This window comes from Culex quinquefasciatus, chromosome 3 (assembly GCF_015732765.1).
Source record: "Culex quinquefasciatus strain JHB chromosome 3, VPISU_Cqui_1.0_pri_paternal, whole genome shotgun sequence".
NCBI classification, from domain to species: domain Eukaryota; kingdom Metazoa; phylum Arthropoda; class Insecta; order Diptera; family Culicidae; genus Culex; species Culex quinquefasciatus.
In genome coordinates this window covers 30,602,422-30,663,825 of record NC_051863.1, presented here as the reverse complement: position 1 = coordinate 30,663,825, position 61,404 = coordinate 30,602,422, and the positions used below count along the sequence as shown (strand labels likewise).

General features: G+C 38.4%; 4 protein-coding genes across 14 annotated transcripts in view; all 4 read left to right on the top strand.

Annotated features, from left to right (window-relative positions):
- Positions 1–1,750: 1,750 nt before the first annotated feature.
- LOC6035033 (glycerol-3-phosphate dehydrogenase, mitochondrial) lies at positions 1,751–31,811 on the top strand. Of its 4 annotated transcripts, none has more exons than XM_038266348.1 (7): positions 1,751–2,005; positions 28,194–28,312; positions 28,377–30,218; positions 30,282–30,383; positions 30,449–30,575; positions 30,714–31,043; positions 31,331–31,811. In XM_038266348.1, exons 2-6 carry the CDS (start codon positions 28,208–28,210, stop codon positions 30,737–30,739), a joined length of 2,202 nt encoding a protein of 733 aa, XP_038122276.1. In that variant the 5' UTR covers positions 1,751–2,005; positions 28,194–28,207; the 3' UTR covers positions 30,740–31,043; positions 31,331–31,811. The 4 variants fall into 4 exon arrangements, with proteins under 4 accessions (XP_038122276.1, XP_038122275.1, XP_038122277.1 ...); XM_038266347.1 differs by lacking the exon at positions 1,751–2,005 and adding an exon at positions 18,679–18,904; XM_038266349.1 differs by lacking the exon at positions 1,751–2,005 and adding an exon at positions 18,679–18,913.
- Positions 31,812–35,828: 4,017 nt separating this feature from the next.
- LOC6035034 (transcription factor Sp4) lies at positions 35,829–50,406 on the top strand. 8 transcript variants are annotated; one of them, XM_038260440.1, is made up of 10 exons: positions 36,555–36,681; positions 37,075–37,209; positions 41,219–41,562; positions 41,737–41,901; positions 42,017–42,704; positions 42,926–43,327; positions 43,516–44,772; positions 48,118–48,326; positions 48,495–48,896; positions 49,092–50,406. In XM_038260440.1, the coding sequence occupies exons 3-10, from the start codon at positions 41,467–41,469 to the stop codon at positions 49,203–49,205; spliced, it is 3,333 nt and encodes a 1,110-aa protein (XP_038116368.1). In that variant the 5' UTR covers positions 36,555–36,681; positions 37,075–37,209; positions 41,219–41,466; the 3' UTR covers positions 49,206–50,406. The 8 variants fall into 8 exon arrangements, with proteins under 8 accessions (XP_038116371.1, XP_038116366.1, XP_038116373.1 ...); XM_038260443.1 differs by lacking the exons at positions 36,555–36,681; positions 37,075–37,209 and adding an exon at positions 35,829–36,354 and having other exon boundaries at positions 42,023–42,704; XM_038260438.1 differs by lacking the exons at positions 36,555–36,681; positions 37,075–37,209 and adding an exon at positions 35,829–36,354.
- A 3,131-nt stretch (positions 50,407–53,537) lies between these two features.
- Positions 53,538–58,412, top strand: LOC6035035 (lysophospholipase-like protein 1). The gene is made up of 4 exons (XM_001845226.2): positions 53,538–53,813; positions 53,944–54,213; positions 54,272–54,449; positions 58,112–58,412. Exons 1-4 carry the CDS (start codon positions 53,738–53,740, stop codon positions 58,302–58,304), a joined length of 717 nt encoding a protein of 238 aa, XP_001845278.1. The 5' UTR covers positions 53,538–53,737; the 3' UTR covers positions 58,305–58,412.
- Positions 58,413–58,543: 131 nt separating this feature from the next.
- LOC6035036 (facilitated trehalose transporter Tret1) overlaps positions 58,544–61,404 on the top strand; it is a 4,486-nt gene continuing 1,625 nt past the window's right edge. Inside the window, exons 1-3 of the mRNA XM_038262859.1 lie at positions 58,544–59,240; positions 61,046–61,270; positions 61,324–61,404. The exon at positions 61,324–61,404 is cut by the window's right edge and continues 361 nt beyond it. Coding sequence (XP_038118787.1) covers positions 61,088–61,270; positions 61,324–61,404 — 264 coding nt within the window. The 5' untranslated portion in view covers positions 58,544–59,240; positions 61,046–61,087. The remainder of the gene's footprint in view (positions 59,241–61,045; positions 61,271–61,323) is intronic.

The following is a 61,404-nucleotide window of genomic DNA, read 5'->3' as shown; positions in this document are numbered from 1 at the left end:
GTCAATGATTGTACCACAAAATTATATAAATTTTGAAGCACAATTGATTTAGATCAAAAATTCCTTCAGTGGCTTCAAGAAGGCAACAACCGGCACATGCTGATTCCTTTTGGTGCTGAAATTCGTTTAATTTAATACAGAATATTTCCTTCGAAAATGATCAACGGCTTCACTTTAATCTTTTGTCAAATTTTGAATTTTTGAACAGACGTGAAACTTTGAAAAAATAATTGTTCGTAAATTCATTGATTTTTACCAAATTTATAACCATAGCATAAATTAAATGATGTACAACGCCGACAGTTATTGTTTATTAAAAATCAAATTAGGCTTAAAATTATAAATAGAAAGAAATTCTCTAAGATTTCGGTCTTGCGTTTTTTTGTATTTTTTAATTTGGCTGAAACTTTTTTGGTGCCTTCGATATGCCCAAAGAAGCCATTTTTCATCATTAGTTTGTCCATATAATTTTGCATACAAATTAGGTAGCTGTACATACAAAAATGATGTATTAAAATTAAAAAAATCTGTATCTTATGAAAGAATTTTTTGATCGATTTGGTGTCTTCTTGATTTGCTTAAAAAAATCACATTTTTTTATTTTTTTTCTGATATGTTTTAGGGAACATAAAATGCCAACTTTTCTAAAATTTCCTGAACGGACAACAAATTATTGAACGATTTATGATTTTTTTAATCAATACTGATATTTTTCAAAAAAATCGAAATATTGGTCGCAAAAAGTTTCAAACTTCATTTTTCGAAACCTTTGTCTCATTCAAACAACCCACTATTTTCTAATATCGATATCTCAGCAACTAATGGTCCGATTTGCAATGTTAAAATATGAAACATTCGTGAAATTTTTCGATCTTTTCGAAAATAGTATTTTCAATTGTTTTAAATCAAGTCTAACATTTCAAAAGAGCAAAACATTCAATGTTACGCCCTTTTGAAAATTAAAAATACAGGAAAAAACGATTTAGTAGAGAATTGCTCATAAGTTTATCTTTGACAGCATCTTAGTTTCAATGATTAGATTGCCAAAGCATTGTTTTGAGTTCCTGTACACCGGTACTGACTAATATTCCAAGTATTTTCAAACGATTTTAAACTTGATTTCAACTATGATTATCAAGATAGAAAATATCATAATAAATCGTTATGTCAACAAACATTTTTAAAGAAATGTGACTATTTTGTATTTAAAACTGCGTTACTCAATGTGTTCATGCCCTGCTCGTGGGTTCGCTTTGTCTCCCAGTTTATCAAAAAAATCAGAAAAATGAGATGTTTTTGCAATCCCACTTTTAGTCAAATCAAACATTTTAAGCTCTTCTTGAAAAAATGGGACAAGATTGCAACTAAGCGACGATATTGCAGAAAGATGTTAAACTTAAAAATAATAATTTTGTAACACTGTTTGATTCAAAACTCAGAAATTGAAGTTTACAAATTAATTTTTTGGACTTCTCCTCGATCAAGGAAAAAAACTTTACATCAAATTTGGATTTAATGGAGTCGCCTGGTATCTCTACACCCATTAGGCACCATGCGCCTCCACCGAACCATTCCATGTTCGTATGCGGTTCTGGTGACAGAACCAGCTGTTATCTTCTCACTACATCGTTACATATACGATGAACCTGGCCCGCTCGAAGTGCAAATCCTCTTCGTGGAAAGATGCGGCACATGCGCACCTTGGCTCTATTTTTTTTGTTTTGTAAATATGACAATTTGGCGAAAAGTCATTCTTGAAAGTTTTGTTCTTATCTCATCAGTCGGTGATTTTGTTTGCAGTGAAATTCTTGATTTTGAGGACAGTTTTTAATTCTAAGCCCATCGAATGGAACCGCTGATTGTGAAGAGCGATTCGATTGTGACGATTTAGTGAAGTTGGCGTTTGATTAAATATTGGCAGCTGATAAGAACGGCAAAACTATTCCGGGCCTGATTGAGGTGAAGCACGAGGACCATTTGTGCATCCCGTATCTCGGTCAATTAGGTATGTTTTGAATGCATCACGTTTTGCATCTTATCGCGGGAAATGTGAGGCGTCGCCTGTCAATGGAAACTATACTCTATCGTGCAAAAAATTTCACAGCTTTTGATTGTTTATACCATACGACGTATACGTGAGGGTATTTTTAGTCTTTTGCGAAGGAGTTTTTGGATTTTTTTGTTTCGTTTGTAAATCGTGAAATTAAACCACTAGGACTGACTAGGAGAAAGAAATGGTAATCAATATCCAACAGAGGTGTTTTTTTCTACCGAGAAGGATGAGATAACCTTCGTGTTAGTTGAGTGATGTCCTCGTTTGTGATAGCACACCTTAACGGCGATGATTAATATCTTGATTTCAGTTTTGGTTGAACCTAAAATTTAAATGTTTTTATGGTTTAGCATCCAAAAATAATAATGTTTTATTGTTAAAGGGAAGCCTTATTAAGTTGTAATATTTAATAAAAACATCGAAAATAATTCTAAGAAACTTTATATGAATTTCAAATGTTGTACATGAGTCATATAAATAAGCAAGTTAACCCGGGATGACACGCCAAGTTCGGAAGGGGATGTTTTATTTTATCATGACTGTCCATTTTCCAAAGACTTTGCGAGAGAAATATTTCCATTTCGTAATTAACTACTGGTGATGGAAACCAATGTCAATAACTCGTTTAAGCTCAATTTAATTAATGGGTGAAAATGAAAAACAGACCTCTATTTTTTTAAATGAGGGCTAATGATATTTTTTGTAATTTTTTATCCCACAAAACAAAAAAAGAGTTAAAATTAAGGAAACATAAAGTATGGTATATTTTTGGATTTTTTGTATTAAAAACAAAATCATTAATTTCTTGATGCTAAGATTTTTTTTCTCGTAATTATAACATTTTGTGGTAATTTCTGCTTGAAAAAGTATGAAAATTTGTCTTGAAATTCGATATTTAGCCCCTTTCTTTGATCTTATCCAGGATCGAGGGACAAAAACTTTGAATAAAAATTATAACTACCCGCAGAAAAAATGATTATTTAAAAAAATCATTGGCTTTTATCTCTCTCTGTTTAATCAATTCCCTAAAACCAATAGTTGTTCAGCAAGAAGTTGCCCACAATACTAGGCTATTAAATTTGGCGCCAAATCTTTTAGCTTTTTTTTCAAAATAGAGAAATTCTTAAATCTTCCTAAACGTGTACGTACATGTTTCCAAAGTAAAATGACGACATCATATATCAATATAGGTATTGTTGAGGACTATTGAGAAAAAATAGGTACACGGAAAAAATGCAGATTTTTTAATCAACTTTTTTGTCACAAAAACTTAATTTCTCAAAATACGTATTTTTTGATTTTCGAGATTTTTTGATATGTTTTAGGGGACAAAACCCCGCAACTTTTGAGCCATAGAGAAACATGGTCAAAAAAAGTAGTCTGCGATCAGCAGAGCAGCGAGTCAGACGTGCGTCCCTCCAACACCAAATTAGTGCTAAAAAGTGCAAAAAATGCCTCACGGCAAGAAAAAGAGGCGGTCCTCACCAGCAGAATCAGCAGATTTGAAGAAGCTAAAGAATGCCGAAGCGCTACCTGCAAAGCTAGGCAGTTTGAGCAAGGACGCTCAAAATTCGTCTGGAAACCAGTTCGCTACCCTCCCTGTGGACGTGAGCGAGAAGGAAGAATTTGAACGACGGGAAAAGTTGCCACCCATTTTTGTGAAAACATCGTCATCGGATTCGGTGCGAAAGTGGCTGACCGGGTTTATCAAATCTGGTGCTTTACGAGCTTCCATTCGCTTGTGTGCTGATGGACTCAAAATTCTGCTACCTACCAGAAAGGATTACAACTACGTTCGGGATTTCCTGAACAACACAAAGATTGAATACTACAGCCATGACGATCCAGGTAAACGCCCCATGAAACAGGTCCTCCGTGGCCTGTACGACATGGATGTGAGTGTGCTGAAAGAAGAGCTCAAAACTCTGAAGTTGAACGTAATCGAAGTCTTCAAGATGACGAGACACAACAAGGACATCAAGTATCGTGATCAACTGTACCTGGTTCATATCGAGAAAGGATCGACAACGCCGTCTGAGCTGAAGGCAGTTCGGGCAATTTTCAACATCATCGTGACTTGGGAGCGTTATCGTCCAGTGCACCGTGATGTGACACAGTGTTCGAACTGCTTGCAGTTTGGACATGGTGGAAGGAACTGTTTCATCAAGAGTCGTTGTGCAACCTGCGGAGGTGAGCACAAAACTCAAGCATGCGAAACAATCAACGAGAACATCGAAGCGAAATGCTTTAATTGCGGCGGTGACCATTCTACGAAGAATCGAAGCTGCCCAAAACGAGCTGAGTTTGTAAAAATTCGGCAGCAAGCGACGACGAGGCACCAACCAAATCGTCGCAAAACACCACCAGCATTCACGGACGTGGATTTTCCTGCTTTGGCGTCACCAGGAGCGGGATCTGCTCGAGTGGTTCCAAATCTGCAGCCATTGCCGTTGAATCAGCGGCAAAAAGTTGCAGAGAATACAACACCTCCTGGCTTCAGTCAGCAACCGAGGGAAAACCAACCAGCATCAACGGATGAAGGCAGTAGTGACCTGTTTTCACCACAAGAACTTCTGAACATTTTCATCGAGATGACAACAACACTGCGTGGTTGCAAAACTCGTGCGGAACAAGTAAGAACGCTTGGAGGATTTATCTTAAAATACAGTTCGTAGTTTACTCGTTCTAATGATTTTGAATATTTCAATGAATTTACTTTTTTTTTAGTTTTAAGTTAGGATTAGTTGTTAAAGTGATTTTTTCTTTTTTACCCAAATGTATTCGATTCAATGCAAAAATGTAAAACAATTTGAAGTAAATAAATGAATGTGAACAGTCAATAATAAAACGAAAAATACAACAAAGATGAAGAGCATTTAGCCATACCACTTAGAATGTAAATGAAATGTAATTATTATAAGAAAGTTCAATAAAGACATATTTAATTTCAAAAAAAAAATTCAATGGTCAAAAAAAGTGATTTTTGGAAAAAAAATCTAAATTTCATGTAAAAACAAATTTGACGTTATGTTTTTATTGTAAATTTCCAATCGGAAAGTATTTTACAGATTTTTTGATAAAGGGCTCTGTTTTCAAAATATTGCCACCGAAAGTTTGATTTTAGCGAAATATTTGCAGTTTTTCGATTTTTAAAAATAGTGCTAATGAGTGACCATTTCGGAAAATATTTTATTTGAAAAGTTCAAAAAATTTGCTATAAAATGTTCCAAGAGACATTAAAAATTGGACCTCGGGTTGCTGAGATACAGCCACTTGAAGGAAAAGAAACAGGAAAATTGATGTTTTCTAAGTATCACCTAAACAACCCACCATTTTCTAATGTCGATATTTCAGCAACTAATGGTCCGATTTTCAATGTTAAAATATGAAACATTCGTGAAATTTTCCGATCTTTCCGAAAATCAATACTAACATTTTAAAAGGGCCAAATATTACGCCCATTTAAAATGCTAGTCTTGATTTAATTATTTTCAAAATATTTTTTTCGAAAAGATTGGAAAATTTCACGAACACAGAAAAAAATATTCGTGTAGATTTACATTATTTATCATGTACCAAAAGGTATCATGATAAATGATGTATATTTACATCAGCTTCATTGGAAATTTACATGACTTTCATTGTAAACTCTCAAACTGAAAATCTGTTAAAATCGTGTAAATTTCCAATAAATCCAATGTAAACTTCACCGGCCAAAAAAAATTTTTTGCTCCATTGAATCTAGAATTTCTCTTTTGAATTCTAGATTCAATGAAGCAATTACTAGATTGATATTTTCACCATTGTGACCTTGTGCCTGCCGTCCACCACGCGAGCCTTGGCGTCGATTCTCGATCTCGATCTCGAATTCTCGATCTTGTCGATGACAAATATACACCAGAATCCAGAATCCAAAAAAGTTTTCAGATTCGAGATTCAACGGAGCAATAGTTTACGATCACCTTACTGTAGGTGATACTATCGATAGAAATCAGATATCATTTTTTTTAACATTGTGTGAAAATGTTATGTAGTGATAGTAGAAAGATGTGTTCTTAAAAATGAGTTAAAATAAACAAAGTAGAAAACTTACATGATCCAATTGTCATCGATCGACATCAGGTTAGCATGCCACCTGCTCTACCGGCCATGCCGGGACCACCCAAGTCTGCTCAAGCCGCCAACATCTAACGCTCACACATTCTCCGCCAGCAGTTGCCCATGGTTCGGGCTGTTATGCTCATTGAGCTTAATCACTTTTCGTATGTCGGTGCTGTAAGATCGGTCATGCAAGGTCACTGGTCTGAGAAAGAGCCTGCAATAAGTAATAAATTAATTTAATTTCAATTCGGCGAATTGTCCCAGAACACAAAGATACTCACTCTGTTCACCAGTTCCTCCCACGCGTGGTCGTGGATCTGATCGTGATTTTCATGACCTCGTACATTCCACCGTGCAGGTTGTTCCGATTGCAGTAGATCTTTCCTAAGCATCCTTCGGCGATGAATCTGTTCTAAAATTGACTGCGAGAAGACGCTCCCAGATTGTTCCAGAGAAAGTTTGGGACCTCGAACTAGCAGCGCACAAAGCTCTGGCTGGCTGCTGGTTCTCTCTGATAACTCCACCAGTAGTCAACCAAATTGCTGGCCTTGGCAGCCACGCAGCATTGCAGGTCATTGCTGACAGTTCGATAGAGGCGCGAGTCACCGAGGACAGGTTGAGCTCACAGGAACATGCTGAAAGTCTAAAAAGAAAGATTAATTCAGGTTTATCGATTCTTCTAGAAAACTGCAAACCTCCTTAAAATCCTGTTAAACTGGTCCTAACTGGATTGATTTGCAACTGCAACTTCGAAGAACGCAAACCACTTTTACCAAAACCGTTTTGCTGGAGAAAAAACAAACATACAGAACCCTCAAAAAGATCAAGATATGTTTTGTTTTTTTTTTTATGTTGGGGAAACAAAAAATGACGTTTAGAAACTTACCCTCCCTGCGGCTGAGACGCTGAGTTCATCGTAGCAGCAAGATCTGCAGAGCTGGCAGATTTGTAAATATTTCTTGGGGAAAAAGTCTGTAGTCTATATCAAGCGCAACAATGAAAATGGGCCTAAGATGATGTACCTCTTCATATATTTTTAAAACGATTTGAAATTATTAAAAATACATTTACAAAAATAATTTAAGCAAAACAAGGTAATGAGGCCAAAGCCGAAGAGTATAGAAACAGTTAATCCCGAGGTTAATCCTATTCACTTTTGAAATCATCAACTGTCATGAGAAAGATTGACTGATTGTTTACTTCGTCTTTGGACTAATAACATTGTTTAGCTTAAATCATTATATTTTATAAGTATAGTTTATAAGTACCTTATAGTTTATATAGTTATAGTTTATATAGTTATAGTTTATAAGTACCTCACTTGACTCGAGCAAGTATTAATTTTTCAAACATTGTCCTTTTTTATGCAAGCACCTGCAAAAAGTGCAGCTTGTTGGGCATGCCAACACTGCATTTTTTTTCTGAAATTCGATTTTTTTCAGCTCTTGCCCAGTGAGTTCAATTTGTATTCTGGAAAGTAATTCAATTTGAATCGTATACGGATTCCGTTTCAAACGCAACAAATGGCTCCAAGTTTGTATCGATTGTTGCGTTTGAAACGGAATTCGGATTGAGTTGACTGGGTGGCCGACAGCTTCAGTCACAGGGGCGTTGGACATGCTTATCCGGATCGAACTGTCAAGCAAGTGTCAAAAATGAAAAATCGCTGCAAAAGTTAACAGTTTCAGTTGGAATAAAGAATTCCTCCTAAAGAAAATCAATGAAACAGAAAAAAATGTTTAAAAAAAAAACAAACTGTCGAGTAGAAGTGCTGGCCAGACTTGACTTCGCCGTAACAGATTCCATCCGGATCAAACCCGATCTTTACCGAAGAGAACCTGATCATGTAGGAACGTCCCAGTCTGCAATACCGAGAAAAACTGCCCGAGAAGTGTCGCTAATCTGGGTGAATCTTTTCCGGAGGCCAGGCATCCAGGTTCGGAACATGTAAACAAACGCCGCAGAAGTTGCTCACCAGCTGGTGGAAGTCCTGATCGTGTGCCGCACGAGGCGAATTATGTAAGTTACGGCGCTGTTGATGTGGACATTCCGCAAATGCCAAGTGGTCACAAAGACAACGTTTCGACTAATTCTCCACGATGGGTTTGCTGTAGATGTACTCTAGGATAAGAAAACGTTAATTAAATTTTGTCATCAACTGCTTGCTTGTTAAAGCCGACACTTCCTTAAATTCAATCTTTTCAACACTTACCAAACTTCTGATTGCCCTAAACCAGGGAACAACAACACTGTGGACCATAATATTTCCTGATTCTTGCATTAATGCAAGCGCATCCAATTAAAATCATTTTTAAACGACCGCTTCCTAACAGCAGCTCATAAGAACTGTTTTGTTTTGATTCGCTGTCACTCAATGAATAACCATTGTTTTGGAAATTTACATATGTTTCAAATTTACATTATTACTTTTTTACATTTGATTCAAGATTTACATGTTTGCGGTCTGTCAATATTTTGCAAACTGTATTTTATTTACATGAGATTTGTCAATTACATGCAAATAGTTTTTACATGATCGCTTTTTACATCTGATTCAGCAATTTACATACGATTTAAACTTTACATGTTCGAAGTTTACATTGAAAACGTCGTTTACATGACATGGAAATTTACATATTTTTTTCTGTGAATGTTTCATGTTTGAACATTGCAAATCGGACCATTAGTTGCTGAAATATCGACATTATAAAATGGTGGGTTGTTTTGGTGAGACTTAGAAAACTTCAATTTTCCTGTTTTTAAACACTTGCATGGCAATATCTCAGCAACTAAGGGTCGTATCAACAAAGTTCAAATAGCAAAATATAGAGAATTTTCTCAGCTTTTCAAAAATATTTTTTTCAAATGTGGGCAAACATGTGCACTGATTGAAAAAGTATAAAAACTGCGACTATTTTAAAAAAAAGTCACCTAAAAATGGATTTAACTTGAAAACGGTGCATTTTATCAAAATTTCACTAGAGTACTTTTTGATTGCAAATTTGATTATACATCGAAAATGAAGTTGAAAAATGTTTACGACCAATATTTTTTTTTTTGAAAAAATCAGTATTGATTAAAAAAGTCATAACTCGGTCAAAGATTTTTTGAAATTTCTAAAAAGTTGGCATTTGATGTCCTCTAAAACATATCAAAAATTAAAAAAAAAATTGTGTTTTTTTTTCAAATCAGGTTTTAGTGACAAAAAGTTAAAATCGATCAAAAAATTCCTTCAAAAGATACAGATTTTTGAATTTTCGTACATAATTTTTGTATGGACAGCTGCCAAATTTGTATGGAAATGGACAATCTAATGATGCAAAATGGCTTCTTTGGGCATACCGAAGGCACCAAAAAAGTTTCAGTCGGATTAAAAAATACAAAAAAAAATCGAATGACCGAAATCTGAGAGAACTGCTCAGGGGTTACTTGACCAAAAAAATTAAACCCGTATTTTTTTTTGTTTGGCCACTAGGGCGACCTACACCATTCCTAGGGTGGTCCCAAAAATTGCAATTTTCGTCATTTGAACAAAAACCGCATTTTTTTTTTCAAAAAATCAGGACTCCACGCCATTTCAACCGATTTTCTTTGTCTTGGACGCAAATGAAAGGTGATAAGTTGTGAATACAAAGAGACGAGTTGTTCCTTTTAATTCCGCTATATATTTTAATATCTTGACAGATACGTATTTCGTCTACTACTTGCAGACTTCATCAGTGTTCTGTTCTCGACTGAAGGTTCATCGCTGGTGTATCCATATTTGTAGTTACTGTAGGTACTACCTCCTCGTTCTTCTTTTGTGCCTGTATAGGTAACAGCTTAAACAGCCACGTTGAGCCGTTACCTGAATCCTTGTTGAGTAAACGTTTGTTGCCTGCCTTGAAGATTTCCAAACTTTCAGCGACAGCCAGCTTCGATGGGTTAGTGATGTGTCTTAAGATGACCGCGTCGCTAGCTGTGATGTTATGTTTTTCCTCGATGATGTGTTCGGTTACTGCTGACTTGAAATGGGGACAAATCCTTTCCGTTTTCCTCCATGGCAATTTTGACATATGTGTGTATATGCTCATCCAACCTGGTTTGCAGCAATCTCTTAGTTTGTCCAATGTAGCTCATATCACAGTGGCCGCAGGATACCTCGTAGATGCCGGGTTTGCCTAAAGTCGGTATGGGGTCTTTCGTTGAACCTAAGATGGATTCCAACTGGCTGTTTCTACTGCTGAACACTAAATCGATGCCAAATTTAGCCAGTTTTTGTCGTAATGGGCGTGTTATCCTGTAGTCGAATTCTACTGCTGCTCTTCGCAGTGGCTCTGCTGATGGCGTAAGGGTTGTGAGTGAAGTTCTGTGCAGTTTTCTTTCCTTCTTATCGATGATTGCTTGGATAGTTGTTCTGCTGTAACCGTTGATTTCCGCTGTTTCAAATATGTACTCCAATTCTTTCTGTTTTCCTGCTTCGCTGAGGGGTAAAGTTGTCATCCTATGTATAAAATAATGATATGCTGCCATCTTATGTTGGAATGAATGGTTTGACGTGGCTGGGATTGTTCTTCTGGTGTTTGTTGGCTTCCTGTAGATCTCGAAAGAAAACGAAGATGGGCAACCTGGTTCTCTTAGGATCAGGATGTCTAAGAAAGGTAACTTTCCTTCGACTTCCATTTCGTAAGTGAACTTGATGCTCCTGCGTGCACTGTTTATGGTGTCCAGTACCGTTGTTAGTGAGTCCCTTTTGATGATGCAGAAGATGTCATCTACGTATCTCCACCAACGTTCTGGTAGTAGGTTTTGGTTTGTAGTTCGTGTTCCAAAGCTGCCATGTAAACATCGCTCATGAACGGTGACAGTGGGTTACCCATCGATGCTCCCATCCTCTGTTGGTAGATGCAATCCCTGAACTGGAAGTAGCTCTGTTCCATGCATAATTTGACGAATGTTATATACTGGATCGTTTTTGTCTCCATGGTTCTCCCTCGTATTGTGATTGCAGCCAATCCCGTAGAGTTCCTATTGCGTTTTTACTGGTATGCTTGGGAACAGTGCTGTTACGTCGAAGGAAACCATTATTTCATCCTCAGCTATCGGTCCCGACTCTAAGAGCTCCTTTGTGATCACCTGCGAACTGATGATCGAACGGCTCGGGAAGGGTTTCGGCATACTCTTGAATTCCTCGACAAGCCACTTTGCGATCCGACTGGTTGGGGCATCCACTGCTGAAATGATTTCTCGCATCTCGTTGCCTGGTTTATGCACTTTAGGTAGTGCTTTAATCCTTGGTAGAGTTGGGTTCGGTACTCTCAACGATTTTGCAGTTTTCCCAACCGATTTCAAAGGCCTGCACATTCTTTGATGGTGTTCTCTACTTTTTGACCATATCGATTAGCGTGTATCCTCGTTGTAGTGAATATTTTCCCTGTTTCCGAGTTTCTCAAGAAGTTCCTTGTCGTATTCGTCCCGGTCCATGATTACTACCCGGTTTCCCTTGTCCGCTTTTAGGTAGTACACGGGTTTCTCCTTGAGTTCCTTCACTACTCGTACTTCGGCGTTGTCCTGGTGTTTTGTTGTTGCTTCTCGTATTAATTTGGATACCGTCATCCTGACGCTGTTGATTTGTGCTGGAAGGAGCGGGGAGGTTTTGTCTGTTTTTCGTCGATGCTGTTAGCATTGATAACAGTTTCGATGTCGATAACAATGTTTTCCAGGTTTGGTTTTGATGATACCGCGTACTTAAGACCTTTGTTGAGTAAAGTTAACTGTTCTTCTGAAAAAGTTTCAGAAGAACGATTAACAACGAACTCTTCTAAGGGTTTAACTACTGGTTTCATTGTAGGGGCAATGTGGGAAATTCTGCTAAAACGCTCAACCAAACCACAATTACCATGGCAACCAAGCCTTCGGAGCACAACAAGTTCATCGGACTGAAGAAAATCATCGCAGGTATCCACAAAGACATCGCCTTCTTGAAAAAATGCGTCGAACACCGAGTTACACCAACTAGCCACAAGATTAGGACGAAGGGTCATACGGACAGCAAAATCATCCGGAGGGTGGAGTTAGAGCTTGTCAAAGAGAGCATCAAAAACTCTACGGTAGACTGAGTATCAAAACTCTCGAATGCTATTCACTCCATCTGAAACTAGCCAAAGAATTCCCCATCGAATTCGAAGCCTTTTTGACGAAGGTTAAGGTAGCCGAGAAGTGCGAATCAGAAAGGAAACGCAAGATACTGGACAACAAATTCCGACAACTGATTTCCCACATTGCCCCTACAATGAAACCAGTAGTTAAACCCTTAGAAGAGTTCGTTGTTAATCGTTCTTCTGAAACTTTTTCAGAAGAACAGTTAACTTTACTCAACAAAGGTCTTAAGTACGCGGTATCATCAAAACCAAACCTGGAAAACATTGTTATCGACATCGAAACTGTTATCAATGCTAACAGCATCGACGAAAAACAGACAAAACCTCCCCGCTCCTTCCAGCACAAATCAACAGCGTCAGGATGACGGTATCCAAATTAATACGAGAAGCAACAACAAAACACCAGGACAACGCCGAAGTACGAGTAGTGAAGGAACTCAAGGAGAAACCCGTGTACTACCTAAAAGCGGACAAGGGAAACCGGGTAGTAATCATGGACCGGGACGAATACGACAAGGAACTTCTTGAGAAACTCGGAAACAGGGAAAAATATTCACTACAACGAGGATACACGCTAATCGATATGGTCAAAAAAGTAGAGAACACCATCAAAGAATGTGCAGGCCTTTTGAAATCGGTTGGGAAAACTGCAAAATCGTTGAGAGTACCGAACCCAACTCTACCAAGGATTAAAGCACTACCTAAAGTGCATAAACCAGGCAACGAGATGCGAGAAATCATTTCAGCAGTGGATGCCCCAACCAGTCGGATCGCAAAGTGGCTTGTCGAGGAATTCAAGAGTATGCCGAAACCCTTCCCGAGCCGTTCGATCATCAGTTCGCAGGTGTTCACAAAGGAGCTCTTAGAGTCGGGACCGATAGCTGAGGATGAAATAATGGTTTCCTTCGACGTAACAGCACTGTTCCCAAGCATACCAGTAAAAACGCAATAGGAACTCTACGGGATTGGCTGCAATCACAATACGAGGGAGAACCATGGAGACAAAAACGATCCAGTATATAACATTCGTCAAATTATGCATGGAACAGAGCTACTTCCAGTTCAGGGATTGCATCTACCAACAGAGGATGGGAGCATCGATGGGTAACCCACTGTCACCGTTCATGAGCGATGTTTACATGGCAGCTTTGGAACACGAACTACAAACCAAAACCTACTACCAGAACGTTGGTGGAGATACGTAGATGACATCTTCTGCATCATCAAAAGGGACTCACTAACAACGGTACTGGACACCATAAACAGTGCACGCAGGAGCATCAAGTTCACTTACGAAATGGAAGTCGAAGGAAAGTTACCTTTCTTAGACATCCTGATCCTAAGAGAACCAGGTTGCCCATCTTCGTTTTCTTTCGAGATCTACAGGAAGCCAACAAACACCAGAAGAACAATCCCAGCCACGTCAAACCATTCATTCCAACATAAGATGGCAGCATATCATTATTTTATACATAGGATGACAACTTTACCCCTCAGCGAAGCAGGAAAACAGAAAGAATTGGAGTACATATTTGAAACAGCGGAAATCAACGGTTACAGCAGAACAACTATCCAAGCAATCATCGATAAGAAGGAAAGAAAACTGCACAGAACTTCACTCACAACCCTTACGCCATCAGCAGAGCCACTGCGAAGAGCAGCAGTAGAATTCGACTACAGGATAACACGCCCATTACGACAAAAACTGGCTAAATTTGGCATCGATTTAGTGTTCAGCAGTAGAAACAGCCAGTTGGAATCCATCTTAGGTTCAACGAAAGACCCCATACCGACTTTAGGCAAACCCGGCATCTACGAGGTATCCTGCGGCCACTGTGATATGAGCTACATTGGACAAACTAAGAGATTGCTGCAAACCAGGTTGGATGAGCATATACACACATATGTCAAAATTGCCATGGAGGAAAAACGGAAAGGATTTGTCCCCCATTTCAAGTCAGCAGTAACCGAACACATCATCGAGGAAAAACATAACATCACAGCTAGCGACGCGGTCATCTTAAGACACATCACTAACCCATCGAAGCTGGCTGTCGCTGAAAGTTTGGAAATCTTCAAGGCAGGCAACAAACGTTTACTCAACAAGGATTCAGGTAACGGCTCAACGTGGCTGTTTAAGCTGTTACCTATACAGGCACAAAAGAAGAACGAGGAGGTAGTACCTACAGTAACTACAAATATGGATACACCAGCGATGAACCTTCAGTCGAGAACAGAACACTGATGAAGTCTGCAAGTAGTAGACGAAATACGTATCTGTCAAGATATTAAAATATATAGCGGAATTAAAAGGAACAACTCGTCTCTTTGTATTCACAGTAATGCATTCTGCTAAAACGCTCAACCAAACCACAAAGTGATAAGTTGGTCTTTCTAGGAAAAATAGTGTAGAGATCGAAAAATCTAGCCTAACATTTGAATAAGTCCAGTGAAACTTTAAAGAGCCATCGTCTTCAAATATTTTTATCGGATTCCTTGAACAATTTTACGTAACATACTAAAAAATAGGAGGTGTTCATTAACAGGATTCCTAGATATGATTGAAAATGAAAACTGGGATTTTGACCGAATCGAGGAAAAGACGAAAATGAGAAAAAATCAACTTTTTTTTCACTAAAACTGCGATAACTTTAAAATTTTAGCAATGACCTTTACATGTTTGGGTATCACAATTTTAGTAGGTAATTAAAACGGCAACTTTTGGTAACGTCATCAGGGGTGACATTGCTTCTAGGGGGTGAGATTGGGCCATACAATTTTCTGGATTTTTGTATGACTCATTCTCACCCCCCAGACCCAATGTCACCCATGATGACGGTACCCTAACATGTACTCTTTGGTAATACTGTTTTGATTTGAACGGTGAACAAAATATCGAAATGTAACAGTTGTTGTGAAACTTTATTTACTCTCTCAATTATCCCTAAGCTTTATAGCAGGTGATAATCAAGAGCAGTAAAACTCATTCATAAAGTTTGTCCACGAGAGATGCGCCTCGCCTTGCGTCCAGTTTGCACGAGTGAATCACATGTCGAAGCATTATTGAGTGGAACGCGCGTGTCATTTCAAGCAAACAGCTTTTAAATTGTTTGGCGCCTTGAAGTATTGATTTATGTGCACTAAGTTTCTGAAAAATGGTTCAATTACTGTGAGCATCATTTGTAACATGAAAGCTTTTTAGAAAGTACGCTTTTTTTTTATTTTTCACAACATGACAGCATAATAGTAGTTTATGCAACAAGTTGCAAAAAGAGGATTTTTTCAGCACGAGTCGTACATTTATTCAACGAGGTTCACCGAGTTGGATAAATACGAAGAGTGCTGAAAAAATCAAGTTTTGCAACGAGTTCCATACAACATTTTTTGCAATTCCAATAAACACACACTGAGTGAAATTTTATGTCAAATTTTCATGTATTTTGTCAATAAATCGTTTAAATCAAAAAAATGTTGAAAAGAGTTACTTTTCGAAACAAGTGCTAAAAAGTTCAACTTTTCAGCACCCATTTGAGTGCTGAAAAGTAGAACTTTTCAGCATTTATTTTGAAAAGTGTTGCTATACGATTCTGTTATTTTTGGTACAGAAAAGTAGGCTATTTCGTCGTTAAAGAATGACAGGAAAAGTAAGTAGTTTCACGACGGAATTGCAAAAAAACATTATTTTGACGACTCAGCGCTAAACAAAATATCAGAGATACAAACTTTTGATTAGCCTTTGCTTCGAGGTATCATTACTCGGTTGCAATAAACCAAATATCACCGGTTCTCCACGTGCGTTTAAGCTTGAACACGCCGCCGCCGCCGGCGCGTGGGTTTTATAACGCAGCCAGCCCTAATGATGAAAATTTGGACAGCGTGTCAGCGTCAACTCTCGGCTCGACATCAGTCATCCCAGCAGGGTGGGGTTGAAATTCGCGACAAGCCAATTTGAGCGAGCACCACGACCAGTAATGAGAAGTGTCTCGTCGTTAGAGGAAATTGCGATTTTATATGAGTAGAGTGGGGTCATAGACAAATGGAGGTACATAACATGTTTACTTCTTTTTGCAAACGCGTTTTAGCACTATAGTATAGGACAACGAAATCCAAACTTTTCCAAAAGTGGACCCCTGTTAATTGAACCTTCAAAAATGAAGAAAAGTGTATATTCAAGCAAAAGTTTCATTAAAACATACAATAAATGCTTGTTGTTATCAACCTATTAACCAATTATGAGTATAAAAATAGCTGATTTCATGTTAAAAGTACTAAAAAGGCTGAAGCCGTAAGAATTAATAATTAATCAAAACTATAGTTAATTGTACTTAACTGAAGCATCATAATTGCAGTTTGAAATGATATTTTAAAATAATAAATCAATAACAAAACATTTTTTTTAAATAAACATGCGTGGTTTTATCAGCAATTGTAAACAAATCTATGATTTAGTTTCGGTAAACTATTTATGTAATTAATATGGATAAAAATGCATCAAGATTACTTTTTTTTATTATTTTTATGTTTATAGTGGTTTTTGAAACGTTTTCTCTGACCTTTTTCGGAAATAAATGTGTTTAAATGTCTGTTAGGTTTTTTGTTGTTAAAAGCCAAATGTGTTAACAAAACATATTTGTTTATAATGACCTACACCATGCATCAAAACATCAAATATCGGTTAAATTTGATATCAAAATAACAGTTTGCCTATAGTGGACCCGGGTCCACAATCGGATTATGGACCCGGGTCCAGTATAGGAAAAGGGGGTCCATAACAAGGCAAAAAAACTTTTTTTCAAATGGATATTTTTCTGCTCAAAAACAGTTAACTGATGAAACAAATAGTCAAAATTGTTCAAAAGACTTTAGATTTCATTGTTTTGTACAAAGGGTTATGAAAAAGTGCTTAAAATATTGAAAATTTGGGAAAAATGTGCTTCGGCTCTACTAGGGGGTCCACTAATGATTAAAATACCCTAGTTAATGGCTTGCAATTAAAATTTTTATTTGCTAAACACATATTTTTCAAATGTGAACATAAGTTTACAATCGGAAAGTAATGCAATCATTTTTAATGTGTTTGTCCTTTGGATTGAAAATAAACTAATTTAATGTTAAATTTTCCTCTAATTGAACAAAAAGTATCACTTCTTTAAAACATAATAAACAATCAAAAATGTCCTGCTAACAAATCGTCGCCATCGTGCTAACTTGTCGTACGTGCATTTTGGGCCAAATTGAGTTAAGAACGCCATTTTGTGCAGCTCACAATGCCTCACCTTTTGACCTTCACAGATCCCCAAAATTCGATTTCAATCCTGAGATATTCAACAAAAACCGAAAAAACTCCGTGCATTTTTGTCACTTTACATATGAAAGTAGTTTCAATCTTGTCGTGCTATCTTGTCACTCCTTGAAAATTGATGTAAGTGCGACAAAAGGCCAAAGGGATTTCAGGCCAAGAATGTCAGGATGCGTTTGTCGCACGTACGTCGTACAAGCTAGACTACCGTAAACATGTGTAATTATAACTCGGGACTCCAGCAACCAACTTCAACCAAACTTCGGGACAATGCACAGAATGGTGAGCCAAACAAAACGTGATTGTTATTGTTTACATTGCGGGCTCTCGTTTTTGAATATTCAAGGTCAAACATTAAAACGCGTTTTTCTCGGAACGTCAAAATGGCGGGTGCGACAAGATAGCACGACGACGTCGAAATGTCAGAAAAACTGTAATTTTATTATTTTATATCCGTCACCGAAAAAAAATTAAATTTCAGAAAGTCAAAAAGGGCTTTAAAATTGGTATGTAAGGAAAAAATGATCTAATTTGAAAAAATAGCATGATTATTCTATTTTTTTAAATAAATAAACCTAATTTTTGGAAAAAAAATCAACAATCGTTTCGTTTTTATTTTATCGATAAAATTCGGATATGCTCAAAAATATTAGAAAAAAAAATTGTATTTGCTCCCTTTGAGTTTGTGAAATCAAGCTCGAAATTTTTAATCATTGTTCAATTGTCTATGCTACAGCCGGTACATTACCGGCGCTATTTCTCACACAAAAGCTAGTGAGAACTAGCGAAAACGCCTGTATCAACCTGCTTCGCACACCTATCTCACCCCATCGGTGCCGTTAGTGGGGGTGACATTGATCCAGAATTTCTTGATTAGTTTAATTGTATTGAATTCGTTTTTAGTACTTGTTGAAAATTTGATTGCGAGCTTTCAAGATTTTGTTGAGTCATATAAATCATTAAAATATCACCCCCACCGATGGTGTTGAGCATTAAGTACACTCAGCCAACCACTGACTGAGTAGTGTGGATTTGCGCGACAAGCTCTCTCTTTCTCTATCGTCGCAGCTCAGGGGACACTACTCGCAGAACTGCATCGCCAGTTTGCATCGCGACGTCGTCCTCTCGAAACGGTTTGCACGGTCGTCGTCGTCTAGGGCACCAGGTGTCTCCAGGGGTTGTCTCCTTTTCGGTTGAACGGATTCCGTTGAACGTCGGCGTGCGTGGAGTTCTGTGCTTGGGGGTGGAAGTTTTTTTGTTTGTTTGGGGTTTTGCTTGGACGTTCAACAGTTTAGTGTGAGCTTCTTGGAGGTAATTAAGGTGGGATTTAGCGTTTGAAGAGGTGAAATAGTTATTGATTTAAGGTGGTTGAGGAAAATTTTCGCCGTTACATAATCGAAGCCAAGTGTGCAGAATGGTTGCAATTTTCGTTGCATTGGACACGGGAGTTCGCTGCAGAGCGCCGTATCAAGCGCATCAAGTGGGTGTGTGCGACGCAGTGATGAAGGTCAGACGACTGACTCAACTTCGCGAAACGCTGGAACGCTCGCGGGGACGATGATGTGTGTTAGCTTGAGTGGAAACGTGACATGATTCAGCAACTGTATAGTTTGAAGTTCGTGACATTAACGCTTGAAGGGCTTCGCGTCCAGAGCAATCTCCAGTGGATGTCATCAAATCTGAAGAAGAAAGCCAATCCCAGCTGTTACTCAAAGTCATTTTATGTAACTCGAAGCAGAGTGGTGCAGTGTGTTACGGCGACTACAAATCGGTATTAATAGATCGCAATTCGATCGAACAGTGCAAGTGTGCAAGAGTGCAAGTTATTTCGCGCGCCTTCAATTGCATCGAATTGTACAACCGCGAATAAAGAGATCCCCAAGGAAGCATTTCAAGCCAAAAAAAGATCGTACAACCAACAGGTAGATTGCGACCCACGTGATCCGCGACAAGAACCTCGGATTGACCTCTACGCGCGGGCTCTGCTTGACGCCGTCTTGGAGCGAGTGACTAGTTTTTGCAGAAACAGCTGATCGTGGCGCATAAGGCGCGAGTTCGAACCGGTTCAGGTCGCGTGCTCTGGTGATTTAATTTTGAAAATCACGTCACATCGACGAAATCGGCTTATGTCACGGCAGGAATGCACATTGCATCTCGGAGGAGCCGCTTAAGAAATCGTGATTGTTTAATTCATTACGTATACTAGCAGACGTGCTGAATCATTCTGTGCAGGCAACTAGTGACATCATCTGGGCTTCTGTTTGGTTGGGGAAGTGCCCATTTTGGATTGTTTGGCTATATAGTTTGTATAGTAGTTGTGTGATGTTTGTTCGCGTTTTATGATTGGCTTCGCGAAGTTTGAAATCAACTGGTGTGTTGTGGTAATGAAGGTTCGATTTGCGACATGGTGTTTAATACCAGTGTTCAATATGGTGATGCTCATGTTATGAACACTTGCTTTGAGCAGGATGATGCACTAGTTAATTTTCTAAACGTCTTTATATGGAGTATCATGCGTCTCCATCAGTTTGAAAATAAAATAAAAAAAAACATTTCCTGGAAATACAGTATGTAAAAAAAGTATTTACACCCCTTGGGCAGTATGCACATTTTGTGATGAAACATGTTAAAAATTTAAAGTTTGACAGGAACCTAGTACTACGTTTTGAGCATGAGCATGAGCATGAGCATGGTTGACTGCCAATGAGCTGCTACTCCGTTATTGACAGATCAGCTGAAGTTAAACAATGAATCAAAAATGATCAGTGGGAGCCAACCATCCGTTCACTGTTTAACCTCTGAAGATCCCTACTTTATTAGTCAATACCGGCACCCTCCCAAGAAGCCTGCAGTTCAACAAAAGGGAGGAATGTTAGTCCGATAGTTGAAGTTGCAGACTCATCAAGCACATAGTTTTTCGCTATATACTTGTTGATACCGCTTGAGACCGTTGAATCCACAGCATCTCCTTCAAGCATCACGTGATTAATTTTTTTTGTTAGTAGGATAAGGTATTGGCTTTTCGATGCCTCCCGAGCTACGACGCTATGGGGAGGACTTTCATAACAGACCCGTCGGCGAGCCTTCCGAGCAACGATGCTATGGGAAGGTCTTTCTGGTTAACACACAAAATCACTCACACACAGTTATTTTGCTCCACTATTAACTCAACGATCCAAATTGTCAGTGCGTCTTTCGTTCATTATATAGAAATGGCTTTTCCAACCCCAAAAAAATAAAACCTTCGAAAAATTTAAACACAATCCATCCGACGCCGTGCCTTCCGATCAACGATGATATAGGAAGGGCTTTGAAAATCACAAAAAAATCACTTTTCACTCCGAATATTTTTTACGACTACGCGCTCCCTTTGCCAATTATGCACTCACAGGAACCTAGTACTACGTTTTGTTCAAAAACTCATGCCAAACATTTTGCTACAAAAAGCTCATGAAAAGATGATTTCTATAAAAAGTTATATAACAAATACTATTACGAAAATAAAAAAGGTGCAAAAAAAGTTTGTACACCTTTCGAAAAATTAACATAAATAATGTTATTTGTTGACAAATCACCATAAATCCAGTCTCCTAACTCCAAATAGGCATCCTTGACTGATTAAAAAAAAAATTTGGATTGAATATAAAGTTTACTAACTACTTAGTATAAAAGTTTATATAACTCTGGAAATTCTATATAAAACTTATCTAAACTTAATTTTGCAAACTTTTAATTAAACTAAATTTCAATATATTACCATAGAATTGCTAAATAAACATTTTGGAGTGGGTATAACATCGCTTTGGGGGTATTTGTATCGATAGAATAGATTTTTCTTTGGAATTTCGTACCAACCCGGAATTACGTCGTAGGAAAATCCGCCGGCATCCGAACCGGTCCACGATTCACAAGTCAACCTATGTGGAATCGGAAAGGGCATAAAATTTCCGATCTTTTGATACCCAAACATCTAGGTTTTCTTTAAAACCTACGAACAAACGTAGCTCGATTAAAGAACGAAATGTTGTATGCTGTTAGAAGGGACTAAAGAATCTATTGAAACAAGAAGTTTTTTTTATCGACAACCACCATCTGAAAAGTTACAAAACCCATGAAACATCAGAACAAAATATTGATCTAAATTGAAAAGTTATCCTTATAGGTAAATGTTTCATGACTTTTGAATAGTTGAGTATTGAAAAATTGTAGACAGTTTTGATTGACCAAAATTTTGAGGCTTCGATTTTTGGAGTTTTGGATAGACCAAATAAGCCATCTTTTGAACCATACACAAGTATGGACAAAAAACCGCCGTGTTTTAAATTTATGAAGAAATAGTGATTGTTTGAAAATCCTATTTTAAAATTTTTCAAACTTATTTAAATGTTCAGTTTTTATTCATGTTTGATTTCAAGTTGGTTTTGAAAGACATCGAAGCTATAAAGTTAAGTTGTTTTTGCATTTTCTAAGATTCGTTACATGTTTCACTTAAATTTAAATTCCCATAAAATATATTTCTAAATTTTCGTTTTTTTAATATTGTTTTTGGAACTAAAAAAGACATACCTTGAACAATAGTGCAATTTGGTGCAAAATCTGGTTACAGAGAAAAAATATGGCCAGAAACATTCAATGAGCAATTCTCTACGAAATCGGTCCTTTTTCTTCAATTTTAATTTTTGTATTTTTTAATCCGGCTTAAACTTTATTGGTGCCTTCGGTATGCCCAAAGAAGCCATTTTGCATCATTAGTTTGTCCATATAATTTTCCATACAAATTTGGCAGCTGTCCATACAAAAATGATATGTGAAAATTCTAAAATCTGTATCTTTTGAAGGATTTTTTGATCGATTTGGTGTCTTCGGCAAAGTTGTAGGTATGGATATGGACTACACTGGAAAAATATGATACACGGTAAAAAAAAATTGGTGATTTTTTTATTTAACTTTTTATCACTAAAACTTGATTTGCAAAAAAACACTATTTTTAATTTTTTTAATTTTTTGATATGTTTTAGAGGACATAAAATGCCAACTTTTCAGAAATTTCCAGGTTGTGCAAAAAATCATTGAGCGAGTTATGAATTTTTGAATCAATACAGATTTTTAAAAAAAATCGAAATATTGATCGCAAAAATTTTTCAACTTCATTTTTCGATGTAAAATCAAATTTGCATGAGCATGAGCATGAGCATGGTTGACTGCCAATGAGCTGCTACTCCGTTATTGACAGATCAGCTGAAGTTAAACAATGAATCAAAAATGATCAGTGGGAGCCAACCATCCGTTCACTGTTTAACCCCTGAAGACCCCGACTTTATTAGTCAATACCGGCGCCCTCCCAAGAAGCCTGCAGTTCAACAAAAGGGAGGAATGTTAGTCCGATAGTTGAAGTTGCAGACTCATCAAGCACATAGTTTTTCGCTATATACTTGTTGATACCGCTTGAGACCGTTGAATCCACAGCATCTCCTTCAAGCATCACGTGATTATTTTTTTGGGTTAGTAGGATAAGGTATTGGCTTTTCGATGCCTCCCGAGCTACGATGCTATGGGGAGGACTTTCATAACAAACCCGTCGGCGAGCCTTCCGAGCAACGATGCTATGGGAAGGTCTTTCTAATTAGCACACCAAAACACTCGCGCACAGCTATTTAAATACTGAATAAATGTAATTTTTCATCACGATTACCCAGACGACATTGATGATATAGGAAGGACTTTTTTACAGTCATTTACAGTAATACTTAAACTTATTTTAATGCAACAATTCACACGACGTCGTGCCTCCCGATCAACGATGATATAGGAAGGACTTGAGCAAACCAATCAGGATGAAACACGAAATAAAATTCTTTTCTTTTCACACACAATGCCACATAATTGACCGCGCGTCACCACCCAACTAATTGAACTGATTTTCTTCTGCTTGTGGGCAAGCCAACCAGGATGAAACACGAAATAAAATTCTTTTCTTTTCACACACAATGCCACATAATTGACCGCGCATCACCACCCAACTAATTGAACTGATTTTCTTCTGCTTGTGGGCAAGCCAACCAGGATGAAACACGAAATAACATTCTTTTCTTTTCACACACAATGCCACATAATTGACCGCGCGTCACCACCCAACAAATTGAACTGATTTTCTTCTGCTTGTGGGCAAGCCAACCAGGATGAAACACGAAATAAAATTCTTTTCTTTTCACACACAATGCCACATAATTGATCGCGCATCACCACCCAACTAATTGAACTGATTTTCTTCTGCTTGTGGGCAAGCCAACCAGGATGAAACACGAAATAAAATTCTTTTCTTTTCACACACAATGCCACATAATTGACCGCGCGTCACCACCCAACAAATTGAACTCCGAAATATTGATCGCAAAAATTTTTCAACTTCATTTTTCGATGTAAAATCAAATTTGCAATCAAAAAGTACTTTGGTGAAATTTTGATAAAGTGCACCGTTTTCATGTTAAATCCATTTTTAGGTGACTTTTTTGAAAATAGTCGCAGTTTTTCATTTTTTTAAATTAGTGCACATGTTTGCCCACTTTTGAAAAAAATATTTTTGAAATGCTGAGAAAATTCTCTATATTTTGCTTCTTGAGACTTTGTTGATACGACCTTTAGTTGCTGAGATATTGCAATGCAAAGGTTTAAAAACAGGAAAATTGATGTTTTCTAAGTCTAACCCAAACAGCCCACCATTTTTCAATGTCGATATCTCAGCAACTAATGGTCCGATTTTCAATGTTAATATATGAAAAAAATTGTAAAATTTTCCGATCTTTCCGAAAACAATATTTTCAAAATTTTCAAATCAAGACTAACATTTTAAAAGGGCGTAATATTGAATGTTTGGCTTTTTGAAATGTTACTCTTGATTTGAAAATTTTGAAAATATTGTTATCAAAAATATCGGAAAATTTTACAAATTTTTCATATATTAACATTGAAAATTGGACCATTAGTTGCTGAGATATAGACAGTAAAAAATTGTGGACTGTTTGGATGAGACTTAGAAAACATCAATTTTCCTGTTTTTAAACCTTTGCATTGCAATACCCAGCAACTAAAGGTCGTATCAACAGAGTCTGAAAAAGCAAAATATAGAGAATTTTCTCAGCTTTTCAAAAATATTTTTTTCAAAAGTGGGCAAACATGTGCACTAATTTAAAAAAATGAAAAACTGCGACTATTTTCGAAAAAGTCACCTAAAAATGGATTTAACATGAAAACGGTGCACTTTATCAAAATTTCACTAAAGTACTTTTTGATTGCAAATTTGATTTTACATCGAAAAATGAAGTTGAAAAATTTTTGCGACCAATATTTCGATTGGTATTGATTCAAAAATTCATAACTCGCTCAATGATTTTTTGCACAACCTGGAAATTTCTGAAAAGTTGGCATTTTATGTCCTCTAAAACATATCAAAAAATGAAAAAAATTAAAAATAGTGTTTTTTTGCAAATCAAGTTTTGGTGATAAAAAGTTAAATAAAAAAATCACCAATTTTTTTTACCGTGTATCATTTTTTTCCAGTGTAGTCCATATCCATACCTACAACTTTACCCAAGACACCAAATCGATCAAAAAATTCCTTCAAAAGATACAAATTTTTGAATTTTCATACATCATTTTTGTATGGACAGCTGCCAAATTTGTATGGAAAATTATATGGACAAACTAATGATGCAAAATGGCTTCTTTGGGCATACCGAAGGCACCAAAAAAGTTTCAGCCGGATTAAAAAATACAAAAAAAATCGAATGACCGAAATCCTAGAGAATTGCTCCAATGCTAAATGAGATTTGCACTTTTAAAATGCTGAGAAAATTTCCTACAAAAATGTACAAAATGCAAGTGCAATCATCTGAAATCAATTTAAAATGCATTTTCTTTGATCATTGGAAGACCCCACAAAGTTTGAGCCTAGTTTAGTTGTTTTGAAATCATTAGTTTTCAATAAATGTTTAATTTGATGAAAACAAAATTTTAAGCGAAAAAAAAATGTTGTGGTACTGTACATGGATTTTTTTTTAAATTCTAAGTATATTTGAATAAAACATATCAAAAAATCTCGAAAATAAAAAAAAACATATGTATTTTGGGAAACTTAAAGTGAAAAACAGTTAAATAAAAAATCGGGATTTTTTACATGTTATTATTTTTTCTGGAAATTCCTCAACAATACCTACAACTTTGCACAAGACACCAGATAGATCAGAAAATGCATTCAAAAGTTGCAGATTTTCGAATATTTACGTACCTACCATTTTTGTAAGGACAACTGCCGAAATTGGGTGAACTAATGACACACAATAGCTTTTTTGGACAAAGTTTGAACCAAATAAAAAAATACAAGTAAAATCAATTTCCGGTTTTGGTGGAGAACTCTCTACTGTTAAATGCATTTTAAAACATTTTTTTGTTCAAATAATGAGACCATGGCTTGTTATTTCAATTTTTAGTTTTTTTTATTTTGTTGACCCCCCTTCTCCCTTCGATCTCCGGCAAAGCTGAGTGATAATAACTATTTTAAATATTTGCATCGGCCATTTTAACCTTTACAAAAAAATATATAAATGAAGAAATCAGAATTTTTAAATTTGATTCAAGTTTATTTGTTTTTTAAATAAAAAATATCCATTTGTGATACCACCAAAACCAATTATGAAGCATAATTCAAAGAAAATCTAAATTTACTAAAAAATTTGTTTTACTGAAGTAAATTTGAATATATTTAGTTTCAATAACAATACAAATTTACACTTGTTTTGTAAATTCCTAAAACTACTAAAAATGTTATTCTACTGAAGTAAATCTGAAGATATTGTTAAATTCAGTTTCAATAAGGCTGGTACAAAATTTATTTAATGTTTTTGTTCCCCCCCCCCCTCCTTCGAAGTTGGCCCGAAAAATCGGGCGGCAAAAGAAATATTTTTTTAAAAACCTTCAATAATTCAATTTAACTTTAAGTGAAATCAGCTCAATTTAAAAAGCATTCCCCTGCGTTTAGAATCATTTTAAGCATATTTGGGTTGATTTAAAAATCATAGTAACTTTTGAAAATTTTCGATGTTTATTAACGCAAAAAGTTTTTGTTTTGCTAAAATTTTTGTTTTCGTCAAATCTTATTTTTTTGAAAACTAATGATTGCAAAACAGCTGTACTAGTGTAAAATGCATTTCATAACACGTTTTCCTTGCAAATGTTGAAACTATGGATTGTTATTTCAATATTTATATTTTTTTTTTAAATTTAAAATAAAAAAAGTGATCAGAAATGGCTTTTAAGCGTGTTTTTAATCTTACCCTTGGTTTAGGGTTTCTCTGATACTATTGTTCGATTGGCAATGAAAAAAAATATTTTTTTTTTTAATTTTCTGATCTTTACAACAGACTAATAAAATTTTCAAAACAACCTATCCGTCATATGCAGATCTAGATCTAGAAATGAGAAATTAACTATTTGTAGAATAATTGGAAAAGGTGGCGGTGCGTGGCCGAATGGTTACGCTGTCCGCTTTGTAAGCGGATGATTCTGGGTTCGATTCCCATCTGCTGCAACCTTCCATCGGATGAGGAAGTAAAATGTCGGCCCCGGCCTTGGTTGTTAGGCCGTTAAGTGTAGGAGTCGTCTCCATGCCATAAGAACAAACAACACACCAAACCAAGCCTACTCCGGTGGAATCGCTGGCGGCGGTTGGACTCTCAATCCGAAGGTCGTCAGTTCAAACACTGGGGTGGAAGGATCCTTGGAGTAGAAAGAGGTTTTGGGTGCTCTCCTCATTCAAGCCTTCGGACTCCTAGGTTCGAGCAGAAACTTGCAATAGAGACCACAAAAGACCCGGGGGTCGTTAATGTGGATGGTTTGATTTTGATTTTTGAGAATAATTGAAATGTTATTAAATGTTTTCGACCACAGATTTCAATATTTTTCAAAAATTACACTTTGAAATGTTGAACAACTCAAGTATCGGACTAACATTCCCATCCACTTCCCCGTGACTCTACCACTGGTCGTGGCCGGCACCGGTATTGATCAGCATGATAGGGGCCTTTGAGAAGCTGCGAAGCGAGGAAAGATAGCACTCACTTATCTTCAACGGCTCGTGGATATAACTTCTGGAGGTCCTGGTCAATAACGGTGTAGCATTATGCTTATGCTTATGCTTAATTTTGAACAGTCTTAATTATAATCTTCAACTTTGCCAAAGATACCAACTCGATTAGGAAATCCCTTTTCTAGATACAGATTTTGTGTACCCATGTTATATGACCAGCCCCCAAAATTGAATGGAGACTTGCATGAAAAAAAAAAAAAAAAAATGCAGAATAGCTTCTACTGATTTAAGAAATAATGTATGGACAATGTTTCATCCAAATCAAATTAGATTTTTTTTTTCGAATGAGAGAACCACTGAATCGCATTAGCAATCTTACTGAGCAAGTTGTATTGGTGATCTTGTACTGTTCTACAGACACCAAGTTTTTTGTTTCAATTGTTGTGGACGCATGCCACACGAAACAACTGGAGGTCACTAGCAGGTGTTGATGTAGTACTTTTTTTCCATTACTTCCAGATACCGCATAGACCATGGCATCGCGTCTGAGAAAACTGGGCATTACGGCCGCCGGCGTCGCGATCGGTGCCGCTCTGTCCACGTACGCCCTCCGTGTCAGCGACGTCTCGCCACACCATGTAAGTAGCGCGAGACTTGGATCGGTTGAAACAGTTTTTGGAGTAACCTCTCTGTTTCACGCAGGTTCAAATGGAGGAGATGCAGCGAATCCGTCGCAAGCGAACTCTCCCGTCGCGATCGGAGCAGGTCAAGACGCTGCAGTCGGGTGAGGAGTTCGACGTGCTGATCATCGGTGGGGGTGCCACGGGTGCCGGTTGTGCCCTGGATGCGGTCACACGTGGTCTCAAGACGGCCCTGGTTGAGGCGGACGACTTCGCTAGTGGAACTTCGTCCAAGTCGACCAAGCTGATCCACGGTGGCGTTCGGTACCTGCAGAATGCCATCATGGGGCTGGACATTGAGCAGTACCGGATGGTGAAGGAAGCGTTGCACGAGCGTGCTTCCATGCTGCGGTCGGCGCCTCACCTGACGCGACCGCTGCCGATCATGCTGCCGGTTTACACGTGGTGGCAGATTCCGTACTTTTGGGTCGGTATCAAGGCGTACGATCTGGTAGCGGGTGATCGTAACGTCAAGACTTCGTATTACCTGTCGCGAGAGGACGCCTTGGAGTTGTTCCCGATGTTGCGTGGTGACAAGTTGTGCGGTGCGATCGTGTATTACGACGGCCAACAGGACGATGCTCGGATGTGTTTGGCCGTATCGTTGACGGCTGCTCGTCACGGAGCCGCGATCACCAACCACGTGGAGGTGTTGGAGTTGCTGAAGAAGAAGGATCCTGAGGGTGGAAAGGACATTCTGTGTGGAGCCAAGGTTCGCGATAATATCTCCAAGAAGGAGTGGACCATTAAGGCCAAGTGCGTTATCAACGCAACTGGTCCGTTTACGGACTCGATCCGTAAGATGGACAACCCGACGGTCAAGACGATCTGTTGTCCCAGCTCGGGTGTGCACATTGTGCTGCCTGGTTACTACAGCCCGCAGCAGATGGGCTTGCTGGATCCGGCGACCTCCGATGGTCGTGTGATCTTCTTCTTGCCATGGTTGAACGGTACTATTGCCGGCACTACGGATGCTCCGTGTGAAGTTACGCGCAGCCCAATGCCCAGTGAGGATGAGATTCAGTTCATTCTCAGTGAGATCAAGAACTATCTCAACAAGGACGTTGATGTCCGTCGTGGTGATGTGCTGTCGGCTTGGAGTGGCATCAGACCGCTGGTTCAGGATCCTAACAAGGGTGATACCAAGTCGTTGGCCCGTAACCACATTGTGCACGTGAGTGAGTCCAAGCTGATCACGATTGCCGGTGGAAAGTGGACCACGTTCCGTGCGATGGCTGAACATACGATTGATGCTGCCATCAAGGCTTGCAAACTGGAACCGGAACGTGAGTGCGTTACCGACGGTTTGTGGATCGAGGGCGCCCAGGGCTGGACCCCAACCATGTACATCCGCTTGGTGCAAGATTTGGGCCTGGAAGTCGAGGTCGCCAAGCACTTGGCCATCTCGTACGGTGATCGTGCCTTTGCGGTTGCCAAGATGGCCGCCCTTACCGGCAAGAGATGGCCCATCATTGGCAAGAAGCTGCACCCTGAGTTCCCCTACATTGATGCTGAAGTGCGGTACGGAATTCGTGAATATGCTTGCACCCTGGTTGATATGGTTGCCCGTAGACTGCGGTTGTCCTTCCTGAACGTGCAGGCTGCCAGCGAGGCCCTTCCAATGGTTGCCGACATTATGGCCGAAGAGCTCAAGTGGTCCAAGGAGGAAAAGGAGAAACAAATTGCGGCTTGCGAGCACTTCCTGCAGACGCAGATGGGTCAACAGGTCAACCGTCAGCTCAAGGAAAAGATTCCGGTCAATTTGTCCAAGTCCGAGGTCGACACGTACACGAAACGCTTCGAAACGATCGACAAGGATAAGAAGGGCTACGTCTCGATCACCGATATTAAGCGTGCCATGAAGGTAGATCAGCTGATCGTATGATTCGGAATCGATCAAGTTATCCCAATGATCTTTTCTTTTCAGGCCTTTGGAGATGCCGAGGTCAGCGGTGAGGAGCTTCACGACATTCTGCGTGAAATCGATACCAACATGAACGGTCAGGTTGAGCTGGATGAGTACCTTCAGGTAACGCAATCAAGATCACTTCTCACAATTCCAGATACTCGATCTTACACTAACATGTTTTCCAGATGATGTCCGCCATCAAGTCCGGAAACATTTCGCACTCGCGCTTCGCGGCCGTCGCCGAGCAGGAGGAGATCCGCAAAGAGCAGGAACGACTCCGGAAGCAGATCACCGTGGACCGTTCCGGTGGTGGTCTGTAAAACCCTTCTTTGCTTCCGCACACTTGTCCGCTGCTGATCATCACACTTGCGAGCTCGTTGATCAACTGCGCAGGTAATTGGTGACCGGAACGGCCCCCCTTAAACACGTGCTCTTCTCTGCTCTTTCCAGGTCAACAGAAGAAGAAAGTAAACTAAAGCATGCACGTGGTGCAACGATCTCAACCGTTGCTCGCTCGTTGTTGTCAACCTAAAACCAAACATTTCTCCCACCACAACACTCCACATCACACCACAGAAATCGATCCACTCTTTCGAAGGACCTGTTCGGCGGATTGCATGCGGATTTCTGTCCCCGTTGTTTCCTCTCTGTCGATGTACATAATTTAACTGTTGTTTTTTTGTGCCGAGTACGAAAGTCGATCTTACGGATCCGGAGATGATCGAATCTCGCACTTTCGTCGGAGAATGGACGTTTTGTACGACTCGTTCAATAGGATAGGTAAATTCAAAGCCAAATTCTACGGAATTTGCTGACTTAAACTTTTGGCTTATCTTATTATTTGGTTTGTTCTCTTCGAGCGGTATTCCTGATGTTTTTCTGTTTGTTTTACAATTGGATCGTTACTCTGAAATTTCTAATTAAAGTGTTGTGCTCTTACTAACTTTCGTTTTTGAGTCCTTTATTATTTAATTCGTTTCCGTTTTGTGTGTTCACGTGCGTCAAACTTTGTCGATTGTTACGACCTTGTGCTAGAACTCAACTCTAATGCTGTTTCACAATTTCAGGTATTGTTAAGCTGAGGAAGTCCCGCCAATTCACAAATATTTTTTAAGGATGCAAACATAATTTATTGAAATCATCGTCACCGGTACAGCAGCAGAAACGCGAAGTAAACCCGCATGTAAACGAATAATTTTCGAAAAGACACAAAGTATGGTAACGTTATAAAAGAAACAAAAAATCGCGATAAGCCTAAACAAAACACGTGATGCGCTTGCTCTCCGTCAAAGGACTGTTGGAGATGTTCGATTAAGCCCTGTAAAGTTATACATTTTAAATTGTTATTGTGAAAGTCAAAACACTGTTATTGAATGCTTATTTTAATCATTGATTGTTTAGAAACGAACTCATCAAGATGTGCTGGAAGCGGAATGAAAATTTTGTGGAAATGAAATCAAAAACTTTGTATTGACACATTTTTTGATCAACTCTTGATGTTTATTGGTATACCAGAATGTTAAAAAATAAATAAATCTAAAATAAGAACCGATCGTGTTTTCTTTCAGTCCGAAAAAAAACAGATATAATTACGAAACTCTGCCCAAAGGATTAAAACTATGCGATACACAATAAATGAATGGTCAAAAAAGATAAAAATATTATATTGAAGGCAGGAAAAAAAAAACAAACACACAAACAAACATTATTCTCTACAATTGAACAAATTTACTGCAAATATATTTTTTGCAATTCCGTCGTGAAACTACTTACTTTTCCTGTCATTCTTGAACGACGAAATAGCCTACTTTTCTGTACCAATAATAACAGAATCGAATAGCAACACTTTTCAAAATAAATGCTGAAAAGTTCTACTTTTCAGCACTGAAATGGGTGCTGAAAAGTTGAACTTTTCAGCACTTGTTTCGAAAAGTAACACTTTTCAACATTTTTTTTGATTTAAACGTTTTATAGGCAAAATACATGAAAATTCGACTTAAAATTTCACTCAATGGTATTTTCGGAATTGCAAAAAATGTTGTATGGAACTCGTTGTAAAACTTGATTTTTTCAGCACTTGTCGTATTTATCCAACTCGGTAAACCTCGTTGGATAAATGTACGACTCGTGCTGAAAAAATCCTCTTTTTGCAACTTGTTGCATAAACTACTATTTTACAATGTCACACCTCAACGCAAATAGAAAGTATTTTGTAATATTGCATCGTCCGTAAAAAATCTTCAAGCAAATTTCGGAAGCTATAAAATGTTTCTAGAAAACGGATTTTGTAATCGAGCCGATGCCTTGGGAAAAGTGTTAGATATTAATTCGGACAACTCAAAATTTTTGTTATAGGGGGTCATATTGTTCTGATGCTGATGAGTCTATTCTACAGCTTCTGATTATCATCTTTCGAGTTTGACTGTTTTGTTTGAAAAAATACTTTACCAGTTTTTTTTCGTTTTCATCGTGCCTGAATTTAAATTATCTGCCATTAAAATTCTATGATGACATACGTTCTACAGTCCAGACTCGATGATTATCCAGAGGCCTAAAAAAAAAAATCACATGTAATCTTCAGATAATTGAATCATTTAGATTATTTAGATATTTTTAATCCAAACTGGCGGCCAAAATGGCAGCGATAAAATTTTGAGAAAATCCGTTTTTGTAATTTTAAAGGCAATCAAACAATTAGTTATACAATGACTTTTTTTTCATTTTGTGTCGAAAATCATTTTCTTTTGAAATTTCAAAGACAAGTAGGAAACTGAAAATGAATTCAAATGTTTTTTGAGTGTTGTTTGGCAGCAATGATATTTTCGGAATATTTTTTACAAGCCATTATATTTCAATTTGGAATTGCATTTTCAACTATCAAATGTAAATTTTATGCTACTTTTTGTACGAAGTTCAATAAATTATACTGATAACAAGTGCACAAATCCTTTAATCTTGGAACGGTTCTTTAGAAAGACCGAAGTTAAAAAAGAACCGTGGTTCTTTTTTTGTGAGCCATGGTTCATTCGCTCTTTTCAGTGAACCGGCTCTTTGAGCGGCTCGCTCTTTTTTGCCCCCCCCACCAACCATTATGCAGTTGAAATAAAAACGTGAATTATTTTTTTGTGTTGTGTTTGAACAAAATTCAAGATTTCAGGATTTGACTTTATTCAATACAGCGTAAAAAGGAAAATTAAAAATTAAAATCTCGGATTGACTTAAAAACTATTTTATTGAAAAAGTTGAGTGTTTTTTTTTGTGAATTTAATTCTGAAAAAATAGATGATTTCATGAATTAAGTTTATATAAAAATGCATCTATCCATCCCTTCATCGCAAAGCCACTATTTTGTTTGAACAATGTTCAAAAAATGTGGGCATTGTGTACCAGAATGAAATTTTCACTGGCCTAATTTGTATGAAATTCGTTATAATAAAAATATTTAAACTAATTTGTTGGTCGATTTTACAACATCGTTCAGGTTAAATTTAGGAGCATATTAAACAGCTGAATTAAATTTTTTTTTCAATGTGAATAGAAATTATATTCTAGAGTTTTTATTTTGAAAAAGTCCTTTAAACTTATGAAACACAATAGCTTATAGTACTTTTTTTGAACTCTAGATATAATTTATGTGTTTTTAACCAATCCAATAACGGTTAACTGATTTTTATGAATCTTTTTAAAGCAAGAAACCTTTTGAGATTCGCTATAAATCTGGATTTTTTTAAAGATCCTATAAACATTTTTTTATTTGTTTGCTTTTTGTGGCGGCTTTAAAAACACAAAAAAAGCAAAAAAAAAAATAAATGAAATTTTGTTTATACCTAAGACCCTTAAAAAAATAATTCTGGAAATTATAAATTTAAGCGGTAGACCCGACTGGACAACCCCTTTTCCGTGCGTAACTTTTTTGGTGGGGGTGGAAGCGAGAAGACCAGCTCATGTTAAGGGGAGTCCCTAACTGCAAACCATCCTGCCAGTGTGCAAGGCAAGAGCCTTCAATTACCCGCTAAATTATCAAACCAGAGTGAAAGAGAAAGTCCTATAAAGGCGGCAAATGTCATAATAAAAAAATAAATAATTTCCCACCAAGGCCTACCCCGAGTGCGAAGCGTTCCTTGTCCTTCCTTTTTATGCTGCTGCCAGAGCCCGACCTGGAACGACCGGGAAAACGTGGCAACAGGGTTGACGCCTTTTCTATGCTCTCGAGGGACCGGGACTCGTTCCCCCTCGGCGATCCCAACCCCTCGTTTTGATTTCGTTTGATGTTTTCACACACATAGTTGCATGGCTCAGGAAGAAAAGAGACGGAAGAACACGAGAGATGACTCTCTCGCGTGCAGCAGTAGTTGTGAGAAACACCTTCAAAACGTGAGAAGAATCAGAAAATAATTTATTTGAAAAGTATTGTGATTCGCAAAACTTAACATGAAAAATTCAAATTGGTCTGAAATTACCTTCTAAGACCAATATCGCCTTAATCCACAAATGCATGCATCTTTAACCAACTTTAAATTTTCGAAAAGTATTTGGTTGATAGGCACTTAACCGTTCAAATTTGACTAAAGTTGGGTCTCAGATCTGCTTTCTCTTTCTACTTCAAAAGTTTTTTTTTGTCATGCCACTTATAGCTGGGTTTTTAAAGGCCTATCGCCCGATGACAGCTAACATATTTCGCAGGGACAGTGACAGCTCGTGTTTGATCTTTGTTTGCATCAGAACCACAGTGTGCCACAGCGCGAGGAGTTCGATATTTTCGAGATATTTTTTTTTTACTGGGCCTAGAAACCCTTATTATAAAAATATTAAAAAAGTATCATAATTGTTTATAAAAAAGTTGTGAAATATAATCGAATAGTTTGCAATTAATTGTACATTTCTGTAACTTCGGCAATCAAATGTTTTATTTCTAGAGTTTTTTAAAGGTCCTATAAACATGTAAAACACAATACATTATCGAACCTTAAAAAAAACTTTAGATTTAATTAATAACTTGTATGAAATTCGTGGAACGTGGAACGACCAAAAAGAGCAAGTCATGTTAACGATTCAGCTAGTCGGCGCATGAGAAACTAACGTTTCGAAACAGGGAAAATTGCTTTCCCTGCCTCCAAATTTAACTGCTAAGGTTCTGCTTTTGTGCAGGGTGCACCGTTGGAAAATACCACCTACCGATCAACATTTTTGGTTCTCTCTCCCTCTTCCTTCATCAACAAAAGCTATCCGTTTTATGCTCTCTATACGCGCTGTATGCTTCAGGGTGAGCAACATTAACCTATTTTTGTGTGCCATAGGGTCGGGCACCAAATGGAATTTAATGTTTTGAAATGGATTCTTTTTTAATTTAAATTTTTATCATCTGATTTTTTCTTGTTTTAATTTATTTATCATATAAAACATGATTTTTACCAATCTGAAGGTAAAAATTATTTTATCCTACCGTATTTTCCTCTGCCTCCTCGACCCCGTGCGTGTATGCGTGAAAGGCGGAGGAACTTGATTGCTCCCTCTCTCGTTTGCTCTCTTTGCCGCTCTCTCTTGCTCTCAAGCTGGCCTTTGCGCGTCCCCTGTGCGTTTGAGAGGCAGACAAGCCACAGAATAGGCCACACACCTTCACGCAAAGAGTCGTCATCGGAGACGGTCTTTCTTTCTTTCTCCGCAAAAAAAGTTAGTGATCTATCGCGCGCGTTAGCTGTCAAAAGTGGTATAAAGTGGTGACCAACGAAGCCTACACGGTGGGCGGATAGTGGAATAATCGGGGGTTGAATCGCGGGGTTTAGTGTTCCCGGTGAGACGGATTTGGCCGTGGCTTGTCCCGGAAAAAAGAAGATCCGGAGGCCACACTCACACACACGAGAGGAGGGAGATCTTATATTCTCACTTGTGTGCGGTACCGACTTGGACGGATTACGGGCAAATGGGAAACCGTACTGTACCGAGTACCGACAGGAATCTGGTGAATAACTGCTTTTAGACGGGCGACGTTGCCCACTGTGATGAGTTGACTCGTACGAACCAGTGTAAAAAGAGGATAGTCACGATGGAGTCCGCGAACCAGGAACCGGCCGATGATCCGGTTCCACCGAAGGTAGGTCCCGGTCTGAGAAGCTTTGTTGTGATTATAGAGTGTCGGTCGTCTCGACTGACAGCGTTTTGATTGAGGCTCGGTTTCGAATGAAAATCCGCAACTTTTCGGTGGGTGTTTCGTATTTACCCTCCTCTGGGCGGGGGCTCTCGGGGTGGGTCTCTCTCTCTCTCTGGCTGTGCCGCCACCAATGCCAGTCAGGCCCAGAAGTGTGTGTCAGTTTGTGTCTCGCTCTAATTTAAAAGTGGTACGAACCGTGCGACGATTGCAAAATTGGGCATCAAACGCCCGTCCGGCGCTCGAACCGACTCCAAAGTCGGCCTCCAAATGGTGATTGTGGTGTTCTGATTGCTAGAAGTATGGTAGATTGCTAGGATTGGGCCCGGATCGTTGTGGATTACAAATTGAATATCGTGGCCAACTTAGCCGCCGCCATGTTGGTTTGCCGTGGAAGAAAAATGTGAATTTACTGCAGAAAACACAATCTTTACGAAATTTCATACAGCAAACAAAACGCAAGCTAAAACGAGCCTTGAAGCCCTTAAAAATTCGAGTTCAAATCATCAAATCCCGCTAATTTAGTCCAGAAATCCATCTAAATCGCAAACTCGGTTCAAGCTCATACATGACTCGTCGAATGTTGCCGCCGCGTACTCGTCTGCCTGCAAGTGCAATACTTTATCCCCGCCTCCTGCTTTACGAACCGTAACTGCTCTTTCACAGGGTGTTGCCAAAGTCGGGCGCTCTCTCGACCGAACGCAAGAGAGAACTTCCCTCTCAGGCTCTCCCGACCGCATCGTGCGTCCCTTTCTTGAGCCAGCCCACACGCACACAGTGTTGCGCTCGGCTTGTTTGATGGTTTGTTTTGAATCTTCGTTCTCAGCATTTTCTTTTGTTTGGAAAGGGTTACCCAAAAAATAAATCACTAAAAATGTTAAAATATGAAAAAGCAATTTCATGCCAAAACAACATTTTTGATGATTGAAAAACTACAATTAAATTTACGCACTTTTCCTTCTCATTCTCTCGAGATCATTCCGTCTCCTTCACTCTTTTACTCCCACTCATTCTCATTCCCCCTTTGCGAAGCTCTCCTGCTGACAGCCGGAAGGGGATAATTTTGGGGTGGGACCGGGAAAATTGTCCCCTTTTATCGGGCTGCTGCAGAGGGAGAAGGAGAGCTTGACCACGTGTTTTTGTGTACAGACGCCGGTGCGTCTCAGAGCGTTTTAGAATTTTAATGAAGGTAAACAAAGCGCGAGAAGTGCAACGAACGGCATTGACGGAATTTCATTTGCACGTGCTCTTTTCGAAGTACCGTAAAACGGGGTGACTTTGATAGCCGGGGTGACTTTGATAGGTTTGCGAATGAAGAGTACAATTAAAATACGTAAGGAATGGTTCAGAAACATACTGACCGTGGTAGAGAAGTGTTCAAAGTACTTCAAGAAGAACTTTTCATAAATTTTTGAAAGGTTTATAAAGTTAGTTAACTATAGTTAAGAAAATGTTGATGTAAGTCACTATTTTAAACTTCTTAAAGTGTCATGATTTTCTCAATGAACATGATTTTTAATCGGAAAACGGAATGCATTTTCGGATTCTTTGGACAATTTTCCACTAGGAGAAGGTTAAATAAGTTTGTAAATAATAAATAATATGTGTTTTTGAAACACAATTAAAAAAAATCAAATTCAGTTGAACAAATTTCATGTAAAATGTGAAAACTTGTGATTCGTGCTTCGAATTCAGTATAAAATGCAATATAAATCGATAATTGTATAAACAAAACAAGTTTTAACAAATTTCAGGCAAAATTCCGACTTTTTAACAATTTTACCTGAAATTTATATGTATTTTGTTAAAAAGCTTATAAACTTAGTTAACTTAACATAAACATTGATTTTTTTTCTTGCAAACTATATCAGCTACATTAGTAATGATACATTTAACGTACAAATAAAGTTTGAACATCTTAAATATGATTTTAACAAGAAAAACTTTGACTATCAAAGTCACCCCGGAATTAAAACTAAGAATTTTTAAAGTAACTTTTTTTCTAAACACTATTGAAAAAACTTTTTTTTCCAAAATAGTGCATGGACTTTGTGTGGCCTACCCCAGTACATGTTTTAAAAATAATAATCTTGAGAAAAACCTTACCTGTTGGAAAATATTCTAAAAACAAATTGAAATCCTATCAAAGTCACCCGGTTTACGGTAGCTGTTGATGGCACGAATGACCACGCAATTGAATGCTTCATGAGAAGAACAATCGCTTAACAAGTTTTTAAAAGTTTGATTTTTTATACATTATTTTCAGTTATTCAATTTTCTTTTGTATTTAATTTAAAATTAAAACACTTTATTTTAGCAGTGTATAATATTGACATTTTTGTTTACCGATTCCGATCGTTAACAGATCGGTAAAGATCGGTGAAAATTTCAATAAGATCGGTAACATCAAAATTTGGTAAACAAAATGTATTTGGCTTTATATTTTTTTCGAATGTTTTGGTATTTTGGCACATTCTAAGTTTTTTTTTCTTTTTAAATGATCAGATTTTTTTTCTTTTTCCTATCGAACTTTGAAATTATGCTTTATAGGTCCAGTGAAACAATTATGATTTAATTCAAAAATGAAGAACGTCAGAGTGTCGTGATGCAAACAAAGAGCTGTCAATGTCCCTGCTAAATATGTTGGCTGACATCAGGCGGTCAGTAAATAAAAAGTCGCATGATAAACTACTTTTGCGAGAAAGAGAAGGCAGAATCCTGATGCAAACAAATCGGCTTCTGGTTTCAAAAAAAAACACCCAAAAAGCAAAAACTGAAAATTTGGTTTATAAGGCTTTCTAGGCCCAGTGAAAAAATATAATTTAACTCAAAAATGACGAACTCCTCGTCACAGTGTCCTGACGCAAACAATGATCGAGCTGTAGCTGTCACAGCCCTGCGAAGTATGTTCGCTGACATATCGGGCAGTCAGTCAACAAAAAACCAGCTAGAAGTCGCCTGACAATTTTTTTTTGCTAGAAAGAGATAGGAAACCTGATGCAAACAAACGTCCAGCTGTCATGTAAACATACTTTGAATGTATTGGTAAATTTCTGACTAGAAAGACTTATAGAGTTATCTAAGTCCGATCTCACACACATTAGCTTACCATTTGTTTTTGCTGGCGACCACAAATTTTAACCTAAAAATCCATCGTGTACGTACACGCAATACATGCGCACGAAGATAGCTCTATTGGGTCTAAAAAAAAAAACCCCAGAAATAAAGAACAAAGGGTGACCACCAGACTGGTGGCAAGCTTGTCAAAAAGTGAACCTCACTTTTGACAGTCCATATAGGTTGAATGCTCCATAAACTGGTTGCACAAAATAGGGTATACAGGCCATTTATAAGTAAATTTTTAATAAGTTTATTTAATATTTAGGTTTGTAATTTGAAATTGTTATTTATTGTCTAGTTATTTTTTTTTGTTAAGACCGAGCCATGCGGTAAGGCTTCCGCCTCGCAAATGGGAGTTCAGAACCCGGTGCGGACCAACATAGCTGGTGATCGTTTTCCTTCTGGATACGATTTCCAAGTAAAGGAAACGTAGTTTATCGTCACAAGCTGTACATTATCTTCTTGGAATATTGACATTTAACCTCATTTAACACTAAAATATGTTAATAAAGTTAACATTAAAAAATGTGAACGATTGATTTCGTCCTCAAAAGGCTGGATAGTATTTTATTTTTTCTATTTTTTTTTCGACAAAACATATTCAAAATTATTCATCAAAAACACAATTTGAAATATTTTTTCACAAAAAAAACTTTTTTTCAATTGCACATTTGCTGGCTCTTTTACCCTATATTTAGCGTCAGAGGGGTAAAGCGACCAAATAGCGGGGTCCACGGTCCAACCAATGTGAGTATCGCGGCCCATACATACAATTTGACAATCTTGCCATCAGGCTGGTGACCACCAACACCACCAGCAGCGCTTGTTGGAGTGAGCCAGTGATGCCAGGAAACTTTCTCTATGAACGCTACTTTTTGCGAGTGTTCGCTTAAAGTTTAATCACATATTGTAGCACTAAGCAGACCAAAAAGCTGAAAAAAAAAATGGGCATGGCACAATGCAATTTGTCTGATTAGAAAACATTTGTGAAATATTTTTTTAAAATGCTTGTAATAGGAATAGAAGAAATTTTAGCAAATGTGAAAATAAACAGAAATGTTTCCAAAAAGTTGCTCTACTCGTTGATGTACTTGGTTTCAGTAAATTCCAAGGAACACTCCAGATTATCCAGCATCATTCAAACACGACCGCTTATTAGGCTTAAAATAGGTTATTTCCCCTACTTTCGTAAATAACTGATTTGATGATATCAAAATCTCAGTGAGAAATAATATATTGAGTTATCTTTTATATTTTAGATCCAGTTAAAAAAATTACAAAAAATATTATTAAAAATTACAATTTTTAATATTTTGTTGATTGACTTATTTCTTTGAAAATATATTTAAACCATGAGAGATTAAAAATATGTTATTGTCGTTTAATCGTTACTATAAAAAATGTCTCAATGAGGTAGTCACTCTTGAGTTTATTTAGATTATCTCTCGTTATGTTGAATAAAATTGAAAATTTTGTTGTGGATTTGGAGGTTTTTCTAAATCTGATATTTTAATTCATTATTTTTTGTATTCTTAAATTGGTCGGTTTATTGATTCTGTAAGAAAGATTGCGAATTGAAATTTGCGTCACTTTGAATAATATTGTTACCCGGATTGTTCATGAATTTTAACTCTAATTATCATGTTCTAATGACTTTGTTCCTTCTCTGTTCCTTTCCCATCCCTTCTAGTGAACCTTAGTCGAAGAATCTCCATCACCAGTGGAATAAATCAATTTTGCGAAAAAAAGTATAAAACAAACGTAAACAGTGAGACTGGTCGGAACAACGAATCCGAAAACTAGCGTTAGAACTAAACAAAACCCCCTCTAAAATGACTTCGTGTGTCCTCGCGCAAGCTACGTGAAAACAAGTGAAACAAAATCTAGCGAACCAAGTTTAAAGTTAAGCGCGGGTACTGAACTCCCGCCCCCCAACCGATGGACTCATCTCAGGGCGCGAACCTAGCGCCCGGCCAAGAGATTCGAGTCGTCAGTGCCTCCGTAGTGGCCCAGCTGCAGGCCCAGGGATTGCAGGTCGGTTCCAATGTCCTTGATTTCATTTTAAAATTTTTGGTTTTCATGTGGAGGTTTAGTTTTGTTTCATTCACTAACACTTGGGTTTACATTCCTTCATTATCATTTTTGCTATTGTAATTTGGAGAATAGTCAAATTTTATTAAAATAACTAACGAAACATCAACATTTAAGGGCAATGAACTCAACGCGGCAATTATGGCTGCTTCGCAGCCCCAAAGCGCAACGCAACAAGTGTTGCAGCAGCAACAGCAGCAACAACATCAGCAGCAACAAGCCCAGCAGCAAGCCCAACAGCAAGCCCAGCAACAGGCTCAGCAGCAATCGGCGGTCCAGGCGGTGAGTTTGTATCAAGTTTTTTTTTTAAATCTAAAAGTCCTTCTAATAGTATTGCATCTCGGAAGGCACGTCGGTGAATTTGATGATTTGATGATGATTTTTACGTTTTCTTCAGGCCCAGCAGATGCAGCAACACCAACAAGCTGTCCAGCAGCAACAGGCTTCTGCCGTAGCTGCCGCCCAGCAACAGCAGCAGCAACAGGCGCAAGCCCAGCAACAGAGCCAGCAGCAACAACAGCAGCAGCAACAAGCCCAGCAGCAAGCGGCGGTGGCGCAACACCAGGCCCAAATGCAGCAAGTTCAGCAGCTCACCCAGGTCGCGCAACAGCAGCCTCAGGTGATTACGCTGCAGCAGTTGCAGAACTTCTTGCCCCAGCATCAGCTGAACACGCTCACGACGGCCGATGGAACGCCGGTGCAGGTGGCGCAAACGTCGGCGAACACCACCCCGGTGGGAACTCCGGTTAAGACGTTCGTCACGTCCCCGCAGCAGATCCAGCAGCCGCAGATCCTGAACCTGCAGGGACTGCCCCAGCAGTTCCTCCAGGGCGGACAACTCATCCAGAACCCCAACGGAATGTTCCAGATGGTTCAGCCGCTGCAGACGATCAACGTGGACGGGCAGGAGACGCTGTTCGTGCCCGGTGGCATCCAGAACAACCAGCTCGCCGGCGCCCAGGCGGTGCAGATCAACGGCCAGCAGGCGTTCCTAACCCCGTCTGGTCAGCTGATACGGGCGCCCAACGGAGTTATCCCCGGAAACTTCCTGCAGAACATGGCCCAAGCAGTGCAGCTTCCCAACGGTACGTACCAACTTGATCGTTTCCGTCAAATCAGTGGTGGTGTGGTTCCCCTTGTCCATTTCATTTCCTGTACACATTAGCTCACGCTTTGTCCTCAAGTGGGACAGCAGCATGTTGGCCGCACCCAGATGTAAAAATTGTTGTACCATTTTCAAACACTGCACGCACACCCGTAACCAACCCGAAACATTCGATCGCATTCTCTGTGTACTTTCATGCAGCTGGTCAGGCTACGCTTTCTATCCCGGGAACTAATATAACAATCCCCCTGGGTACGACAAGCACGGCAAATGTTCTAGCGCAGCAGCAGCAGCAGCAGCAGCAGCAGCAGCAGCAACAACAGCAGCAGCAAGCTCAGCAGCAGGCTCAAAATCAGCAGCAGCAGCAACAGGCGCAATCTCAACAGCAGAATCAGCAACAAACGGCGCAGCAGCAGAATGTCCAGCAACAACAGCAACAGCAGCAGCAGCAGATACAGGTCCAGGCGCAACAAGCTTCCCAGATTCAGCAGCTTCAACCGGCGACCATCACGATCCCCGGTACCAACATACAAATACCGAACTCGGCCGTTACCGCTCAGAACATTTTGCCTAACAATATAACTACCATTAAGCTGGAAGGAGGTAATTGTCGCTCATCATTTTTTTTTGTTTAAATCGTTTCACCACACAGTCAGTCACGCTTGTGTTCCTTGTGTTCTCTTACAAACTATCATTTTTGCATGCTTTTTTGTTTGATTATCCCTTGGTGAAGGAAGTTCGTTCGTCACTCGCTCAACGCTAACCAAACAAACTCAATCTCCCCACCACAGGTCAAAATGTGCAAGTCCGACCGGCCGGCGGGATGCCCCAGATGGTGCAGTTTCCGATGCAGCAGACCATTCCGGTGCAGGTGCCCATCTCCACCGGCAACGGTCAAACGGTCTACCAAACCGTCCACGTGCCAATACAAGCAATCGGCTCGGCGTACGTCCAGCCGCAGATGCAAGTGATACCCCAGATCCCCCAAGTAGCTAATATCATCACCCCGAACGGCCAGATCCAGCAGGTTCAGCTAACGTCGCTGAACTCGCTGGCCGGTCTGCAGGCAGCTCAAGCGCAGCAAAACATAATCCTCCAGCAGCCGCAAAACCTTGCCCAAGCACAGGCCCAGATGAACGCGGCCAACTCCATGGTGTCCGGAATGCAATCCGCACCAACCGTCCAATCGGCCGGCACCGCAGATGGAACCCAGCAAGCCCAAAACCAGCAGCAGCCCCAGCAGCAACAGCAGCAGCAACCCCAACCCCAACCAATCACGATCGCGGGACCCCAAGTCGGCCAGCAGATCACGGTGATACCGTCGAACAGCCTGCCCCAGCTCCGTCAAAACGCGGCCAACATCATCCAGATGCCAAACATACCGGGCCTGCAGGCCATCCCGGTCCAAAACATCCCCGGCATCGGAAACGTCCAGGTGATCCCGACAAATTTCATGCAACCGGTTCAACCGCAAACAGTGGCGTCGCAGCCTCAGTTGAACCCGGTCAATCAAGCAGGGCAAACTATCTCCCTTCAGCAGGCAGCGGCGCATCAATTATCAAATATAAAGCCGGATCCAAGCGACCCCGGTAAGTGGTTCATCAAGCAGGAGGCAATCCCGATCGCACCACAACCGGCCCCCCCATCCGGCGGCAACACCAACACCAGTGGCAGTGGTGCCAGTGTTGCCATCTCGACGGCCAACGTAAACATCCTCCCGGCACCGTCCCCCCAACCGGCGGCGACGACGACGACGACTACCAATCCAACCACCCACCACCACCACCAGATCAAGGGCGAAATCGTCGCGTCACCGCAAACCACCTCGGTCAACGTGAACATCAGCGTCGCCGACAACACGGGAAGCAGTGGCAACGAGCAGGTTCCGAAACCCCGCGTCCGCCGGGTTGCCTGCACGTGTCCAAACTGCGAGACGAAGGGCGAGGGGCCGCCCGATCGCAAGAAGCAGCACATCTGCCACGTGAGCGGCTGCAACAAGGTGTACGGCAAGACGTCCCACCTGAGGGCGCACCTGCGATGGCACACGGGTGAGTGATGGGCAAGAGAGTGGAAGATTTGTTGAACATTATGTTGAATTTTCGTTATTTAAATAAAAGAGAATTTTATCTTTGGCGAGACTGACGATTTGATTACAAAAGCCGACATTTGAAAGGAAGTTTGTTGGAGGACTAAACTTAGCGAACATTGACTGACCTGCTGATGACGCATACAAAACTATAACAATAAAAAAATCACTCTTATTCAAAATTTAACAAACTAAAAACTATAAAAAAGATAATCTAAAAAGTTAAATAATAAAATACTAAAATACTAAAATACTAAAATACTAAAATACTAAAATACTAAAATACTAAAATACTAAAATACTAAAATACTAAAATACTAAAATACTAAAATACTAAAATACTAAAATACTAAAATACTAAAATACTAAAATACTAAAATACTAAAATACTAAAATACTAAAATACTAAAATACTAAAATACTAAAAAACTAAAATACTAAAATACTAAAATACTAAAATACTAAAACACTAAAATACTAAAATACTAAAATACTAAAATACTTAAATACTAAAATACTAAAATACTAAAATACTAAAATACTAAAATACTAAAATACTAAAATACTAAAATACTAAAATACTGAAATACTAAAATACTAAAATACTAAAATACTAAAATACTAAAATACTAAAATACTAAAATACTAAAATACTAAAATACTAAAATACTAAAATACTAAAATACTAAAATACTAAAATACTAAAATACTAAAATACTAAAATACTAAAATACTAAAATACTAAAATACTAAAATACTAAAATACTAAAATACTAAAATACTAAAATACTAAAATACTAAAATACTAAAATACTAAAATACTAAAATACTAAAATACTAAAATACTAAAATACTAAAATACTAAAATACTAAAATACTAAAATACTAAAATACTAAAATACTAAAATACTAAAATACTAAAATACTAAAATACTAAAATACTAAAATACTAAAATACTAAAATACTAAAATACTAAAATACTAAAATACTAAAATACTAAAATACTAAAATACTAAAATACTAAAATACTAAAATACTAAAATACTAAAATACTAAAATACTAAAATACTAAAATACTAAAATACTAAAATACTAAAATACTAAAATACTAAAATACTAAAATACTAAAATACTAAAATACTAAAATACTAAAATACTAAAATACTAAAATACTAAAATACTAAAATACTAAAATACTAAAATACTAAAATACTAAAATACTAAAATACTAAAATACTAAAATACTAAAATATGGCCTGAGTCTGTTCTAACCGAAACCAACCAGAAAAATCAAAATATTGTGCTCTAACATGGTTAAAACTGCTGTCCCAATTCGCCCCATGTATCCCGATCGACCCCAGTTTACGGTACTTCTATTTTCAAATACTTAAATTTTTCAATAATAATTACAATTTATCTACAAGAAGATTTATGTTCAAAACTATAAAAATACCAAAAACATAATTAAAAAAAAACTAAAATTTTAAAATTCTAAGTTACTAACATTAAACTACTAAAATAACAAAATACCATAAAAATACTCTAATTTATCTAATCTAATCTAATCTAATACAAAACAACATAAATAATATAAAAAATACACTAAAATATTATTTTTCTGAAATTCTCAAATACTAAAATATTAGAAAGTGTTGAAATGATAAAAAAGTAAATAATAAAATTTCAAGTTTTCAGATGTAATATTTTTAAACGATCTATAGCGACTCGACGGTATTAAAACAAAATCACACATAAGGCATTGGGGTCCTTTTCGATCCCAAACTTTTAAAAATCCAGTTTTTGACCAAATTTTGTTCTCTTGTTTTTCTCGTGTATGCGATACTATTACACTTAAGATAGTTGAAATTGTTCCATAAAACTTATTGAAAACACAACAAACGATTGACAGAATCACTCCGGAGTGTTACTGGTCAGTTTCGGGTAACCGGGCACCGGTTCCCGGGTGCCCGATGAACGGCCAACTTGACTTTTTTGATGAAAACCCATCATGTTGCACATCAAACTTCATGAAATTAAAAGATATGTCAATCTACGGTCATGCCGTTGTTCTGGAACCGGTTACCGGTGGATCCCTGGGGACACTTTCGGAATACAGTAGTTGTTCGGTAACTGGGCGTTGTTTAACTGGGCTGCTTTTTAACTGGGCGCTCGATAACTGGGCTGTAGCCCAGTTAAAAAGCAGACAAACGTCAAAAAACCAAAACAAACCAAAATGACCGAGGGGTTAATGGATGCAAAAATCATATTCAATAAATAATAATACTTTTTTCAAACTTTTGTTTAATTTCAAGTTACAATTAAAGAAATATGAAAAGTAAGCATTGTAAATAAATTTGAATAACTTTTATTTTTATATTTCATCTGGAAAATATTATGCATCGGTGGTCCCTTCGTTATTTTTTGTTCAGCCCAGCTAACGAGCAACATTCGGTGACTGGGCTACGTTCTCAGCCTAGTTACCGAACAACTACTGTATAAGAGAAACCCTATCATCCGATATATCGAACTTAATGAAATTGAAAGATATGTCAATCTACGGTCATGCCGTTCGCTGACCCATCTTGGCCATTCTGGAACCGGTTACCGGTGTCCCCTTTGGGACACTTCCGGAATATGAGAGAAACCCTATCATCCGACGTATCAAACTTCATGAAATTGAAAGATTCGTCAGTCTTCGGTTTTGCGGTTGTTCGCTGACTCAGCTTAATCATTCTGGAACTGGTTACCGGTGGCCCCTTGGGGACACTTCCGGAATATGAGAGAAACCCTATCATCCGATGTATCAAACTTCATGAAATTGAAAGATACTTCAATCTACGGTCATGCCGTTGTTTGCAAACCCATCCTGGCTACTCTAGAACCGGTTACCGGTGGCCCCTTGAGGACACTTCCAGAATATGAGAGAAACCCTATCATCCGACATATAAAACTTCATGAAATTGAAAGATATTTCAATCCACGGTCATGCCGTTGTTTGCTGATCCATCCTGGCTACTCTAGAACCGGTTACCGGTGTCCCCTTTGGGACACTTCCGGAATATGAGATAAACCCTATCATCCGACATATCAAACTTCATGAAATTGAAAGATATTTTGTTCTCACCACCTTTTTTCATACATCATTTTCAACTGAAGATTGATGAAAACCATTCAGAAACGTTGACGATTTTCGCACAAACCACGCTATAAAACAACGATGAGGCAAGTTTAATTGAGTTGAAGATCTGTAATTTCTCTTCCCCCCGGACCTTGGCAATCCCCCCGCGCGCTCCGATCCATCCTCAGGTGAACGGCCCTTCGTGTGCTCGTGGATGTACTGCGGCAAACGGTTCACCCGGTCGGACGAGCTGCAGCGACACCGGCGCACCCACACCGGCGAGAAGCGCTTCCAGTGTCCGGAGTGCAACAAGAAGTTCATGCGCAGCGACCACCTCTCCAAGCACATCCGGACGCACAGCAAGCTGAAAAAGGACCACGTGCGGTACCTGCTCGAGGTAGGTTTGTCGTGTTGGGGTTAGGGTTGTTGGGGTTTTTATTGTTTTCTAGAGTTGTAGAGAGTAGATGTTTTAAGTTGAACTTTTTTTTTGTATTTCTTTTTATGTTCTATTGCACGTGTATCGAAACTTCCTTGTTTGACCTGCGTTGTGCTCGCTACTATCCAGTTGGGCGATTCGATGAAATCGGGTGGGCTGAGTGACGAAGGCGAGGAGGACGACATGGACATGGACGAGGAGGACCTCAAGCCGGAGGAGGAGGACGACGAGGACAGCGACCCGGTTCCGTTGGGGCAGCTTGCCAAGCCCAAGCTGGAACCGGGCATGCCTCAGCGGCCAGCTGCGATGGCAGTTACGACGCTTTCAAGTCCAAACTCCGCGATGGGACTGATGATGGCCGGTGGTCCTGGCGGGGCCACCGCCGGTACCGTCCAACCGGTCGCCGTATCCAACGGGTCGAGCACCGGAATCGTCTGGATTGCGTCCGGCTCTTTGCTGGGTTTGCAACAGCCTCAGCCGCCGCCACCACCACCACCACTCTACAGCATCAAACAGCTCAACAACTCGCAGGTTGTTATTTAGAATTTTTATTGTTTAGTTTTTTGAGTAGTTCTTAGAATTTTCGTTTTCATTTCAATTCGAAAAACAGTAATGTTGTAAATTAGTGTCATTCTTAAGAACTATTCATTACTAAGTTTTGGTCACCCCTTCAAGACAAAAAATCATTGTTCAAAACTCACCTTCGTTCTTTCTCTCTCTCAACAGGAGGTGGCCAACTCGGCCGCGTCCGCGTCCTCGGACAGCAACGACAGCTCGGACGAGAAGATGATGATCACGCTCGGCAACGACGACGCGGACCAGTCGATCGACTCGAACTAGCACATCGAAACGCTGTCCCTACAGCAGCTTGCGTCGTTCGCCGGCTGTGGGCTACCCGTGTACGGACAGTTGTAGGGTGGGGTTGAGGAGGAACGGAACGAGCGGAAAAAGGTGGAAGTATCACCGAGGTTTCGAACAAAAAAATATCTTAGATAGCGAGAGCATTTTACACAGCATCCTGGTTGAGTCGTCCGTTGCAGCTATTTTAGTTTTGTGCAAGCGTACTTCCCCTTTTTTAAACTGTTCTTGAAAAACTTTGGCATTTAGAAAAAACTATTCTAAAATCCAAAGTTTTTCCACAAAAAAGGTGATAAAAATTATCAGAAGTTCGTTCGTTTTGTAAAAATCAAACCTTTATTATTTCTTCCATAAAACCGACCTTGTTTAATGAATAAAATTCATAATAAAACATTTAAACTTTTTGATTTTGTGGATGAAACATAATAATTTACGTCGACGAGCTACCAAAAGATAGTTGGTCACCAAAATTTTGACCATCTATTATTTGATATTTCGTCGAGCTTTTGACAGTCTTCTCGAATACGATTTCATTAAATTTTACAAACTGATAAAAAAGAGTCAACGTTAGAGAGCATCCCGCGATCAAAGGACGAAATCGTGTTCTACTCTTTTGAGTAAAGCAACAGAATGTACAGAAAAAAAAAACATGTAAAAAAATACGAAAATGTGACCCGACACGCCGGCTTTTTAGTCCAAAATGTTGTTAACTCTGGTGGCTGGGCAAGCTTACCGGAAAGGATCCAGTATCGAAATCGAACCAATTTCTTACCTAGCAGCCCCCCGCCCCTTCGATGTTCGTGTATTTGTAAGATCGCAGACTATGAGTAGGGTTAAAAAAACGCGCGTAGGCATAATTTACCCGATTTGTTTTCTCTTTTATTTTTGCTAGCGCCAATATGTGTATTAATTTAACTTATTTTTAGCTTGTAGTAACAAATTGTTGGTTTTATTAAGTTGTTTGCCGGTCACGCGGCTCCGGAATCAAAAGCAGAAGAAAAACAGGAAATTTTACGTACCTTGAATTTTAGGTTAAATGTACTTTTTGTGTCTTCAGGTCGGCAGTAGAATCATTTTTAAATCTGTATTATAGAAGTTGTGCGAAATTAGCTACGCGTCGCGTACGGAGCGTAAGTAAAAACCGAAAACAATAAATCGAAACATTTTAATATTTTTCAAAATATGTTGATGGTGTGTTTTTAATACTTGATGACAAATGGGTTTTAATTTTCTTTTTGCAAAATAGAGTTAGGCGAAAAATACCCATTTTAAGCATAATAGGCGGTGTTGTTTGATTGATGCTGGATAATCTGGAGTGTTCTGAGACCAAGCACACCAACGAGTGGAGCAACTTTTTCTGTTTATTTTCACTTTTACTAAAAGTTATTCTATTCCTTTTACGAGCATTTAAAAAATATATTTCCCAAATGTATTCTAATCAGATGAGGTTGCATTGGGCCACGCCCATTTTTCTATTATCAGCTGATGAAATTTTAAGCGAACACTCGCGAAAAGTAGCATTCATAGAGAAAGTTTCCTGGCATCACTGGCTCACTCCAACAGGCACTGCTGGTGGTGTTGGTGGTCACCCTTTGTTCTTTATTTGCCTTCGCTTCTCGCTCGGTTTTCTTCAGCCTTCGATTGGAATGGGTCGTCAAAAGTCAAACGTCAAAAGAGTCGGCGTGTTTGTTTTTTTTATGGTGCTTGCTAATTATTTACATGTTTTTGGATTATTTTTCAAGTGAGTGACTAACTAATGTTCAAAAGAAAATGATGCCGGTAATTGGAAGCAATTTCATATCTTGTGTGCTTTGAAAACGTTAGCGCAAGAGAAAAGATGTTGATAGCGACTTTCGGTTAGCAGTAAAGCTCTCATCTTGCGTGAGGCTGTGAGTGCCAACAAAATGATGAGATATGGTCCCGCGAAATAGAAATTATGATCAAAAGTGCATTGCTTTGTGTATTTTTTAATTTTGCTCAAACTTTGTGGGGATCTACCTCATAACCAAAGAAGCAATTTTGTGTCATTGGTTCTTCCACACAAGTCTCCATATAATTTTGGCAGCTGTCCATACAAAAATGGTACGTAAACAGCTGTAATTTTTTAGTGAATTTTCTGATCAATTTGGTGTCTTGGGCAAAGTGGTAGAGATTGCTGAGGACCTTTGAAAAAAATAGGTACCCGGAACAATAATTTGATAATTTTTTAATTACTTTTTTTCACGAAAACCCAATTACCCATTTTTTAATTTTCGAGATTTTTTGCTATGTTTTAGGGGACAAAAAGCCGCAACTTTTGAGCCATAGAAAAGTATGGTAAAAAAATCTGCCACCAAGTTATGAATTTTTGAAAAATTTGTGATTTTTGGACAAAGTCAAAATTTTATAGAAAATAAAAACATAGACTTAATTTTTTCATGTAAAACTGAATTTTAAATTGAAAAAAAAAAAAAGAAAAAGGGCTCCGTTTTCAAAATATATCCACCGAAAGCTTGATTTATGCGAAATATTTGATATTGTTTTTTAACAAAATATTGTTTTTAAACAAAAAGAATCAGGAAAATTGCAGTTTTCTAAGTCTCATCCAAACAACCCACAATTTTCTAATGTCGATATATCAACAACTAATGGTCCGATTTGCAATGTTAAAACATGAAACACTCGTGATATTTTTATCTTTTCGGAAAAAATATTATAACATTTTTAATCAAGACTAAAATTTTAAAAAGGCAAACATTCAATCATACGCCCTTTAAAAATGTTAGTCTATATTTTTAGAAATGGTCACTCATCATTTTAAAAATCGAAAAACTGCAAATATTTCGCAAAAATCGAGCTTTTGCGGCTTTATTTTGAAAACGGAGCCCTTTATCAAAAATGTTTTGATTGCAAATTCAATTTAACATAGAAAAGTCAGGTCTATTTTTTTTAGTATGAAATTTCGTTTTTTTCGAATCTTAAAAAATCATCATCTTGATTACTCGCCGGAACATCTTTTTCACTACAACATTTGCAAGTGTAACATAACATGTCACACTTTTTGTAGATGGGCGAACAGATGTAAACAAAGTGAAATAAATATTTTGAGGCAGATTGATTTTCGTGGAGAATTTTGGGAGCGATTTTCTTTTGCGAGATTTGCCTCTCTTTCGCGGGTGAAGAAAGTTCGCAAGCGAAATTGATTTTTTTTGCGATTATTCCGTCCCTGCAAAGAGGTATCATTTGTGGTTTTGTTGTTACAGTCTTGACTCGATTATCCGAAGGCCTCGAAAAAAATTAACTTCGGATAATCGAATCACGAAAAAACAATTGTTCGTTGCCTTATTTTTGATTTTCAGGCTTTTTAAGTTTGATCCTACTCTAGAGTGATTTAGAAATGTTAAATCCAAGATGGCGGCCAAAATGGCGGTGATGAAATATTGAAAAAGAGCATTTCTTAATTAAAAAGGCATTCAACCATTCAAACATGCTGGGTCGACCCAATCCACCAAAGTACCTAAATGAGATACTTAAATTTTAATAAACATTCGAATTTTCAAATTTCAATAAAAAAAATGTTAATGAGACACCATTTTGGTGCCATTTTTTCTGTAATATGAGTATTTTTCGAAACATTGGCGTTGTTGAATTGTAGATATAGTTGAGTTTTCTCAACTGTTCTTTTTTTTAAGTTTTTAAATTGGAGTTTTCGGACCTCAAAAGATGCTTGAAATGCTAGTCAAAGTTCAAAAATAAAAACTTAGGTTATACTTTGTTGTAAATCGCGTTATTTTTTGGGCAAAATATAAAATTTTCAATTTCCAATTTCCAATTTCTTGGGCCCAATTTTTTGGGAAAAATATAAAATAAAACAGTACAATAAAATCTTCCAACTTGTATAATCAGAGTTAAGTAAAAAATCGAAATTCTTCAAATTTACTTACTCACTGGATATTCTAGTACACTCAAACCCCGATGGTTTGACACCAACTGTTGTCAAACGAACGGGGTCACTTTTTAGTTTGACATCCTTTTTAAACAGAGTTCACACACACTACCAAACAATTGTTGTGATAGTGTGCGTAAGCGCTGTGTATAAAGTGACAGTTTGCCACTTTTTAGTTTGACTTTGACCAACCAACGGGGTACAAACTAAAAAAGTGACCAACCACCGGGGCTTGAGTGTACAGCCTACAAATGAAGCAAACCAACTGTTATTTCGAATAGTATTGCTCGTTCTTCACTCTTTTTACGATGTTACCGACTCTTCAAACAAACTGCGCTCACGTGCTTTTTGTGGGCACGTCAGTATTCTTTTCTGTTTCCATCGCCTACTTCGTAAACACAGACTAGAGTGCCTGTTCAATGTGTTGTTTTATCATCCATACGCAAATTTTACGAACGAGTTCGGGTCGACATCAGTCAGTCAGTCACACTGGTCAACTCTTCAGCAGTAGATACCTGTTGCGCGGATCATAGACGAAGCTACTTTTTATGAGCCACCTTTGTTCAGGTTCTGATTAAGACTCAAAATTATGAAGCTCATAGAGAAGGTGTTCAACCCAACGGGAAAGAATCATGTCGGAACGTTGATTTTTTTCCACGGATCAGGTGGGTTTTTGGTTCGATGCGATTGCAACTTTGAATTCCGTCCCTCAAGAACTCGGTGATGGTTATGTAAAATTTTAAGCTCGATTAAGGTCAAGTGTCGTGTGCGCTGTATATTCGTTCTGCTTTCTAGGTGACACCGGCAACGGACTAACGGAATGGTTACGATTTTTGCTGGGCAAAGATCTGGAGTTCCCGCACATTAAGATTATAATTCCGACGGCACCGGTTCAGCCGTACGCGCCAATGGGAGGTGAAAATTCAAACGTCTGGTTCAACCGGAAGCGCATCGAGATGGACTGTCCGGAGATTCGAACGTCGCTGGCGTCAATATACGACACGGTGAACGAGATTCTGAAGCGTGAAACGTCCCAGGGCGTTCCGCCGAATCGGATCATCGTTGGTTAGTCCGGAGAAATTTTTTTTTCCAGAATAAAAATATATCTAAATTGCACTTTTAGGCGGTTTTTCCATGGGTGGTGCACTGGCGTTGCACACGGCTTACCACCTGAACAGGGATTTAGCGGGTGCGTTTGCGATTTCGTCCTTCCTGAACACCGGTTCCATCGTGTACGATTCGCTGGGGTGTGTCACGGAAGACGAACGGCTTCCGGATTTGCTCATGTTCCACGGTGAGCGGTAAGTATCGAACGTTTTTTTGTTCCTAAGTGGCACTTTGGGCTAGTAGGTGGCCAAAAATACAAAATGTTACATTTATGAATATTTTTTTCGCCGATGTTAGTTGATATTTAATATTTCAACTAAGAAAAATTCCAAATTTCAAAGCTGTAGGTGTTATAAATTCCGAGATACACGTTATGAAAGCCAAAAAAGAGTGTGAAAAGGTCAATTTTTTCAGAAAAAAGCTGTAATTTTCAAATGGTCATATTAAATCAGATTTGCCATCGCTTTCAAATATTTTTAGAGTTTTGGAGAACTTTCCAAATTGACATAATGTTCACAACGTGGACACTTTTTTGGTTCTCGGATGTACTGCAATTATTAATAATGACAAGAAAAGTGCTTGGGCGTAATCTAATCACAAGACTTTTCAGCATGCTCTCATCGGACTGGTTGCGTTTGAGTTAGATTAGAGATTAGAGATTAGCGACGTGGACACTTTTTTGGAAATCTCAGATCCTCTTCCACCCCCCTCGTGGACAATTTCATTACAAAAAAAATCTTTTTATGGGAAAAAATAGTTACTATTCTTCAATTTTGCAGCAAATATTTTTTTGATTTTTGTTTTATTTTTTGAAAAATATTGGCAGCAATCCTTATTTTCAGTGTGATTAATTTGCTTACATTTTTAAACCTTTATGCAAGCAAAATCGCATCCCTGAAAATTATTTAAAAAAAAGGTTTTTTTGCTTTCTCATTTTTATTTTTTTAAGTTTCTCGAATACCTATACACTCAACCCCGGTGGTTGGTCACTTTTTCGTTTGACACTTTTTTAGTTTGTACCCCGTTAGTTGGTCAAAGTCAAACTAAAAAGTGACGTCACTTTTTACACGGCGCTCACGCACACTGTCAAAACAAACGTTTGGTAGGAAGTGTAAGCTCTGTGTAAAGAGGGTGTCAAACTAAAAATTGACCCCGTTCGTTTGACAGCAGTTGATGTCAAACCATCGGGGTTTGAGTGTAGTAGATATAGAAAACTTACAAAAAACTGAAAAAAAAAAAATAAATTTAGGTTTTTGTACATTTGTTGCCATCAAATCCTATAATCCAAGTTTTTTCATTAATCTCTCATTTTTACGAAAATAAACATTTAGCTTTCTGCTGTGAAATTTCTTAATTCAATAATTGATACTTAAACATATTATTTAAGAATAGATAGAATCAAATGAAAGCAAATTTAAAGTGTTGAATGATTTTGGAACACAAATACAGCCATTCCACGTCAAACAGGAAGTCTCCAAATCAAAACTACTCCGATTTGGCTAAAATTTGGAGTGGGGGTTCTTTGGCCCAAATAATTAGACTCGTATTTTTTTGTTTGGCGATTAGGGTGGTCCTATCCGAAATAGGGTGATCCAAAAAAATGCGTTTTTCGTCGATTTTCGCAAAAACCACATTTTTCAAAAAATCATATCTCCGGAACGGCTGAACCAATTTTGGAGCGCCACAATTCGAAAGAAAGGTTTTTAAATGGGCTTTTAAGGAAAAATATGTTGAGGTCCAAAAAAACTAGCTGAATATTTGAAAAGGTCATATGAAAATTTCATTTGCCGATTTCAAGGTCTCGGGACCAAAGAGCCTATGTCTGAAAATATTTTTCCCTGATTCCTTGTAATATTTTACATAACGTATCCAAAAATTGCGAATATCCATTAACACGTTTCGGAGATATGATTTTTTGAACATAAAAACTGGGTTTTTCGACGCGCCGCGCGCAAAAACTGAAAAATGACGAAAACGGGTAAAAATCAACTTTTTTCACTAAAACTGTGATAACTCAAAAATTTAGGCGATGACCTATACATGTTTAGGTACCAAAATTTGCATAATTGAAGACACAACTACCTGGTACCCTAACATGTATAGGTCATCGCTGAAATTTTCAAGTTATCGCAGTTTCAGTGAAAAAAGTTGATTTTTACCCGTTTTCGTCATTTTTCAGTTTTTGCGCGCGGCGCGTCGGAAAACCCAGTTTTTTTTGTTCAAAAAATCATATCTCCGAAACGTGTTAATGGATATTCGCAATTTTTTGATATGTTTTGTAAAATATTTCAAGGAATCAGGGAAACATATTTTCCGACATAGGTTCTTTGAGACCGAGACCTTGAAATCGGCAAATGAAATTTTCATATGACCTTTTCAAATATTCAGCTAGTTTTTTTGGACCTCAACATATTTTTCCTTAAAAGCCCAACTAATAACCTTTCTTTCGAATTGTGGTGCTCCAAAATTGGTTCAGCCGTTCCGGAGATATGATTTTTTGAAAAATGTGGTTTTTGCGAAAATCGACGAAAAACGCAATTTTTTGGATCACCCTATTTCGGATAGGACCACCCTAATCACCAAACAAAAAAATACGGGTCTGATTATTTGGGCCAAATAACTTCCACTCCAAATTTGAGCCTAATCGGAGCACTTTTGATTTGGACGTGGAATGGCTGAATATTTATATTTGAAAGAGAAAAAAACCAAAATACAAATTCAGTCCAGACTCGATTATCTGAAGCTTCAATTATCCGAAGTTTCGATTATCCGAAGGCTTGCATAGGACATCGGATAATCGAATCATAAAAATGTATTTTTTTTGTTTTCTTACTTGTAACATAAAATGCAAGTTCTGCGACCAAATTTAAGTCAAATTTGAATATCAATTTTTCATCACCGCCATTTTGGCAGCCATCTCGGATTTAAAAATTCTACATCATTTCAGGGATCATACTTAACCTCGACAATCTAAAATATGAGAACAAACTTTTTTTTCGTAATTCGAGTATCCAAAGTAAAATTTTATCAAGGCCTTCGGATAATCGAGTCTGGACTGTAATTTGTTAAATAACAACATTTGATTGTTTGTTATAAAATATGAAAATATGATAAATCGATGCTTCTGTGGTCTCTTATGATAACTAGATAGGAAAACCAGCAAACTTAGAACAATAGAGCACAGAGGCATCGATAAACATCTTTTTTTTTGAATTCAGATACTCAACTTATTTATTCAATATCCCATGAACCACCAAAAAGTCTAGTCATCCAACAATTTTCAAAAGCTGGATGTAATTTTCTTTAAAATTAGTATTGGCTTGACTTTGTACGGCTTGCGGTTCCAGAAATATTGCAATTTGAAAAAGTAGGATTTCATTTTTTCGCAAAAAACTAAGAAGAGATAAGTTGAGCTTCCAATCAAAAATACTAAGACAATTTAAAAGTATAGCTGAATACACTTTCAGATCAAAGAAAACTTTGTTTGCTGATTTGAGGACTTGAAACCAAAAAGCTCATGACTGAAAATAATTTTTAATAATTTTTCAGGACGTTTTACGTTACATATTCAAAACAGGGTTCTGATAAATGATTAAAGAAACGGATTTTGGTCCACTAATTGAACATAAAGCACCATGCGTTTCCAGAAAAATACTGTAAACTCATTGCGATGGAGAAGCATGGTACTTTAAGTTCGATTTTAGATCGTAATGATGTTGACTTGGTTTTATTATTATTGTTTAAAAATATATATTTTTATTTTTTTTGGTTTTGAATTTTTTTAAATAAAGTAATTTGTACTTTATTAACTGACCCTTAAAATATGTTTTGATAATACAATTTCTCCTTTTCCTAGCGACACCCTGGTGCCGATCGAGTGGGGCCAAACGACGTTCGACGAGCTGGCCAAGCTGGGCGTCCGCGGCCAGTTCGTGCCGAACCGGAACGCGCTGCACGAGATCAAAAAGGAACAGCTGATGCGGGTGATCGAGTGGATCAACAAAATTATTCCGGAACCGCGAGACGAACCGTCGCCTAGCAAATTGTGATTGCGGTTAGATTGGCCTGCTTAGTTGGAGCGAGATGACTTTTAGAGGGTTGGCTGTTTGGGAAGCAATTTTTTGAATAAAAGACTTGTTTGTTTTTCTACACAAAAAGATCTGGTTTTATTCCACAGTAGTGCAACAATGTACGGACGAGACACGCTGCTATCAGTTGCACGATGACTGTCAACACAGCACTAATAAATCTTATCTCAAATTGGTCATGTTGTCTCGACATTGTTACTCTTGTCTCGACTGTGTTGGACAACGTGACTGTTTTATAGAGAACCGGTAGTGTATCAATGTGTTTGCTCTGTTGTGGTTCTGTAGATTCGTTGTTCCAAACGTCCTTCAAGACAGTAACCGAAGTAGTCGATGCGACTGAAATTTGTTCAGAAAGCAGTGAGCGTGTGTTACCGAAGCAGACCGGTCAACGACGCCTACTGCGTCAGATCACACATCCAAAAATTCATTCATGGTTTTTTTTTTCTTTTGTCGGTTTGTCTGTTTGAACCTTGTGTGTCGGTTCTGCTACACACAGTAATACAGCTGTGAGCTTCCACTGCGACCAAGTGTTGGTATTGTGACATCACAGCCTTCTTGCTGAACTACGAGCGTTCGATTCTGCGCACCGAACACCGAACAGCTGTTCAATGGTGGACGGACGCTTGCAGCGATTACAACTGTGTGTATATCGTGCCAAAGTTATTCATTTCGTGAGATTTTTGTTGTGATTATTCTGGCCTGGTGTTCTACCGTTTTATTACCTGTGTCTACGCCAGCAGTTGTCAAGTAGACAAACATGTGCTGAACCGCTGTGCTCATCGCAAATCTTGACGAACCGTGAGTTGAACACAGTTCCGAGTGACAACTCGCGAGAAGCGGAACAAAACTGTTGTGACAAGTTATCATTCGTGATAAGGCCAATATATCTGCGCTGGGGTGAGTACAAGATGGCTTCGTTCAAGTGAAACCTCTTCTAATTAAGACCGATACCGAGCTGAACCCGCAGCTTCGACGAGTTGCCCCTCATCAGCAAACCAAACTAAAGTGGGGGCGATTAAGTTTATTGACCTAGTTTCAAATATTTATATTTACATGTAGGCTTTCGATAGGCTGTGGAAAGAGAGCGTGTACGCAAGTTCTACGACGACGGCATAAACAATACAGTGCAAATGGCGCGTGTTTTGAGGGGTTTGAAAAGCCGCAGCTCGTTGCACGTGCGCGCTTGCTCAAGTGGAACAGAAAACAGTCCGACTAAGCTAAATCAGATGACTAAGCGTCTGGGCTAGGTAGTAGATAAGAATCGTTTGATGCGCAGAGTGAAAGAAATTAGACGCTTGAGGAGCGTGTTATGTTTTTCTCAATGAAAATGAGTTGAATTCGGAAATGGACTTCATTTTTACATTCTTTGGATAATTTTTCACTAAAAACTGATAGCATTAGTCTATGAATTAAATGTTTTAACTGTTATTTAAAAAAATTTCAAAATTTAAAGCATTTTGAGAAGTACAAATTTCTAGGTAAATACACTCAAGCCCCGGTGGTTGGTCACTTTTTCGTTTGACACTTTTTTAGTTTGTACCCCGTTGGTTGGTCAAAGTCAAACTAAAAAGTGACAAACTGTCACTTTATACACAGCGCTTAAGCTAAGAACAAGATTGTCCGTTCGACGCAGTGGTGAACGCAGAACGCTGTGCCAGTTAGATTTTTCTATCAACTGTGAGTCGAACAATCTAAAGGGGTTGCTTTGTTCAATGGTCGATGACTGGCAGGCTATGATGACAGGCTCAAAATTTTGCGTTTGCGTCCAGGTCTGACGGACAATCTTGTTTTACCTTTACGCACATTATCACAACAATGGTTTGGTAGTGTGTGTGAACTTCGTGTAAAAAGGATGTCAAACTAAAAAGTGACCCCGTTCGTTTGACAACAGTTGGTGTCAAACCATCGGGGTTTGAGTGTATAATAAGTTGATTGATTCTTTCACAAAATTTCCGTTTATGTCAGTAAATATTAATACAGTCCAGACTCTATTATCCGAAGGCCTTGGATAAATTTCCAGGTGGGAAGTATTCTCTAGATGTATTTTAGCCTCCTTGACCGGTTCCCAGCTTCTCCGGTGGCCACATCCGAAGATCACTCTTGCGACACATCAAACTTCATGTTTTTAAAAGAGGAGTAATTTTTTGGGCCCTTTTTCGCACTGTGCAATGGATGAAATAATTTATTATCAGCACTTGTTCAAAGCAGATGATAACGGAAGTCGCATTGTTGTATTACACTAATTGAGTAATCTATAGTCAGTGATTTGTCAGGGACTACCTTTGCCATGCCAAACAGTGGCATCGTGTAAGATGGCGTGATAATTGCTCATTGATGGTCAAATTAACAACAAATGGGGCGTAAGACCTAGCTGAGAAGAAAGAGCTTTAAATCTGCCTTTAAAAGGGTACCATTTATGAAAAGAGATGATGGCCGAGGGCATATTACTTTAAGGATCAATCTAGAAATGTTTACCCCTGCGGAAAATATAAAGTGTCAATTTACTTGACAAATATTGACATGAACTGAACACAATTTAATTTTGTGTTCGTGTGCGTGATCGTTAGTTTGTGAGCATTATGCTCTTAGGGGTCACCATCATTCTCTCACTCTAAATCAAGACTATTTTACTCTCGACCGTCAGCTGTGGGTGCAAGCACTGCTAGTTACGTCTGCGAAAAAAGAAAACTCAATTTTTTCAGCTCTTTTTCTACCGGATGAGCCTCACCGCTTAGGGTTGCGGAATGGCTCCAACCGAGAACGGCACGAGGTACTCGTCAGTGCAGCAGGCAACCTCCGAAGAGCCCTCAAAGCCGGAGACGATCGACCTGGAGGCGCATCCACTATCGACGACGACCGACGGTCAAGACAACGGGCAGGCTCAAAACCCAGTGAAAAGTATCTCTTGGAAAGATGGATTACCTCAGGTAACTCAGGAAGATTTTTATGTGATCTTATGCAAACAATGTTCTCCTCGTAGATCTCCGCCGCCATGCTGATCAACCTGCTGGTGGTCCAAGCCGGCATCAACATGACCTACTCGGCGATCTTGCTGCCCCAG

Bases quoted from the DNA above. Each gene is read 5' to 3' on its own strand.
- LOC6035033 (XM_038266348.1), top strand. From the start codon at position 28,208: ATGGCATCGCGTCTGAGAAAACTGGGCATTACGGCCGCCGGCGTCGCG. The intron at 28,313-28,376 runs GTAAGTAGCGCG...TGTTTCACGCAG, and splicing joins GCGACGTCTCGCCACACCAT to GTTCAAATGGAGGAGATGCA. The intron at 30,576-30,713 runs GTCTGTAAAACC...TGCTCTTTCCAG, and splicing joins CGTGGACCGTTCCGGTGGTG to GTCAACAGAAGAAGAAAGTA.
- LOC6035034 (XM_038260438.1), top strand. From the start codon at position 41,467: ATGGACTCATCTCAGGGCGCGAACCTAGCGCCCGGCCAAGAGATTCGA. The intron at 41,563-41,736 runs GTCGGTTCCAAT...TCAACATTTAAG, and splicing joins TGCAGGCCCAGGGATTGCAG to GGCAATGAACTCAACGCGGC. The intron at 43,328-43,515 runs GTAATTGTCGCT...TCCCCACCACAG, and splicing joins TACCATTAAGCTGGAAGGAG to GTCAAAATGTGCAAGTCCGA.
- LOC6035035 (XM_001845226.2), top strand. From the start codon at position 53,738: ATGAAGCTCATAGAGAAGGTGTTCAACCCAACGGGAAAGAATCATGTC. The intron at 54,214-54,271 runs GTTAGTCCGGAG...TTGCACTTTTAG, and splicing joins GCCGAATCGGATCATCGTTG to GCGGTTTTTCCATGGGTGGT. The intron at 54,450-58,111 runs GTAAGTATCGAA...TCCTTTTCCTAG, and splicing joins CTCATGTTCCACGGTGAGCG to CGACACCCTGGTGCCGATCG.